Genomic DNA, 71233 nt, shown 5'->3' on the forward strand with positions numbered 1-71233 from the left:
GGTAGTTGTTGCAGTCGCTTCTGTCTCCGTTGTTCTTATACAATGTTACAATGTTAGCGTTGCGCATATCCTGTGGAACCTCACCCTCTTTCCAGCACAGGCGCAGTAGCTCATGTAGGGGTTCCAGGAGTGTGTCCGCGGCACATTTGATTACCTCTGGTGGTATACCATCCTGACCAGGGGCGTTTCCTGCTGCAATGCTGTCGATGGCTCTCTTCAGTTCATCCACAGTCGGTTCTTGATCCAGTTCATCCATTACTGGTAGGAGCTCGACGGCATCGAGGGCTGCGTCAACCACAACGTTCTCACGTGAGTACAGCTCAGAATAGTGCTCAACCCAGTGCTCCATCTGTTTGGCTTTGTCAGCAATGACTTCACCAGATTTGGATTTCAGAGGTGCCATCTTGTTCTGGGTGGGTCCTAATGCCTTCCTCATACCCTCGTACATTCCTCTGAGATTACCAAAGTCAGCACAGGTCTGGATGCTGCTGCATAGCTGGAGCCAGTGCTTGTTGGCACAGTGCCTGGCTGTCTGCTGTACTGTTCTTCTGGCCGCTCTAAGTGCTTGCTGGGTACTCTAGCTCGGTGAGCATTTTTACTCCAGGAGTGCAGCGAGCTTCTTTTCAATGACTGGAATCATCTCATCAGAGTTAGCTTTGAACCAGTCGTTCGTGTTTCTAGCTCTTCTTCCAAACACCGACAAGGCCGTGTTGTAAACTGTATCCCTCAGATGTTGCCATTTGGATGTCGCATCGGCACCCCCAGGGCCACTGCGCATTTTCCTGGAGGGTCTCTCTGAACTTTTCAGCTTTCTCCGAGTTTGCCGTCTTTCTGGCGTCAATGCGGGGCCTTCCAGCAGGTTTAGAGCAGTACAGCTTCTTGGGTCTCAGCTTGAGCTTGGAGCAAACTAGCAAGTGATCTGTATCGCAGTCAGCACTATGATAGCTGTGTGTCAGAAGGACGTTTTTGAGGTTATTACGCCTAGTGATGACCACATCTAGTTGATGGCAGTACTTCGAGCGTGGGTGTCTCCACGACACTCTGTGCCGTGGCTTCGTTTGGAAGAATGTGTTTGTGATGCACAGATTGTGGTACGAGCACAGTTCAAGGAGACGCTGTCCATTGTCATTCATTTTTCCCACAACGAAGTGTCCTAAGCAGGAAAGCCATGAGGCCCAATCAGCTCCAACTCTTGCATTGAAGTCACCCAAGATGTACAGTTGTTCACGAGCAGGTATTTGCGCTACAGCAGCACTAAGCATGTCATAGAACTTGTCTTTTACTTCTAGTGTGGCGTACAGGGTTGGAGCATAAGCGCTGATCAGGTGGACAGGACCGGCGCAAGTTTGAACATGATCCGAAGAAGTCTTTCTGATCCGCCCATGACTAAATCAACCATTTGTAGAAGGGTGTTTCTGACAGCAAAGCCAACACCATGCTCTCTGGGTTCTTCTTGGGCTTTACCCTGCCAGAAAAAGGTGTAGTCCTTTTCCTCTAGAGATCCCGAATCTGCGAGTCGTGTCTCTTGCAGTGTAGCGATATCAACTCTGAGCCTCTTCAGTTCCTCATTGATGACAGCAGTCTTGCGGGTGTCACTGATGGCCTGAAGATCGTCAGTCAAGCCGGTCAGCATGGTCCGCACATTCCAGCAAGCAAGCTTAAATTGTTGATGTTTCTCATTTCTTGTTGATTTTCTTATTGGTTTGCCTGGTGCCCAAATTTCAGTCACTTGTCAGGGTCAGGAACCTTAAGCCTCACGCACCCAGCGAGGCAGGTGAACTGTGGTGGGACAGTACCCTATTGGCTGGGGGCTGGCCAGCTTGAGGCGGGTGGTGACTGTCCAGTGAGATGCGAGGATCTCTCCCGCCGTCGAAGGCAACCCCTGGTGCTCGTTCTCTACGCCAGTCGAGCAAGAGCTTATAACCGGTGTCTGTTGCCTCCCGTGTTGATGCAACGCTGTTCAGCGATGCCAGAGTACCTCTCCGGGCGCGAGCCTGGGCACTTATTATGGAGACTCTGGGCTGCCCAGACACCAGTGTGCCCCTCTCGGCTTTACTGATATAGTCCAAAGGAGAGGATAACCTCCACGTCTGGTACCAGCTCACCTGCAGGAGTTGCTGGGACAGTGCCAGAAGTTGACACCGAACCGCCTTCGGACTCCACTCCGGATTTTCTGTCAGGGTTTACTCCCTTAGCCTTTCTCCTTCCCAGGATAACTCACAAGGCAGTGGGGTGTGGAGAATGTGGTTAAGGATCCAACTACTTCATGCCTCCCTGTTACCACGAGTCACCATAGCTCCCTGGGGTGAGCAGTGGAGAGGTAGGGTACACGAAAATAGGGTCCCAACTCACATTAATATAAAATAGGGTCTTGACTCACATTAATATAAAAATGTGTAAGTTGAGTCCATGCAAAGCAAGGGTCTACTTACTGTATATGCAAAATGACATAGTAGAGTGATTTAGAAGAAGACCTGCTGTACAGTACTCTCCCTGGCAACTTTGAGGCTCTTCCAGCCTATTTCACTGAGCTATATCACAGGTGCTAGTTCACTCTGGCTCCTGGAGGTTAGGTGTAGAGTGAATTCCCCATTTTCACCATTCTACTAGTTCAGCTGTGGACTGGTGTATTGACAGTGGCCATGGATAAAAATCTACCTGTTATGCAGCTAGCTGAAGGTCAGAGCTGTTGTCAGGATAGGAAGTTATGTAAGTTCTGATTTCCAGACAGCATAGGGTGTGCTGCCACATGTCAAGTGTGTGTACACCGTTATTGTTGTTTGTGCTATGCAATTAAGGAAGTGGTGCCCAGGTCCATCTAACTGCTTGTGATATCAATTATCTGATTTGCACATGCAACTGCAGAACACACAGTGCATATGAGATTTCAACAGTAGACTCTGCCAGAGGCAAAGGAACCTTTGGGGAGCTGAGGAGAGACCAAAGGGAGAGCAAAGTGAAGAATTGATGGGGGAAGGGGGCAAGAAATGATTTTGAGAATGATGGTGGATCAAAGAAGAGAGCAAATACTGAGGATGTGGTTTGGATAGGGTGACCAACCGTCCCATATTGGGCAGGATGTTCCTGTATTTGAGAGGCCAAAAAGGCATCCCGACATATTTTAAAAGAGATGAATTGTCCCATATTTAGGCTATCAGGGGCTGCGGGGGGGGCAGGATCATCCATGGCTGCTGCTTTCCCAGGACTCCCAGCTGTGAGCTCCTGCAGTTGCTGCTTTCCTGGGCTCCAGGGCAGGAACACCCGCTGCTGCCACTTTCCTGGGGCTCCAGGTGGGGAGCACCTGCATCCGCCGCTTCCCTGGGGCAAGGAGCAGCTGCGGCCACTGCTTTCCTGGGGCTCTATGTTGGGAGCGCCTGTGGCCGCTGCTTCCCTTGGGCTGCGGGGCGGGCACCAGCTCCCAAGGGCTTGGTGTAGACAGGAGGAGCCACTTCCCATCCATATTTCCCTGTCCTGTATTTGGGACAGCGAGATATGGTCACCCGAGGTTTGGAGACTTATGAGAACATGGGGAGAAGGAGGAAAATGTTGAAAGCACTGAAAGGAGAAATATGATAGGTGAGAAATGAGCAGGTTGTAGACTGATGGCCTTAGAATATTTTGATATCTTATTCAATCCAAATGACATCTAGAGCACAGGGAGAGGAGCAGAAACAGGCAAGACTGGGAAAGTAAGTTTCTCTTTCATGTCTGCTGCTGAAGGTGAAATAGCACCTTATAGCTGTGTCTACACGTGCACACTACTTCGAAGTAGCGGCACCAACTTCGAAATAGCGCCCGTCGCGTCTACACGCGTCGGGCGCTATTTCGAAGTTAACTTCGACGTTAGGCGGCGAGACGTCGAAGTCGCTAACCTCATGAGGAGATAGGAATAGCGCCCTACTTCGACGTTCAACGTCGAAGTAGGGACCGTGTAGACGATCCGCGTCCCGCAACGTCGAAATTGCTGGGTCCTCCATGGCGGCCATCAGCTGGGGGGTTGAGAGGTGCTCTCTCTCCAGCCCCTGCGGGGCTCTATGGTCACCGTGGGCAGCAGCCCTTAGCCCAGGGCTTCTGGCTGCTTCTGCGGCAGCTGGGGATCTATGCTGCAGGCACAGGGTCTGCAACCAGTTGTCAGCTCTGTGTATCTTGTGTTGTTTAGTGCAACTGTGTCTGGGAGGGGCCCTTTAAGGGAGCGGCCTGCTGTTGAGTCCGCCCTGTGACCCTGTCTGCAGCTGTGCCTGGCATCCCTATTTCGATGTGTGCTACTTTGACGTGTAGACGTTCCCTCGCTGCGCCTATTTCGATGTTGGGCTGAGCAACGTCGAAGTTGAACATCGATGTTGCTGGCCCTGGAGGACGTGTAGACGTTATTCATCGAAATAGCCTATTTCGATGTTGGCTGCACGTGTAGACGTAGCCTATGGGAACAGCCACAGTGCTGCCTCTCTGAAATGCTGTGAGAACAGGAGCAAATGATTCTGGGATGCATCTGAAAGGGACTGGTTCCAAGTGGCTGAACACACAGTATTTGAGAAGTGGGAGATGTGAGAAATGATGAGTAAAGCAGTTCAGTGTCTGGCTGACTTACACAGAATTTAGAGAATCTGACTGAAAACCAGCTGTTGAAAACTTATGTCTCCTCTCGGAGGAGAGACTGCACTGAGTCAGTTGTTTTCTTCATGGCAACAAAGGTGGATTCTGGAAACAAAGGTGCTATTTCCTCTATCAAATTCCTGCCAGTTGGCATTGAATTCTGATTCCGCAGCTGATTTAAGAAGAGGTAGGAAAATTGACAGATAAAATGAGAGCTGACTGGAATCTTCGAAACATAGTTGAACTGTGCCCAATGTTGGGCGCCTTCCCTGAGAAGCAGTGACTGAATGGGGTTTGGAGCATGAACTCCTCCATTTCATTTTCAAACATATCACCCAAGGCATAGGGTTTGAGCTTCAAAATAGGGAAGAGGATTCTGGGAGAAGCTTGAAATTCCCTAGTGTAACAACTTTTCGGTGACTAAATAGAAGACTTTGGTCCCCCTGCCTCAGTCAGTCAGTACCTTTCACTTTTCAGTATTCATTGTGGACAATATGTATGTAGACAGGCCTTCACACAGTATTAAAATTCTGGGCATACATTTATATAGTGGCATTAGGATATTTTCTATGTTACTACGGATCCGTTTCCTAATTGTGCCTAACTTTCTGTAGTTTTTTGACTGCTGCTGCCCATTGAGCAGATGTTTTCAGAGACTTATCCGCAATGACTCCAACATCTTTCTTGAGTCATAACTGCTTATTTAGATGCCATCATTTTGTCTGTATAATTAAGATTTTGTTTTCCGAAGTGCATTAGTTTGAATTTATCAACACTGAATTTCATCTGCCATTTTGTGGTCCAGTCATGCAATTTAGTGAGTTCCCTTTGTAACTCCTCACAGCCTACCCTGATCTCAATAGTGTACTTTGGGAATTCCTGTAATGCGTACATACACAATAATAACCATTTACTGTCCATCAAGGGTAAAAAACAATATGGTCTATATGCAACACACATATTTTGCCATCTTGAACAACAGTCAAGATATTTGTTGCTGCTGCTACCCAGTTTAAAGAGTTAACTGCAGGTGGTGGATAGCTCAAATCTATGTAGCCCCTGCCACAGTGATTGTTCAGTTCAGAGCAGTGAACCGTGTGGAAGCCAACGGGGGAGTTTGTCTAGGAAACATCAGAGAGGAGCTCAGGTGTGGCTTTTGGAGGGGTTGTTTTGTGAGCTGGTGAGGTAAATATCTAAATGTGTGTCTGTGCGCATTTGACTGTGTGTTTGGCAGTCTGAAAAGAATGGCCGTTTGAAAGTACATTTGGCAGTTTGAAAAGAGTGAATTGGGAGTGCTTTGTTCCAGGTGGGCATTCAAGGGATGATTGGACTTGAGGCAAGGCTTTGAGCCAGGCCTAGCTGCAGCCTTATAAAAAGGCAGGCAAAGTGAATGCTGAGCAGCGAACAGGGGAGTTTGCCTGGGAAACATCTGAGAGGAACTACAGTAAGTGTGGCTTGTAGGGGGCTGCGTTGTGAGCTGGTGGGGTGACTATCCAGGTGTCTGTCTTTGAGCATGTGTTTGACTGTGTGTTTGGCAGTTTGAAAAGAATGGCAGTTTGAAAGTAACAGAGAGGAAGCCGTGCTAGTCTATACACTATCAAAACAAAAAGCAGTCAAGTAGCACTTTAAAGACTAGCAAAATGGTTTATTAGGTGAGCTTTCGTGGGACAGACCCACTTCTTCAGACCACAGCCAGACCAGAATAGACTCAATATTTAAGGCACAGAGAACCAAAAACAGTAAGCAGGGAGGACAAATCAGAAAAAGATAATCAAGGTGAGCAAATCAGAGAGTGGGGGGTGGGGGGGAAGGTCAAGAATTAGATTTGTCGATTTGTTTTTTTACTTCTCCTGGTAACTTTTGTTTTGGCAGTTTGAAAGTGTTTGGCAACATTCCATCCAGCTCTACAGCGCCCACCTCGTGAGGCTGTGAACAGAGCAAGTACTCAGCCATGTTTCCAAGCTGATTTCACTCGCTCACGCTGGTAGCGTTCTGTTGATTAGGCCATGCAATGCGCTATTCTCCCTTATTTAGCCAATGTAATTGTTGCACACTTTAGCTGTAGTGTAAATATTGCATTATCTCTGGTATCACCATGACCTACAACCCTTGGCATGGCACAGACATATGCCTTATTGTAATTACACACCATAGATATAACAAGAACAGTTTTTCTCCCTTCGCCTTGTAACATACTTTTAGGTACTTGTAAAGTGCTAAGTGTGCCATCAAATTTCATCAATATCCCCATGGTGACTGTTTGCAGAGCCATTGTGAAGGGAAATGCCAACCTCACAGGATCCCATTTGCACTGGGAAGCAGCTGAAATGCAGCTTCGTGCCCCGAACAAGCTGGTGGGGAGCCCATTCCCATTCCCTGCTGTGGCAAGGGGGAGGAGGGGAGCCTGTTGGAGCTGGTACACAGTTTAAATACTGTGTCCTGGCTCCAATGGGCTGGCGGGGGGGGGAGCCTGCTTTCAGTAGTTGCTTATTTACTCAACATCCCTAACATAGCATTAAGCAGATTTTGAAAATGTGTCTGTGCCCACTATCTAAGAGCGTGTATTCTGTGGTGGGTTTGAAACTATGATTTGATCCTTGTTTAGCTTGTTGTATGCACTAGTATGTTGCAAACCTCTCTAGTAAGACTTTAGCCAGAGTAAATGTAAGTAAATGTGGCGTTTATGAGCAATTGATTCAGCTGGAAAAAGTGGGTGTGCCATAGAGTTGTTTGTCTCATTTAAGTGTGCCATGTTATGGAAAAAGTTGAGAACCACTGCTCTAGACCTTTAATCATTCTTGTTACTCTTCTCTGGACCTTCTCCAATTCCTCCACATATTTCTTGAAATGTGGTGCCCAAAACTGGGCACAATACTCCAACTGAGACCTAATCAGCACAGAGTAGAGCAGATGAATGACTTCTCGTGTCTTGTCACACTTCTATTGATGCATCCCAGAATCATGTTTGCTTTTTTTTTGCAACAGTGTCACAGGCTACGTCTACACGTGCCCCAAACTTCGAAATGGCCATGCAAATGGCCATTTCGAAGTTTACTAATGAAGCGCTGAAATGCATATTCAGCGCTTCATTAGCATGCGGGCGGCAGCGGCGCTTCGAAATTGACGTGCCTTGCCGCCGCGCGGCGCGTCCAGACGGGGCTCCTTTTCGAAAGGGCCCCACCTACTTCGAAGTCCCCTTATTCCCATGAGCTCATGGGAATAAGGGGACTTCGAAGAAGGTGGCGTCCTTTCAAAAAGGAGCCCCGTCTGGACGTGCCGCGCGGCGGCAACGCGCGTCAATTTCGAAGCGCCGCTGCCGCCCGCATGCTAATGAAGCGCTGAATATGCATTTCAGCACTTCAATAGTAAACTTCGAAATGGCCATTTGCATGGCCATTTCGAAGTTTGGGGCACGTGTAGACACGGCCACAGTGACTCATATTTAGTTTGTGGTCCACTATAACCCCTTTCTGCAGTACTCCTTGCTAGATAGTCCATTCCCATTCGGTATGTGTGAAACTGATTGTTCCCTCCTAAGTGGAGGACAGTAAAACTCCAATAGTCCGGCATCTGATTGTATCACATTCCCAATAGTCTGGCATCAAAATGGCAAGAGCCTTGTGAGTGAGTTTCAGCAAAAAACAAGTCACAAGGCAGCAGCGGCAGTAGCTAAACTGAGCAAAACCATAAAAAAGGATTAAACTAAAACACTACAGTATATTGTACACAGTAAGTACAATAAAGGGCTTAAAGCACTTTACATGCAGTATACAGGATCAGGGTCCAGATTCTGATGTCTGAGCCATGTTTCTCCGATTTCCATTTGAAAGAGCACAATGCATGTATAGATGCTCCCTCCGCTCTTTCAAAAGAGGGCCTATCTTTTCAAAAATATGTGCATGTGTAGACACACCATTAGTGTTTAGTTACAATAGGCAGCCAAAATATTAATTGACCAATATGAGAGCGATCCTTCTTCTATATTTATTTAGGCAACTAATATTCATCTATATCTGGACCAGATACCAGACGAATGAGTATGTAACAAAATATAAGACAGATCCATCATACTCATCACTTCCTTCTATATAGCACCTGTATGCGCTGGATTATTTGATAGTAAAATGCTGCTGTGAGGACAAGACACACAGTAGCTGTTGGGACATAATGTAATTACAAATTTTAAACATTAGTAGGTCTATTTCAAGAGAAATTTCTGAAGTTTGGGAAACAGCTTTAGTGCATTCTGCGTTGTCACTTCTATAACTTCTTCCACTTGGATTCCTTTTATTTTGGCAATATATTCTGCAGCAATGAAAATATTCTTTGGTTCATTTCTCACCTGAAACGTACAAAAACAACAAATAAATTAATCTGAAATTGATATCAGTGTCATATTCAATTTCTCTTCAGAACCAGCTATTGCAAATAGTTTCAAATATACCCTTGACAAGGCCATAATTTAATTTCTCTGATATATTCCCTCCTCCTCCAGTCTCCTCTAAGTCTATTCCTGCAATTGGGAAGAGTCTTCTCTCGTGTTGTCCTTGCCTTTGGGAGCTGACTTCTGGTACCACTCTGTCTTATTAACTTGCTGTCTCTCTTACAATTTCACGTGATGATGTCTTCCTCCCATAGCTCTGCCTAGTCAATTTTTGCCCTCTGTCATTGTCCTTAGTGAGCTACATTTTTGGAAATGAAGAAGTGGAGAAACCAACAATTTACCTGTTTTTCAGGACCTAATGCTGGAGAGTCGGTTTCTAAGCATATACATTCTAAGGGCAACTGTTTCACAAGCTTCTGCTTCTTAAAGGAAACAAGAAAGCTATTAAATGTCTCATTCACTCAAACTAGGAAAAAAGCAGAGAGACAGGTATGTTTTATGTCAAAGGCATGGAAGTAATACACATGGGGATCTTGTAAATGCACAATTAGGAAATAGTAAAAGTGGTGAAGAATACATGAACTACTTTTTAATCAAGTCTCCATAAAATACATGATGCCACTCCTAGAGAAGCACTGGGCCCATTATAATCTATTAAATCAAGAATATTACTGCTCATAAAAACTACATTAGGGTTGCAGAGTAAAGCACTGAGAAGCTTGGAAATATAAGACTCAATTGCCTGTGCAACTCTAATTCAACCTCTTTGTGTATATGTCTTATGATATAATGTTTAATTATATACTACTATGTGTATATTTTCACATACTATTCCCTCCCCCACACCCCCAAGTCTTGTCCTGCCTCTCATCCCAAGGATTCTTGTCCCAATCTATCCTCACATTGCAGTCTGGCTCTTGTCCCTTCTGCACTGAAATCAGGCTGCCGCTTCCTTTCACAGTGGCCTAGATCCAGCAGGGCATTACTAAATCACAGAAGACACATGCTCTGTGCTCTCATTTCAGGTACCCATGCCCAGCACTGCCTGCAGCAACGCAGAGGAAGTCCTACTCGGCCAGGGGCTGGCATTTGCCCAGTGTGGATGAGATCACTGAGGAACACAAGTGTTAAAATCTAAAGTCTCTGAGCATGTGCAAATTGCAGATTTTTCATGGGTGTAAAACTTGGCCAAATTAGGATGGATTTTCACAGGAAGAGCATAGGGCTCATTCCTGACATACAAGTCAGCTCCTCCCAAATTTTGAGTCCCTTCTCCAAAGCACGGGAGTACTAGAACTTTCAGAAGAAAGGAGCACCAGAAGTTCTTTAACACAGGAGACACTACCTCAATAAACCTCAGCATAACAGAAGCAATATTTTCTTTATAATAAAGAGAGGGGTACACTTTACCTGTTCACTTCTGATAATGGAAGGAGGAATGGAGAAGAAATATCCAGCCTTCACTCCTTCCATCGCCACAGATGGCTTCCCATCAAATGCATGGAGCAATACCCTTTCTGCACCTACAGAGAGCCAAAACCAGCTAGAAAGTAACTATGTTCATAGAAAAGCTTCCCAACTGTCAGACTGATTAAGTACTGAAATAAATTGTCTAGGAAGATTGTGGAACCTCCTTCACTGGAGATTTTTAAGAGCACGTTAAACAAACACCTCTCAGATAATCTGTTGAGGTCCCTTCCAGTTCTGTGATTCTATGGCAGGGCTATGATGTCACATCCTCGTACTAGAACGCAGGTCTCACTAGGATTAGTGCTCCTGAGATGAACAGTGTCAGAACTATACCTGTGAAGCTACCAGTGAGTGATACAAACACAACTGGGGCTTATGATGTGAAATAGCTTACGAAGTAGATCAGAGGAGAGGGGAGGAGAAGAGTCAACTACAGGATGAGACATGTTGGGGGACATAATTGATATGGCAAGCAGTGCCAGTCTGGGGAGAGGGATAGATAGCACCATGAAAACAGTTCTAACCTCCTTCTCTTCAAAGCACTGCAGTCTGAGGAAAGGAGCTTACCATTCTAATATAATAAAGACAGAAATTACATTCTTTTTCCTTCCTTTCTTATTTTACATGTTATTCCCCTCTCCTTTAAGTAACAGGGCAAAAGTGAAGCAATGAAAAATAAGATCCATTAAATCACTGAGTCCATTCCCCTACCAGTGCAGTATACCACCCCCAAGAATGTGTATATTTGATAATGAACTGATACAATATGTGATCCTAGTTCAAAACACAGGAGATACCAGATCCTTAATTTTTTTAATCAAGCTATTTTAGTAACACAAATATTCCATTTCATGAGCTCCAAGATTTAAGTTACAGAAGTATCAGATCAGAAAACTGCTTTTAATACATTTGAAATGTATTTAAAATTTCCACTGTCTAAAAAAATAGAATTTCAAAAGCCAGTCTGAAGAGTTTGATGTTCTGAGCAGATGACCTCTGTCAGAAGGTGCATTTAAACTGGCAAACTGCTAGTGGCTAAGGCAATCTGAACAGTTCTTCAAATGAACAGATAAATCCCATAAATAAAAATTACAGAACTTTGAGAAGGACCTCCATAACTGTGCCCATCAGGCTCTGTATGTATGCAAACTAACAAGCATAACAATAAGATGGTAAAACCGAAGAGAGGCTGCTGAATTTTTAATAGCATGAAGCAAGCTGAAAAAAGCACCTTGTTCCTTCAGGAGGCTAATGGTTGGTCTTCCAGCTGAACGAGAATGGACGTTTCTAGTGAAGAAAGGCAAAATTAGCATTAGGAAATAAGGAGTAAAATTGTATATAATGAATTGATTTGACTACAATTTTTATAGCACCATTCACCAAGAAAGATTTCCAAAGAACTTTGCAAGCATATATAAATTACTTCAGCCATCCTGACAGTACAGTAGCAACAGTCTAGGACATGAAGTGAAGAAGACTACCCTATGCAAATGAAGCTACAGTGGGTATCCCAAATGAGCAGACTATAACTACCATATTGCAATTTAGCTAAGAAAATTAAATCAATATATTTACTTTTCTAAGTTCTGTGAGCTTTTAAGTAACTACAGCTGTGGAGGAATTCTATTTTTGGTCTCTTCTGAAACACAGTAACCTGTCAATATAAATAAAACCTACAAAGGCAAATCCAGTCTTTTTGCTAATTGAATCTGTTTGGTTAAGACTTGTCTTTGTTCTTGCTTCTGTTCATCAGTGCTGGCAAATCTGGGAGTGAAATCTAGTCCAACCTACAGCATAAAAGGAGAAAGAAGAAAGTTTCACTGACCTGATTGTTTACTGAACTACAATCTAGTATGTTAAAAAAAAACAAAAAAAAACCCTGTTTTTGAATCCCACCAGTCAATGTCAAATGTTTACATTTAAGAAGGATTGAAATTAAAATTAGGTTAGTGGCAATGGGTTGATTATCAGCTTAGATTCAGCATTCAATTTATTTTAATCTCTGAAAGAATTTGAGACCTAAGAATTTTACAATGGTTATAGCTGCACAAAAATCATATGTAGGTTAAAATGTGAATAAACAATAAATTCCAAAGTAAAGCCTCCATCTCCAGACTCCTCTGAATCCCAAGAGAAGTTCAGCTTCAGATTTAAACCACTTCTAGTGAAGCTATCCATCTTTATAGTATTGGAATTCAATATCTTCCAGTTGATTTCTAAGTTTGTGAAAGGTGCACAGCTATACCAGTCAAGGCCTTGACTTATTTACCGACCAGATACAGCAAGAAAAATTGACCTGCACTGACAAGTCAGTGTGATTCAACACAGCATGAAATGAGAGGGTAACAAAAGGGCATCCAGGAGTAAAAGGAATTGTCCTGGTTATGTAATTCTCACTGCTAAAATTTCCAGCAAAACTGTCATTTATTGTAGTGCTTTAGAAACATGACCATGTATCCTATAGGACAGTGTTTGTTAAACTGTGTTCCACAAAATACTGGTATTCTGTGAACAATTCGCAGGTGCAACACGGACATTTGGAAAAACACACTGATGGTATATATTTTCTGTTTTTAAAACCAGAAACAATGTTACTGCTTCATTACTATGATACCTGATTAAAATACTTTATTTTGTTTTTTTGCTGGGTATGTTGCTGTTTGCTTTTTTGTTTGTTTGTTTTTTTGGCTTGATATTACTGGTTGGTGTTCCGTGGTCTCAAAACATTTAAGAAATATTGCTGTAATGGGCTCAGATGCCATTCAGCAGTCATACATGCCACTGTACAGCTACTTTCTTTCATGTCCTGCAACACACTCTCATGTAGCATTACTTTGCTCTGCTGAATTCCACCCTGAATTTCAGTGGTGATTCAAGTGAACACTCTGAATTCCTTACCTATTAAACTGTAGTTGGAGTATCAGTAAATTGGCATTTTCAATTTCATTTATACCTACAGGATTTCTGAAGCACTACAGAATCCAGTGAGATGAAGTAATAAAAGTTTTACTAACGTTAATTAGGCAAGTCTGAAACCACAACATCATATAAAACCACACTGTAGTTTAGGACAAAAAGCAAAGGAGAATCCCAGTCAAACAAAACTTCTGAGTCAAATTAGGAAAGCAGAATGCAAGTACCTCAAGGGGAGTTTGGCCAGGACTTTGAGACTGACACCTGTAATCTCATGAAAAGTGCAATAGATTTTAATGAACAAAGGTGGCCAAGACCTTGATTTTTACATCTCATCCTAAAAACAGCACCTTCAGTAACAATGTCCCTGTGCCATACCTCTGTTCAGTACTGAGTCACCGGTAAGATATCAGCAACTGAATCACAAACACTGCTTTCCATACCCCTAACTGGTCAGTAGCAGTCTCACATCCAAGTACTGACCCTGCTTGACCACAGTTGGCTCTCAAGTTCACAACAAAAGTTTGCAGGGCTGCCAGTGAAAGTAGTATGTATATTTAAGATATTTTCCTACCATGTCCACACTAGCAACTAAATAAAATAAAAAGTAGCCATCAGCTTTTAAAATCTTCTCCTTTTCATCCAACCTTTATTGTCAAATTCCATTGGCACTTTCCATTGGGTGCTGAATCATTCTGCTGCAATATTCTTAGCAGCAAAGCTATGTCTACACTAGTCCCTTCCTTTCAGAAGCAGCATGGTAATGAGTGAGGTCGGAAGATGCTAATGAGGTGCTACTATGAATATACAGCACCTCATTAACATAATGGCAGTCGCAGCAATTCCAAAGTGCCGCTTTCAAATCGCCTGCCGCCTGTGGAGGCGGGGGCCTTTCGAGAGGACCCCCCGTCTTCAAAAGCCCCATCTTCCTACCATGTGTTTGCCTAAAACTCATATAATTGAAAAGTCTTGAGAGAAAAAGTTGGGGGACTGGAAAGATTGGGGGCAGGGGAGAAGGAAGATGAAAATACTATTACTGTAAGTTTTCTTTTTCTTTTTTTTTCCTGATTATTCCCATATAACCATGGCAACTGTAATTACCTTTGCCAATTTATTTATCTGAAGGGTATTAATAGCAGATTCAGAGGTAGGCAAAAGTATTTCCCATTCAGATAAAAAATTGGCAGTGAAAAGTAAGTAGTAGCTGGGAGCCAGGGAAGAAAGGAGATACATCAGGAAAGTATATGAAGGAAAACATTTTCAGTGCTGGAATGCCAGGTCAGGTTCTCCCGCTGATAAGATTATTAGTGTTACTTTTTGTTTACATAAAACCAATAATGTGCTACTTGCTTGGAACTCAAAGGACTTATGCTAGCGAAAAAGAGGATTTAAACAAAGCAGAGAACTTCTGCTTACCTCTCCAACTGCCAACAATCTATCTTTATAGAGTTCTATAATAGGCAGTGCAGCATCCAGGTCCTGAAGGAAGAAAAATTATGTGAAAGGACGAAATTAAAGAACAATCTTCTATCCTTGAAAAGTAAAAGCAGGATGAATTCAGTTCCACCACAATACAGAACTCCTTAATTTGTCCTCTGTGTACCTTGGAAGGTGCTCCTGCAATAGGTTTGTGTGGGTCAAGGTGAGAGGTAGGCCATCAGGTTTGAAGATTCTGCAAAGCCATTCTGACTTAAAGTTTATTTTTAGATGAGTGAAACATGTAATTACCTTTTCAAAACAAGCTCAATTCTACTCTGAACATGCCAGCTGTTAATCAGAGTACAGTCACCACTTAGAGTCAGGGCATGGACACAGATGTATACATCTCTCTAGTCTCCCACTCCCCATGTGAAAGCACAGACAGCTAAATGTTCTTTATGCTGCTCATAAGCAGATTGTCTGTCTGCTACACTGCACCCTCTATAAAACAGAGAGCCAAATGACTTCAGTAGCATTTTGCTTGAGTTTTAAGAGTCAAAGATGAGTAAGAACATCAGGATTTGAACCACAGTGTTTTCTGTATCGTGTAAAAATCAACATAAAATTTAGGTTGGGTTTATTTTAAATATCAGATGAGTCACTTCTATATGTCTGCTGCTTGGCCAAGTTTGGACATGTGGCAATTCAGAGATTGTTTATACCTTTAAAGTAACACTGAACTGCTCTTCTGGGGGAATACCTTGCACTGGATGAACTCCCAGACATGGCAAGACAAACCCTGGGTACCTAGAAATGAGAAATACATTAACAATGGGAGAAATCACAAAGCATGCTTTATTGTGTCTATTGTGAAGAACTAGAGGAAAAAATTATTAGCTAATCAATTACGGTTACAGGACATTCCTCATCATCCCTATAACCAGCAATCCACTTGACCAGTAGCGCATCTTATGCCTAGTGATGGAGAATGAAAGTCAGAATACCTGGCTTCTAGTCTTGCCTCTGACTTGACTCGCTCTTCGAGACTGATCAAGTCACAGCCACGCTTGCAAACATCCCCTCTGATTTTTGGCTAGTGCCTGATTTTTCGAAGGTGCCAGTCACTCACAGCTTACATAAAGTTCAATCAAGCTGTGAGTGCTGAGTATACCTGAAGATCAGACCACTGAGTGCTGGAGACATAGAAACTGAGGAACTGAAATTTTTAGTTTCTCTGAAAATTTTCACTTCAATATCTCTGTGTATCAGATTCCCTTCCTCTGTAAAATGGGTGATAATACTTCCTTCACAAAGGAGGTGTGAATTAATTAAAAGTTTATAAAGAGCTTTGAGACGCACTGTTAAAAGAAACTTCAAAAGTAAAAAGCATATTACATCTCTTATTGTAAAAATACTGCTACCTTGCAATTACAAGTTTCATCTTATGACAAGAGGTTTTGGAGATGCAATGTTTATGCTAATAAATAATACAAAATAAAGACACAACCTTAAGAGCAAACCTAAAAAATACCAGCAGGATATCAGCTTAAGATGCCTTTTTGTTTACACCACAACTCTAATACTAGCAAAGAGGAAAGAGCTCAAAATATTTTTAGATATTGCAGAGAGCTCTCTACTCAAAGACCCTACATTTGATTAGACAATGAAATAGAAAAAAAAATGCTTGGTACAGTACTATTAATTCTGAAAAGCAGTGTGACTAATGGCTGGTTCAGAAGACAGGAGTCAGGATTTCTAGATTCTATTCTCATTCTTCCCTGACTTGCCATGTACATTTGACAGCTCACTTCACTTCTCTGTTCTTCAATGTACTTCTGGAAAGTTGCACTTGCTAGCTCTCTCTCGAGAGCTGTGAACCTAATTTCATGTCTGCAAAACGCTTAGGAATTTTTGGATGAAAGGTCTCATTAAGGATGATTTATTTGTACTGCAGTAGCAGTTAGGAGCTCCAGTCAGACCAGGACCCTATGGTTCAGAACCAGAAGACAGTCCCTGGCCCAAGAAAATTACTGTCTAAGTAAGGCCTTTCTGTCTCCCATGAACTGCTCTTAATCCTGCTCTCTCCTTTGTGTACTGCCCATGCACAGTCACAACCTGTGCTTTCCTCTCCTCCTTTTCCAGTCCACAGATCATGTTTTCCTTGATGATTTGACAGCAACAGTACTAACCTTATCAAACTGTTCGGCAGACATGTAACAATAAAGATTGTTTCAATCACAGACAAAGAAGACAAAGTCATTATACCTTTCTGAAAGCTTGATAATTTTTTCAAATTCTCCTGAGTGCTCAGCAACTGCCACCAGGGCCAAAACTTTAGCCTGAAACAACAGGAAATAAAATCACTGTAGCATAGAGGAGCAAATGGAAATCACAGGGCAACTTCTTAGCCTGACAGAACCTCCAGGCTCCTTCATAGTCTAAATTTAATTGATAAAAATGAGGTGAAGATATTTCATGTAAAATGAGCCCTTCTCTGAAAAGCCTAGTGCTGGAGAGGGGATTTGGGAAACACGGTTAAAATTCCATAAATTTGTAGCAACCAACCCTGTGCCACCCACTGGTATGAAGTACTGAAAAAAATAAACAATCAGACTAGTTTTAGCATAACACAAACATAAGAATGGCCATACGGGGTTAGACTGAAGGTCCATCTACCAACATATCTTGGCTTCCAACAATGGCCAGTGCCAGGCATCACAAAGAAATTAACAGAATGAATGATTATCCAGCAATCTCCCCTCTGTCACCAATTTACAGCCTCTGACAAACAGAGGCTGGACATACCAGTCCTACCCATCCTGGCTAATAGGTCCATCAATGGCTATCCTTCAAGAAGTTATCTAGCTCTTTTTTGACTCCCTCTTTAAGTCAAAAATGTCCATGAATTCAGAATTTGTTAAGACAACACCACACAGACTTTGAGTGTCCAAGCATATTTGAGAATGTGTTGCACGGGATGATCACCAGAGGTTACTCCCAGGACTCACAGCAATGCCAGGTGAAGGGGAAAAAACTCCAGCAGGCCTATCACAAAGTTCAGGAAGCCAACTGGTGGTCTGGGTTGTCTCCAAAGACCTGTCACTATTATGAACAGCTGCTCGCGCTTCTTCTGGGGGGAACCCAACTACAGTGCCCAATCTTAGTTAAGACTCTTCAGGAGTCCCCATTCCGGAGTACACAGTGAGCCGAGGAAGCTGCTCCCAACAGTCCAGAGCTCTTCACCATTGACCTGGAGCCCATCCCCTCTACACCTTTCCCTTAGCCCCCTGTGTCCAGCTGTTCTGATGAGTATTTTTCTTCTGAATGCTGCAAGTGGTTTGCAGCTGGGTATAGGTACAGGTATGGGTATACGTTTTCTGTGGCTCTATGCCCCCCAGAAGTGCATGTTAATATTTCTGGGAATGGAGTGCTTATCCTTTTTGAAGATCTCCAGGAATGTCTCATTCAGGTACTCTTGTATTTTTTGCACAAGGCTTTTGGGCAGGCCTGACTTATTGCAGCTTCCATGGTAACACAGCTGGCCATTGCAGGCAACCATTTAGCAATTTGGTCTCATGGTGCCATACAGCATTTTGGCAAATTTTCCAGGCTTGTGCTCACACAGGATGAGTATCTCTTCTTTTTTGCTATCTAGTAACAGAGAGAGAGACGTGCTAGTCTATACACTATCAAAACAAAAAGCAGTCAAGTAGCACTTTAAAGACTAGCAAAATAGTTTGTTAGGTGAGCTTTCGTGGGACGGCCTCACGGTCTGTCCGACGAAAGCTCACCTAATAAACTGTTTTGCTAGTCTTTAAAGTGCTACTTGACTGCTTTTTTTTTCTTCGCTATCTGTTATTCTTAGGAAGGTGCTGTCTTCTCTGGCAACCGACAGAAGCACGGGAACTTGGACTGGAGTTTTAGCAGTGCTGCCTGCCCTTTTAAATTTCCATGGAGTGCACTACCACACCACATGGCTGGCAGGCACTCCATCTTCCCGCCCCCCATGGGCGGCAGGCTCTCTGGGCCTTTTCCCCTCCCACTGCACTTCCACCACACTGCTGGCTTCATTGGGAGCCACTGAGAAACATTTTTCCCCCAGCATGTGGCTGGAAAACTTTCCCCCTGCATTTCTTTTCACTTTACAGGAATCCCTCCCCACCCAGCCATCCAAGCAGCTGGAATCGAACCCTTCCCCTTCGCCATGTGGCTGCCAGACTCTGCAGACCCTGGTCCCATGCACCAGCATGCCCCGCACAAGCGGGTTTTCCTTGCGGAAGATTGCTCCAGGAAACGGCTGAAAAAACTTTTCCCCCTGCTCCAGGACACCGGCTGCTTCCCCTGCTTTGCACACACATGCATGCCACTAGTAAAGTGGACAACAGCTCACCATGTCCATAATGAAATGGTTTGGATAAGTGACGGCTTGTGCAATGCATAGTTTGAATCCTCATCATCCTAAAGAAGCCTCAAGCGGCCTTGCAAAAGGAAGTTTCACGGATTGTAAAGGCAGAGACCTATTCATTCTACAGGTGAGTGCTCTGTGTGACTTGTAACTCAATTTTGACCTTCCCTTGCCAGCAGATATCCTCAGTGTGGGAGAGAGGGCAAGGAAGTCCAAAAGGTCCAAGCAGTACCGTATCCTGCAGCACCTGGGGCGGGTCCAAGCAGAAACTGCCAACAGCAAAAGAGACACAGCAAAGAAGCAGCAGACTGTGCTTGAGTTTAGGAGAGAGCAATCTGCGTACATGAGAGAAGACGCAGCACAGCTCATAACACCTATGAGCGACCAAACCAATGTCCTGTGCTCCCTGGTGGAGCTGCAGAGGGACTCCCTATGCAGCACTGTAGGCTCTACTCCCAGCTGCCCGGACTTCCCTGAATCCAGGTCACCCAACCCTCATCATCGCAGCCCCTGAACGCGGGAAAGGAAGGCAAGGACAATCTACCACTCCACCCCAAAGATCCACTGCAAAAGGCTATTCCACCACCCTTGATACCCCTTCTTTTCCCTGCCACTTAACCCCCCCCCCAAATAAATGTATGCTTTTGATGATAACCATGATGTGATTTATTGGTACCAGTGTGTGGTGAGGTGCACAAATCATTGTGGGAAGTCATGGGTGTGGAAAGGGCTAATAGCACAGCTGTCTGCTGCTACACCAAGGTCCGCAGAGGACTTGCAGCAGAGGGACCCAGGCAGGGGTGGAAAGGGCTGACAGCACAGCTGCCCATCTTTTTGTGAAAATAACCCTCCCTTTACATACATTCTTCCTGCAACTTAGCCTTCTGCCCGCAAATAAAAGTATTCTTTCTGTGAAAGACACTGTCTGATTTATTGGTTCACATATGGCTGGGAGCACAAATCATTCTGGGGAGTGGTGGTGGCTGGGTGGTATCACAACAGTCAAATACAGCACAACCATACGTCTGGCAGATCATTCATGAAGCTATCTTTCAAAGGCTCCCTGATTGCCACCGCCTCCACACAGTTATTGAAAATGACCTTGTAGGCAGCTGCGAATAAGCCCTGCTCATGGCATCAGCCTCTGCATCCATATGCTCATGAAATTCTCCCGCCTGGATTCAAAAATGTTATGCAAAATATAGCACACTGCAACTATGGTGGGGACACTAGTTTCTGAAAGGTCCAAATAAGTTAATAGGTCCCTGAACCTCACTTTTAAACAGCCAAAGGTGCATTCCACCACCATTCTGCACTTGCTAAGTCTGAAATTGAAGTAATCCATGATGTGCTCCAGGGCGCCTGCGTATGGCTTCATGAGGCAAGGAAGCAGAGGGTAAACGGGTTCACCCAGTATTATTATAGGCATCTCCACATCGCCAATCCTGATTTTACAGCTGGGAAAAAAAAATCCTATTCACGAACTTTCTGTACAGCCCAGAATTTCTGAAAATGCACACATCATGAACCTTCCCTGATCATCCCATGTTGATGTCGGTGAAATAACCTTTGTGATTTACCAATTCCTGCAATACCATCAAGAAGTATCCCTTTTGGTTGATATATTGAGAGGCCAGGTGGGCTGGGGCCATGATGGGCATGTGCTTGCCATCTACTGTGCCACGGCACTTAGGAAACCGCAGGGCTGCAAAGCCATCAACTATGGCCTATACATCTTCCAGTGTCACGGTCTTCCTCAGGAGATGCCAACAGATTGCACTGGCTATCTGCACCACCGCGGCCCCCACTGTAGTTCTGCCCACCTCGAACTGATTCACCACTCCCCAGTAACTGTTGGGCATTGCAAATTTCCACAGAGCAATTGCTACTTGCTTGTAAACCATTAAAGCCAGCCTTATTCTTGTATAGCTGTGTTTCAGAGTGAGGACCAGCAAATCACAAAGTTTCTTAAAAGTGGACTTGCACATGTAAAAGTTCTGCAGCCACTGCTCCTCATCCCAGGACTCCAACACGATGTGGTCCCACCAGCGTGTGCTGGTTTCTTGAATCCAAAAATGATGCTCCACTGTCTGCAGTGCATCCATGGCAGCCAGTAATTCTGAGTTCTTGGCTTGCAGTTGAGCAATTTCCTCTTCAAAATCTTCTTTGTCACCCTCAACAATCACTTCAGCCCATTCCCTTTATAGTTGAAAGAAAAAGTGCACGACATTCCAGGAAGTTGCCATAATGGTCTGTGAAATGACTCAAAGCGTTTGAGGATCCATGCTTGCACTAGTGCTGTGCCAGAGAAAATGGCACAATCTTACATTCATTTTTTTGCAGTTAGTGGGCACTGGTGAATTCTGGGAGAGCGGTTTACATTCTCAAATAGTGACATCAAACACCCATAGGTAACTGAGACAATTGCCCCCCCCCCCAACACAACACGGCTAAGGCTCTTTGGGATCGGTACACACAATGCATTGCTCATGCAGTCAAACTTGGATAAGGCAATAGAGATGTGGTAAGTTGATGTGGAGAAATGTTAGAACAAATTTCTGGAACATTTGAAGACAATTAAATTCGAGTTCATAAGATCGAGGTTAAAAAATCAAATTTATTAAAAGTCAATTTTATTTTGTTGTGTAGATGAAGTCTCAGTCTGGATAGAAGAAAGAGGGTTTTTCTTTCTGGGGAAGTCAAGGTAAAAGACATCTACAGAAAGCAGATTATATTTCTGTGGTGATGAGCAAGAGTCCTTCATTGGAGCCCATACATAGCAGGTTGATGCCTGAGATGTGCTGGTACTTCCTGAGTGTTTAGCAAGGCATGGAAGTGAGAAAAATCTGCTGAAGAAACTCTGTAGGGCCCAGAAATAGGGTCAAAAAGCCAGGGAACTTCAGTGTAGCTTCACAGGTGAGGAGTACTACTAATGTAAATATTTATTCGAATTTAGTTGGACCTTTTTTTGACCCCAAAAGGGGATTAAAATTTTGGTGGTCTACAGAGGGCCCAGACAGGCCTTGGTGATCACTAGAAATTAATAAACATGCCATACACCATTCAGACATAAGAAGAAAACCTTGAGATTAAGATATTCCATGACAGGCCTCTGTTCAAGCAAAAGGTGGCCCACAAAGAATGGCAGAGCAGTCAGTTGGCTTTATGGGGGTGTAGCAGGCTGGTTGTGCAGAGCAGTTTGCAGGATCAATCCTGCAGTTACTAAAGTTTCTGGACAAAGCACAGCCAGGGTGCTTTTATCTTATTCCTAATAGTCCCTAAGGCAGGCTGGTCTGTAGCTTGTCTTCTTTGTGAGATGAAATAAACAGTCACAGTAGACTTGACAGCTATGATAGAATCACAGGTCTGTAAACCAAAATCTCCCAAATTCTAATCTCATCTCTGACATGGACTCCTATTGTGCAGCTGAATTCTTTACTGAGCTTCTTTACCTCAGTTTCGTCCATCTGTAAAAGGACAATAATGAGTATTGTGAAGATTTCTTCATGTCTGTACAGCAGCGTGCACAATTGCTTAACCTTAGGCTTCCAATGTATTCCGCATTTAACTAAGTTTGGTGCTGCTAGCAAGCCTGTATTTTAAAGTATAAAACTTTGTGCTCAGCTAGCATGAAATAGGCAAGTTTAGCAGAACCAAAGTTATTTTCAGTATAAGGCCCATATCTTACAAACACACAAGCTCAAGCATCACTTTAGAAATGTAGATAGTCTCACTGAGGCCACTCATATGTCTACATTTAAGCATGTGTGTAAGCACCGACAGGAGCAGGACTCATGTTTAGTGAATACCAAACACTTTGAGACAACAGAAAAATGTCAGTATAGCTACCCACCTTCTTTGCTTCTTCTAAGACATCCTCAATATCCTGAAAGAGAGTATAACATTTTACTGGAAACTTGAACAGAGAGGGGAACAGCACCTTTAAAATGACAAGTGTCTACTCTTTTAAAGGCTCTTAAAATATAGCCTGAGCTGAAGGGCTACCGGGGAAAAGTCATGGAGTGATGCCACACGGCTGGAAGACACAGATCTCTAAGCGCCAACCTGGCACTTGAGGGAAAAGCAGCTCCAGCAATGCCTGAGCAGCCCCGTCCACCCCAAGGCAAGGGCCAAGAATGAGGGCGGGAAGCACGGTGGAAGCAAGGGCAATAGGGGGTGAAATCCAAATGGGAGGGTTAGAGAGGAGCGTGAGAGTTAGACTGGGGATAGGGTGGGGGGTACGCCCAAGGAGCAGGGCAAAGGGGCTGATGGGACAGGGTCCGAGGGGCACGGAGTGGGGAGACAAGGGGAACACGGGGTCCCCATGGGCACGGAGGGAGTAAGCCAGAAATCAGAGGAAGGTTCCGCTAGGGCACGGAGGGGGGTGACCGCGGGGGGGGCAGGGTGGGTCCCTGTGGGGCAGGGAGGGGTGTCCCGACGTTGGGGGTGATCAGGACCGGGGACTCCCGATGGGGGGCGCTGCTCCGCACCCGCTCGAAATCCGGCGCCGCGAGGTGGCAGTGACAATCTACCGGCCCGGCAGCAGCCATGCCGCGCGCCCCAGACTGGAACGCCCCAGTGGGAACCGGTTTCCGCCCGGGCTGGTGCCCCGGCGCGCGCCTGTGCGGCGCTCGGGCGGCTTCCGCTTCCGGTGGCGGCGGTTTGGAAAGCGGGAAATGGCGGCAAGCCCGGCCCAGCCGGCAGCGATGGAGGCGGAGTGGAAAGCTGCGGAGCCGCCGCCGCCTTCTCCCGGCCCGCGGGAGTCGCGCGTGCGCTGCCGCTCGAAGCGCTGGGTGGGCGAGGTGCTGGGGCTGTGCGCCCCCTACGTGCGTGCGCTGGCGGACGGACAGCTCGGCCGGCTGGGAGCCGAGAGTCGGGAGCGGGCGCTGGCAGACGCTTTGTGGGTAAGCGCAGCCACGGGGGTGAGCGGGAGCCGCCGTCTGGAGCGTAGAGCTTCGCCTTGCCCCGGGCTGCCGCTGCCCCGGTGACGACCAGGCCTCACTCCGCCCCGGGGGGCAAAGGGGCAGGCCCCCCGCCCGCTTCTGTGCCAGCCACCTCCGTCCTGGTGGTTGGGTTTGGTGAGAGCAGCTATGTAGCCCGAGATCCATGGGTCTAGAAGGGATCGCCAGCGCTGTCTAGTCCTGCCCCCAACGCCCACGCAGCACCCTGTATAGGCGGGACAAGTTGTGGTCAATTATTTTTGTCAAGGTCTAAATATCGTGCTCATCTTATCGTTAAGATCCAAATTCTAGAGACACTAATAAGAAAAACCCTAATAACAATCCTAATAATCGGTTAAAAATGGCGGGGTCCTTTCAAAGCACCTTGCACTCCAGATTTGGCCCACAGACTGCCTGTTCACTACCCGTGCCCTAGATAGGGATTCCCAACCTATGTGTCAGGACCTAAACCTGGGTCCCCATTAGATTTTTCTAAGGGTTGCAGGCTGGGCAGCTCTGAGCCCTATTTGGCTTTTTAAGGAGCCATTTGTGGTTCTTGCCACTGCTCACTCTTCCAGCTCCCAGTCTGTGTCTTTCTGCACTGAAATGGAACTCAGTGTAGTCAGTTTAATTGCTGGCAGGAGGGATCCAGCTGTAAAACCAAGTACATTGAGCCCTATTTCAGTGGGGCAGGGAACTGCCTATGCTTCAAGTGGAGGAAGGGAGTAGGAAGGCTGGGGGGAGTCATGCGGAGGAGGCAGTGGCCCAGTGGAGGGCGGCAGCAGAGTTCATGTGAGGTAGATGTGGGGGGTTGTTTGAGGCTGTGGGGGTGGGGGTGGGGACAAATCAAGATTTATAAAACAATTTTTCCCAGAGGAGAACCTCCCCCACCTCAGTTTTGAATTGCTTTGTGTAACAAAGTGTCACTGAATTGTCAAAATGGGTCACCATCTCGAAAAGATTGGGAACCGCTGCCCGAGACTATCTCTAGCACAGGTGTGTGTTTAACATATTTCTGGGGCCTCCAGTGATACGGTTTTCACAAACTCTCATGAAAGTTTGTTCTAGAGTTTAAGTATCTTGTTAAAAAGTTTTTGTCCCATGTAAACTAAATCTTCCATGCTACAGATTAAGCCCGTTATTTTTTGCTCTGCCTTGAGTGGACATGGAGAAAATTTGTTCTCAGTTCTCTTTATAATGGCTTTTCCACATTTGACAGGTTTTTGAAGTCTTTTATTGTTTTTGTTACTGTCCTTTGGAATCTTTCCAGTTTGTCTCCATCTTGCTTAAAGTGTGCTGTTCAGAATTGGACAGTCCAGAAATTGGACACGGTAATCCAGCTGAGGCTTTACCAGTGCAAAGTAGTATGCAGCAATTAACATCTGTGTTTCAGAGCAGGTGTACACTAGAAATGCCACAACAATACAGCTACACCACTGTAGCGCAACCTGTTGAAAACGTCTCTATGCCAGCTGGTGAGCAAGCTTTGTACATCTGGCCCCGCTTTTCTTCCCTGCCGTTAGCAGCCCTCCCTAAGCTGTATAATGTAATCCAAACTGATGGAAGTTTCAGTTGCGTTTATATGAGGAAAACCCCCTTTTTGCATGTTTAAAAAAATAGGTATGTAGAATGTAAAAAACTTATTAATCGGCATATAAATGTGAATACACACAGGCTGTGTTTACACGTGCATTCCTCCTTCAAAAGAGGAATGCAAATGAGGGAAATCAGAAATGCAAATGAGGCACTGATTGATATATTTCATGCTTCATTTGCATAATCATTTTGGAAGAGATTCTTTCAAAAGAAAAAAGCATTGTGGGTGGGGCTCTTTTGAAAATAAGCCCTCTCTTGGAAAGAACCCTTATTTTATGTGGCAGAAGGAGCAGGACATGCAGCTGCTCTTGTGCCAATCCCAAGGACAGGAGGAAGAAAACCAACCTGATCTGAATCCAAGAAAGTCTGCTTTTTCTTTTTGTTTTTGTTTTCCCTCCACCCTTGCTCAGCCAGAACCAGATCTGCCACTTGTTGGGTCCCATTGTGTTTCGGGGTTCTAGTCTTGTGAGCATGCATTACGATAAAGTCTTTAATCAAAACCAAGGCATCTGGTGGCACCGTAAAGACCAGCAATGTAATGTGCAGGTGAACAAGCCTTTGGTATGGCTGATGTGGTTAGGGCCTGTGATGATCTCACTAGGATAGATGTGTGGACAGAGCTGGCAACAGGGTTTACTAGCTGCTCATTTACTTGCACATCTACTAAATGCGATATATGCAAGCATATGCCAGTAATGCCCCTCTGCCATGCACATTGGACAAATCGGACTGTCTGTACACAACACAGTAAGTGGATGCAAATCAGACATCAAGAATGGGAACATCCAAAAACTAGTGAGAGAACATTTTAACCTCCCTGATAGTTACAGACTTGAAAGTTGCCGTTCTCAAGCAACAAATAAAATAAAAAATAAACTGCAATATGAAACAGCTGAGCTGGAATTTATATGCAATTTTGACACCATCAGACTGGGTCTGACTATGGACTGGGAATCTCTCATTACCTGAGGTAGAAAATTACTGATGGTATTGTCAGCTTCTTATCCACATTCACCCTGATTGAATTAGCTCTGATGTGACACTCGCATTTTTATATCCTTACTATTTGTCTCTTTTCTTTGACTTCATGCACCTGCCAAAGTGAGTTGCAACTCATGAAAGCTCATGCCAAAATAAAATTGTTAGTCCTTAAAGTGCCATTGGACTCTTTATGGTTTTTGCTGAAACAGATTAACCCAGCTACCTCTCTGGAATGAACTGTTCTGGGGGTGAATCAGGGTTGCATAATGAATGACACCTCACTACCCTCCCCATTTGTTGCAGGAATTGTAAGGTGTGTAGTGAATGTGGCAGAGGGCTACAGGAGTAGAAAGGAGGTTCACAGCCCCCTCTTATCTTTTATCACACAGTTTTTATGTAATGTGGGTCAAGACACACAAATCAAACTTTTCAGGAGTAGACACTAATTTGTGTCTCCTCATTTTCTGGCTATGCAACTTGAGACACCTAGAGCAGGGGTGGGGAACCCCCTGGACCACAGCTTGTCTGGATCCAGTCCTTGGGACTTACCTCCCCAGCATCTGCCCGGTGGGGAGCCCCAAGCCTGGCTGAGTGGATCAGGTAAGCCAGGCCCGGATCTGGCTCATGAGCTCAGCCTGGTGGGGGAGGAAGCATCAGCACTGCCAAGTGTGCCACTGTTGCTACCACTCCTGCTCCCCTCCCACAGCTGGGAGAGTGGCAACTCACAGCTCCCTGGAGGCTTTTCTCCCTGGCTTTTCCAGGCGCACACCCCCCTTACCCCTACTGCTCTGATTGGCCAGAGCAGTGGCAGGACAGTGCCTGGGACAGGCAGGGAGAAAAGCCTCTCTAAGAAGTGTTTCTCCCTTGCCATTCCCCCAGCCAGGGGAGGAGGCGGCGGCGGCGGCAGCAGCAACACACAGAGGTAAGTGCCCCCCCATTGCCCAGACATTCCCACCCTCAGCCTGTTACTGCACCGTCCCTCCCATCCAGACTCCCACCTCCAGCCCACTCCCACCCAGATCCCCCAGCCACTCCTGTACCATCCCTCCCACCCAAACTCCACACCTGATCCTTGGCAGTCCCTTCCTGCACACTGAATCCTGAACCCCCCATTTTTGGTCCCACTCCGGTCCTCCAGAAGAGTTAATCTGGCTTGGGGAAGCCTTCTCCTTCCCCTTCTCCACTGCCCCCAACTGATTTTTTTTGTGGCTCAGTGGCCCCCGACTCAAAAAAGGTTCCCAACCCCTGACCTAGTCTGATTTGGAGAAGTATCAAGTAGTCGGACTACAACTGCAGTCAATGGGAGTTCTGTTCTGACCATGTAAATCGAACATAGTTTCTTAAACTATGGTCTGTGAACAGCTCACATGTACCATGAGCATTTGGAAAAATATACTGATGGTGTATATTTTCTGTTATAAAACAAGATACAATGTTACTAATCATTGCTATGATACCCGATTAAATTATTTCATTCCAGTTTTGCTGTTTATGTTGCTGTTTTTTCCCCCTCGTGGTCTGACCATTTTTTAAAGAAGATTTTCATAGATGTTCTGTATTAAAAATATTGTTGTTTGGTGTTCCGTGGTCTCAGAAAGCTTATAACACTTTATAAGTGTTTGTTTTTTAAAGTTACTAATTGCTCAGTTAACCTAGGTTTCTCAATTTTGGCACCAAAAATTAATTGAACCTTTGAGCTTTAATTTCTGTACCTTAGATATATATTTGTGAAAAGGAGATCTGCATTAAGATAATTTGCCTGAAGAGCTAAATTAGTGTGCTGAGAGCACCATAGAAAAGCCAAGGAGAAAGTTAAAATTAATTTATTCTATATTCAATGCAGAGTTTGGCTGGTATTTCAGTAAATAATGCTTCTGCCAGGCAATGGGATGTGGTCACAGAGTGGTCATATACTTTTCTTCCTGTTATCCTCTCCTATTTTCTTTCAGTTTTTTCTTGCTTGTCCCCTCTTTCTGTGTGTGGAACAAATCAAGAAACTGCTTTAATGGGGTTTTTAAACTTGTGTTAAGGTATTATATGTGTCACATGTAAGAAATAGCTGAAAGGAACACATTAGTGGAATCCTTGCCTCTATGAAAATGCTGAACAAATTCTTGAAATTCAGTCATTAGCTGTGTTACATTATCTTGATAGGCTAGTAAGCATAATAGTTCAAGCATTTTGATTGTTGTGAATATCTTACAGAACTTTGAAACAGCTGTTCAGGAGAATATTACCATTAATGGACAGCCATGGCAAGAAACTTCAGATGAAGTTGAGCTTCAGAATGGTTTGTTTGGTTTTTAACAATATCTTCACTTTATTCTAAGTACTTAACATGTTACTCATGCAACTGTTCCCCTTCTTGTAGATGCTAATAATATATAAGTGATCCTGAGGGAAGAGTTCAGACTGAATCCAAGCTTCTACGTGCTCAAATTAATGAGTTTAGACTGGGGCCGTCAAGTGATTAAAAATTTTGATTAATCATGCGATTTAAACATTTAATCATAATTAATTGTACACCCCCATACAGAGAGGGAAACACACACACACCCCACAATACGGACAGATATAAACTAACACCGAACAGAGAGACATCCCCTGACCACCTGTACTCTGCCTTACGTAGATGTAACCCCACCATCTGATCTATACTCCAGAAACAGACACTAACCCTACCTCCACAACCTCACCCCAGTTACTCACCACATACCCCTTACAAAGAGAGACCCAGCTATACCTCCATCAAGAGACACATGTCCCAGTTACACCCCAATACAGACACAAGCACGCATTCCGCTTACATCCTTGTGTACAGACACACATCCCATATACTCACAAACCCTATATGCCATACAGACAGCCACATCCTACCTACATACACACTAACTACACCCCCATGCATACACACACACATTCTTATGAAGAGAGACATCCCCAGCTAAACCTATAGGTGCTGGAATTAGAAGTAGTGGGAATGTAAACTTGACATGGTTTCATGGTGTAAAGGATTTACAGGTTGGTTCAATGACTCTCAGTACCTCCACTGTGAAAGTTGTCCCAGAGCCCTCAACCTACAGTTCCACACAGAGAAGCACTTACTCCCAACCTACCTCTCCCTGCCAGAGAGAGAGACATGTCTCACCTACGCCCCTATACAGAGACACATGCATGCCCCACACATGGGGGCACACACAGCACCTCCCTCACTTGTCCAGCATGAAGTCTCCATGGCAGAAAGGTTTGTCCTTGGCTCGGGCAGCCAAAATTTTGAGGAGTAAGGGACTTCGAAGTGCCGGCAGGTGGGCCGCGGCTACACGTGAGCTGGCGCTTTTGAATTTTAACACTTTGGACTTACCGCAGTATGGGGAATTTGCTTAACAAAGTGCTGCATATGCACTGCAACACTTCATTAATAAACTCCCAACACCCTACTTAGCATCCTCCCTTCGAAGTAGGGAGCTAGTGTAGACAAGCCCAATGATAGTAAGAAAAGAAGTACATTGAAAGATAACCTCTTAATAGGTTTCCAATAGATGCAAAATTAACGAAGTTCTCACCACTGAAAACCACCAGCCAAAGATTAATGACAAGCTAAGTTCCTTGTGCATCTTAAGCCAAATGATGTTAGTACAGGAAATTACAGTTACATTGTCTATCTTGATGGTGGTTTGGTGGCTTCTCAAGCCAATTCTTGTGAGATAAGTCTGTTTACATCACAGGGACTGCCATCCTTGACTGTATTTGGAGATACAAGAGTGTGCATCTGAAGAAGTGAGTTAACTCACGAAAGCTCATGCTCTAAACTTTTCTGTTAGCTTATAAGGTGCCACAGGACCCTTCGTTGCTGCTACAGATCCAGACTAACACGGCTACCCCTCTGATACTTGTGTATTAACAGTTTCATATATGAATGGGAAAATATTTATTTTGCTGTTACTGCTTTTAGTATCTTCTAACTTGTAATGGTATTTTTAGTACCCTCTGTTTTTCTCTGCACACTAATCAGTATGGTTTGATCGCATGTACATGTTAGTGCATGTCAGGTATTCTTCCTCACATGCAGCTGCTGCCCTCAGTTGAGTGAAACTGAAAACATAGGCATGGACTTGAATGTTTAAAGAGGAGTTCCCTGACCTGCTGCTCAGACCTTGTCTACACTAGGCAAACAGTGCAGCTGAATTTAGGGATGTAAAATCCCATTTAATCAGTTAATTTTAGTAATGTTCATCAGTAACATTAGTTAATGTTAAGTTTAACTGATTGAATGGGGTGGGGATGAGCGGGTACCAGTGTAGAGTGCTTGTGCCCTCCCTCCTTCCCCCACCCCCCAATAGCCACAGACTGGAACAGTCCACCTGCCCCAGATGGGCTGCAGTGCCCCTGCAAGTGGTGTGTCCCAGGCCAGACCCATTGTGGATGAGGGCTGCTCCAGTTGGGATGGAGCACTCCCAGCCTGCAGCAGGCCCCCCAGGTTTGCTGCAGCTCCCCAGCCACCATTGATCAGTAGAGGATGCTGAATGTTCATTTTCCTTAGTACGTTAAATAAATCTAAAATGTACCTAGACTATGGATCATATGCTTGCTATAATACAGGCTTGTATTTTGTACCCTAACTCTTAGAATCATAGAACAATAGATCTGGAAGAGACCTAAAAAAGCCATCGAGTCCAGCCCCCTGCTCTAAGCAGGACCAAACCCATCAGATCAGCCCAACCAGGGCTTTGTCGAGGCGAGACTTAAACACCTCCAGGGATGGAGGCTCCACTACTTCCCTGGGTAGACCATTCCAGTGCTTCACCACCCTCCTAATGAAAAAGTTTTTCTTAATGTTCAACCTGGACCTTCCCAACCACAACTTGAGACGGTTGTTCCGTGTTCTGCCATCCATGACCACTGTGAACAGCCTCTCTCCAGCCTCTTTGCAACCTCCTTTCAGTAAGTTGAAGGCTGTTATCAAGTCCCCACCCTCAGTCTTCTCTTCTGCAGACTAAACAGTCCCAATTCCCTCAACCTTCCTTCATAAGTCATATGCTCCAGCCCCCTAATTATTTTGGTTACCCTCCTTTGAACCCTCTCCAATATATCTACATCCTTCCTATAATTGGGGGCCCAGAACTAGACACACTGCTCCAGATGCAGCCTCACCAAAGCTGAATAAAGAGGAACAGTCACTTCTTTGGATCTACTGACAACGCTCCTCTTGATGCAACCTAATATGCCATTAGCTTTCTTGGCTACAACAGCACACTGTTAACTCATGACCAGCTTCTTGTCCACTACAAATCCCAGGTCCTTTTCTGCAGAACTACTACTGAGCCAGTCGGACCCCAGCCTGTAACAATGCTTGGGATTCTTCCAGCCCAAGTATAGGACTCTGCACTTGTCCTTATTGAACCTCATCAGATTTCTTGCAGTCCAGTCTTCCAATTTGCTTTGTGTTTTGTAACTCCAGTTTTTATAGCGTGTAATGATAGGTGATGTGACTGACTAACACACAGCTGGTTAAAGTTTGCTGGCACCTCAGAAAATTCTAATAATATTTTAAAAATGTCAAGTTTAATTGCAATATTTGAGAAAATAAGAACTTATTATAGAACACTAATACATAACACTTTTCTCCTTACTTTCTAGCCAAAGGAAAAATGCTTTGTATATTTTGTCTGATATTTTAAAGAACTTATTCTTTAAAAATCATGTATTACAGAAAGATCAACTTATCAGTGTGGAGGTGAAACATAAGAATTATCATCACCCTTTATTCTCTCAGAATTTTTTTAAAAAGTAGTGACGAATTACAGCACTTACTGCTGGAAGAGCATAATCTTGAAAACAGCAGCCTTTGTTCTGTGTCACTGTATAGTTATGGCACATCTTGCAATAATGCTCAAGTGCAAATTAGTTTAAAATCCAGCAAAATATGTCTTTGGGGAGAATAGATGTCTGAAAGAGCGGCCACAGATATCAAAGCAATGAAGTTTAGTAGATCTGACAAAATACTTGACAAGCTTGAGGGCCTGATTCAGTACCCAGTGAAGTCTGTGGGAGGTTTTTCTGTTGAGTTCAATGGAGTTTGGATCAGTAGTCACTCCAATATATGCTGTGTTTGCCGTAGGGAGCCATTTCTTTCATAAGAACTAGTCTCTTGGGACTTATCTGATTGCAGAAGTTATACAGCTTTAACTATGCTAGTATTCTTACAACAGAACAATTCCCCACCACCAACACAACCACCCCTGTATAGATGAAGTTATAGTTGTATCAAAGAGCTTATGTTGGTATAGCTTACTCATAAAAGGGAATAACTATAGGTTGCCTTGACATAACTACTTTTGGAGTAAAGTCCTACCTCTGACTTAAAATTCTTACACCACTACAAAACTAAAATTTGTGTTGCCCAGCTAAAATCTGAAGATTCTCAGATGGATTGAAGGCTTTGAGGAAATTAGTGACACATGTGAGATCTGGTCGATAAGCATTTATAATCTGAAGATGACTTTGTGTTAGGGTTCTAGAAATCACTCACTTTTGGACAGTCCCAAGTCATGTCTCTCTGTGAATCAACCTCTATTTATATTATATTCAGAATGGAATTTGAGCACCTAGTACATGTACCTTTAGCAGCTTTACATGTCCAATATGACTTAGCTGCATTGTGTATATTTGAGGGTCTGGGATATCCCTCATGTAGGTTCTCTTTATGTGATTTAGACTGATGGATGCAAACTTCTCCAAAAACATGTAACATAAGCCTAATCCCTCACACTGTAGCTAATTAAATTTACTTAGGTTGTAATGAGTTTGGGATAGAGATCATCTTTTCATTTTACATTAGCACAGTTACTGTGCACAGTGGAGCCTAGTTTATATAAGGCTCTATAAGCACTGTTCCAATACAAATAATAACACCTGTTGATCCAGCTATCCTGAAACAGAGGATAACAGTAAGGAGCTAATTGCCAGGAGAAATACCAATGCCTGGACTAACCAGCATTTTACTTTATTTTTCTTGGGTTTCCTGTAATAATTGTAATATTTTTAAAAGACTTCCTTAAAATAACTGTGCATGCTATGTCACCTTGTTTTTCTTATGAATTTAGGTTCTGATATCAAAATCCTTGAAGATCAGTTTGATGAACTTATAGTAGGGACAGCTACAAAGCGTAAGCAATGTCCCAGAAAGATATTAGTACATGCCATCAAGACTATGAAAACAGAGCAAGAAATGTTGGTAAGTACCTTGATTTTGCCCTTAAGTAACAAGACCATAGCACATTATATTATTAAATCTTTGCTGATATGTGCAGCAAGACTGTTAGGTTTTGTTTGTTTGTTTCCCCAGTAGTATGTTTTTGGGTTACAGAGTGAACATTAGTTAGACTTAAATTAGTCCTAAAGTTCCCAAAGGCACCTCTCTCACTTTTGTTACTGATGGCCCTTTCAGATTTTGCAGTAATGCTAAGTAGATTAAGAAAAATTATGAAGTTGTTAAAATGTGGCATCACTATACATCACTTTCAATCATTTTTAGCAGTAAGTTTTCGTATTTTCTTCATGTTTATAAGGAGTCCTCATGGAGAGCACAAGGTGCTCCCACTACCACCACTATCTCGGTATCTCTCTCTCAAGGCAGTAGCTTCATTTAATAGCCCATAACAATGCAGTGCCAGGGCTTCCTTACACTTTTCTCCAAAAAAAACCACTCGTCCTGAAGAACAGCAAACCTGCTCTGCACAGGTGTGTCACTCTCTGTACATCTGCCAAAGGGAGGCTGTCTCCTTTAAGGCCTTTCAAGCAATCCATTAAAGAACGCATGAGCAGTGCAATTTGTGTACTGAACTTTCCTCAGTTGGAACTGTTGTCTTGTTTGCAGAATTGATGATAAAGTGTGTGAGCCATAGGAATTTTGTTCCAATAATGACTGATGATAGAAATTACTCTCTCATCGTGGTCTGCTCACAATTTTAAGAGATGTCTTGCAGTGGAGAAAATGGAGCAGATTTGAATATAAATGTTGTTCGCCTTTCTCTTTGGTTTTAAAAACTAAATACATTTTCTAAAGCCAGGCCCACACTAAAGAGGAAGGTCGAATTAAGATACCGATCTTCAACTATGTTAATTATATAGCTGGAGTCAATGTATCTTAATTTGAGCTTCCCTGCTATCTGCCCTGGAGGAGATCGGCGAGAGCAAATGACCCTATTGATTACCTCTAATTCTTTTGAGGAGCAGAAGTATCAGCACTAAGGGGGGCGACCTGTGACTTCGATTTAGCATGTCCCTATCAGACTTGCTAAATCAAACTCTGCAAGATTGACCTCAGCAACATCAGTGTTCTCCATACTCCAGACGTGTCCTAACTGTTAAAGATGTTGGTATTGAACTAAGTTTCTTTCCTCCATCGTAGCCTATCCTTGTTCATTCTTCCTGAAGTGAAGTCATAATCCTAAATCCATACTGTTACATTGATTTCTGCTACTACTACCTGATGTCAGATTGCAAGATTCATGGTGGGGTCAAACAGCAAGAGAACCTGGGTTGTGAGGAAGAATGTTCTTACTCATATACACATACCTGCAAAAACAGAACAGTGGAAACGGGTGCTGACTGGCCATATTAATAGCTTTTTATATAAAGGTTTCCTTAGTTTCAAGTTTGTCTAGTTTCCATGAACAACGAGAAGTCCTGTGGCACCTTATAGACTAACAGATATTTTGGAGCATAAGCTTTTGTGGGCAAACACCCACTTCGTAAGATGCATGGGTGACAGGTTCGAGAGGACGGTTTAAAGAGAGAGCCTCAGTCCAGGGGAGGGCCAGAGCTGACAAGGGCTGTTCAGTCAGACGATGTGTCCCATTATCAGCAGTTAATGTGGGGTTGTGAAAATCAAAAGAGAAATCAGGTCAGTTCAGTCAGAGCGGATGTGGCCCATTATCAGTAGCTAATGTGGAAGTGTGGGCCATATCCTCCCTGCCTGAACTGACCTGATTTCTCCTCTCTTGATTTGCACGAGCCCCCATTAACTGCTAATAATGGGCCACGTCCTCCATGACTGAAAAGACCTTGTCAGTTCTGGCTCTCCCCTTGACTGAGACTCCCTCTTTAAACCCTTCTCTCGAACCTCCCACTCATGCATCTGACGAAGTGGGTCTTTGCCCATGAAAGTTTATGCTCCAAAATACCTGTTAGTCTATAAGGTGCCACAGGACTTCTGTTGTTTTTGAAGATAAACTAACCTGGCTACCCCTTTTGATACTAGTTCCCCAAAAGTTTCTCTGCAGTTCTGTTTCATAAATCATGCAGCAGATGGCAGTGCTTCTCCCAAAATGTCTTCACTTCTGCTAGAAATCCTGTTTTCCCTGCACTAGCAACTGAGTTTAGAGTTTGGAAAACTTAATATGGAGACTGACAGCTAATTAGGTCACTGTTTCTGGCATTTCCCTGTATATTAGAACATTAATAATTTTTATTACAATAGTAATTCCTTGTAATAGGTACTGTGAAAATCCTAGATTAAGACACTACTTAGAGTAAGAAAATAGTTCAGAGTGGAAAAATATTTTAAATTTATTTTTGTATGTGCAGAAGCTCTACCAGCCTGTTGTAAGGCCACAAGAGATAAAACCTGAGCCTTTTCAAGGTAAGTGTTTGTTATAACAATGCAAATATTCAGAGATAATACTACTTGGCTGAATCACCGAATGCAGATTTTAAGACACTCCAGTGAAGTGGCTCTCTTTCAACTGTGACTTTCAGACTGAGGATTTTCAACCTGTTCATTCCATTGGCATATTTGTACAAGTGAGAATTTCTGTTCTGGATGTACTTGCAAAAAGAGAAGCTTTGGCTAGCTGAACATTCTGCTATATTGCTTTATTAGTACACATCTAGTTCTCTTGTCCTTAGCTTCCATGCTATTTTACTGTGCTTCAGGACAGTTCGGCAAATATTTTCTGTGGGTCAGGTTATCCCATAACTGTCTGTCTGTGGCAGAGTTTCTTGCATCTTCCTTTGCCCACTGTTGTAGACATTATACCAAAGTTGATGGATCACTGGTTTCATCCATTTAATGCATTTCCTGTATTTCTGTTTATATCTTATGTGAGAATATCACTTGGTTCTCAGCATCAGTCAGCAGGAAGGCGATAGGTAAGAATGCTGGCTAGGTAAAGAATTATAAAGTACACATTTTGGTTGTGCTTTTATCACTCAATAATGAGTGACAGTTGACTTTTCTTAAAATTATAGTAAACTTAGCATGTCACCTTTAAAATACATCATCATTGGGACACACTGTAACTGTTAAAGCAGAAATTAACTATTTGGTTTCTCAACATATTCCTTGGTGGCCTCAGTGTGACTACCAACGCTTGCTGGTGGCTGCGCTAATAATTGTTCCTAAAATATTTAATTTTAGGAAAGACAAATATGCACATATACTTTACCAAATTATTCTAATTTATTTATTAGGATTCTTTGGTTTTTTGCAGACATAATAAAAACAATTGTTGCTACTCTTCACTGGACCTAAATAGACTAGAAACGCAAATAAGATGCTTTGCATGTCATCTTTTTTCTTGTTCTGCTCTTTTTGGTTACTTCTTTGAGACTTGGTAGATATTAAGTTTACAAAAAGTGTCATTAAGAAACATACAAATACCACTTTTTATAGCAGACTCTCTCAACCCCAGCATCCACTGAGTGGGAAGGTGGGTATGGAGGCATTGGAAGGTGAGATGAACGGGCTCTTTGGGAGGCAGTGGGTGATGATCTCATGGCCACACCTGCCGCTGTGTGATCAGGGAATGGAATCCGAAGTCCCGTGGCTGAGCTTGCCACCATTGCCCCACAGCTGAAGCCTGACCACACCACCCCAGCAAAAAGAGACCTCATTGGGTGCCTGCTCCTCCAGCTTTTGTCTCTCCAGACTGAGCAGGGTCCAATCACTGTTTGGTGTTCCCAGTGGAGGGCCACTGTTTTCCCCCTACCACACCTCCATCACTGCCCAGAAGGCTGTGATGGCAAGAAAAAAAGCCCCTCATGGACACATGTGTCCATGGTGGCCGCATTTGAGAAATATTGATTTAATCAGTGCCATAAGTTTACTAAGTACTTTGTAAACAGGATACTGTCCTTGCCTTAAGGAACTTAGTTAATAATAATAATAAAAACTACAAGTAGGATGCCATCCTTCAAGGCTTGTCATTACAAGCTGGTTTATCTTCACTACACTATCTAAAAAGGATTTTGGTTTATTTCTGTCCTTTTGAATGCAGTAAATCATACCTCAAGGTTACAAGGTCCTATTTGCTTTGTGAGTGCAATCTTCTTCACACCGTATACGAATATTTAAATACATGTAAAAAACATAATTAGAACTGAGATGAAGTTTTGTTAGACATTTCTAATTGTCAAACTATTGACGTGACTTAACTTTAGGCAATGTTTCCTTTTTGTAACTGTGAGGAGACTGCTCCCAGAAATGCCAGCTTGAGCCGTGTCTACACGTGCACGCTACTTCGAAGTAGCGGCACTAACTTCGAAATAGCGCCCGTCACGGCTACATGTGTTAGGCGCTATTTCGATGTTAACATCGACGTTAGGCGGCGAGACGTCGAAGCCGCTAACCCCATGAGGGGATGGGAATAGCGCCCTACTTCGGAGTTGAACGTCAAACTAGGGCACGTGTAGACGATCCGCGTCCCGCAACATCGAAATAGCGGAGTCCGCCATGGCGGCCATCAGCTGAGGGGTTGAGAGACGCTCTCTCTCCAGCCCCTGCGGGGCTCTATGGTCACCGTATGCAGCAGCCCTTAGCCCAGGGCTTCTGGCTGCTGCAGCTGGGGATCCATGCTGCATGCACAGGGTCTGCAACCAGTTGTCGTCTCTGTGGATCTTGTGTTGTTTAGTGCAACTGTGTCTGGGAGGGGCCCTTTAAGGGAGCAGCTTGCTGTTGAGTCCGCCCTGTGATGCTGTCTGCAGCTGTGCCTGGCACCCTTATTTCGATGTGTGCTACTTTGGCGTGTAGACGTTCCCTCGCAGCGCCTATTTCGATGTGGTGCTGCGCAACATCGATGTTGAACGTCGACGTTGCCAGCCCTGGAGGATGTGTAGACGTTATTCATCGTAATAGCCTATTTCGATGTCGCTACATCGAAATAAGCTACTTCGATGTAGGCTTCACGTGTAGTTGTAGCTTTGGAGTGGTAAAATTTTCACTTTGCAGTTGTTTTATCCAGTGGTGGGATTAGTGTCCAGATCTGCAGCTATAAGCATGGATTAACATCAAACAATAGGCAATCTTTATTTTGTTGTTGCCCTTTTTAAACAAAACAACAACAGGATATTAACAAAAGAGCACAAAGTTGTTTGTGCTGAATTTTAGTATTTGTGTAGTCTCTGGCAAATTAATGCATCCTAGTTTAGGAAGTACAGTGACCAGAAACCAAAAATGTTTAGATTACTCAATACTTTTCATTTCCTCTTTTCATTTCCCTATGTTTTGGAAAACCTAGAATAATGAGGAATATAACGCTGTCCATGTAAACCTAAATTTAACAGATCACTGTGTCATTGTTCCTGACTATCCAAAGGGGTCTCAACAGCTCTTGTCCTTCCCCTCACAGTTTGGGATCTTTATTGTGCTCAGCCTTCCATTGCTCTGTGTTCTGTCATCAAAACATCTTTTGGGATGAGTGTCCATTCACAGTCCACTACTCTTTCTTTAGTTAGAGGGGTTGCTGTGCAAATGTTTCCTGCCAATGTCTGAATAATCTTTCCTTTTTAGTTTTCTTTGCCATTCTTGAATTATGCAGCCTGACACCTGGGTGAGAAATCAGTTTAGCTCTCCACTAGTTATACTCAGGACAGGGTGTTCATTTTCCTGCTAAAGGAGACGGTGCAGGATTGCTTTTTAGTGTCTGATTGATTGATTGAGGTGGAGTTTCATAGTTCTTTGATAGGTCTATTCTTCCAGCTTTCCAAATTATTGATATATCCCATTTAAAGTGATCACAAGAATTAATTTAGCATAGAGAAGATCATCCTTTTGTTATTGTCACAATATGGTAAAATGAAAGTGTTTCTGGCATTCTGGATCTGCTGTGCAACTTCAGTTCTTCCAAACTTCTCTCTTCCTTCCAAATTGATTTAAGAGAACAACTTCCCATTTTGTTTACAGTGAGCTCTTAATTTTTCTGGAGTAACACTCATCACTCAAGTTTTGCTGAGTAGAAAAAGTTAACCGTAACTCTGAATGTTGAGGGCAGCAATTGTAGTTGTACAGTAACAACAAAACCTTCCCTTAAACCTGCTACTCATGTCTGACTTTCCACGTGTGACCTCTTCACCTGCGTTTGTCTTCTATCCTATCTTACTCTCTAATATAAAACAATCTTTTAAGCTTTGTAAACATGTCTTGAGGTTTTATTTGTTGCAACTTTTCTTTCCCCATCTCATGTTGTTACTGTTTACTGGGTTTGTCTAATTCAGGTTGCAGTATCTCCAGGGCAGGGACCTTGTATCATGTTTTTCCTTTCTCAGCCTCAGTGGGGCCACAACGCAAGACAAATGTCTGGGGGTCATAATGGCAACACAAAACTTAGCATAGAGAATCAGTTTTAGGCCTGAAAGTCTGTACCTATTAGAACCTGCCTCCACCCTGGTTTTTAGAGAGTAAGGCTCATGCAATTGGTGAATTTAAAGACATTTATGCAAGCTCAAACTGTATTTGCAGTTAGTAGGTCTAACTTTGTGCAAGTCACTGGCCAGTATCGTGCTAGACATGTGGTAAATAGCAGCATATCTATGTTAGTGAGTCAGAACCAAACTCAGAAGTTCCTTTGTGGTTTCATGGAGCACATGTACATACATAATGTTTATCAAGAAATCCAAAGACATGTACCATTACCTAGGGTTGTCAGGTCTTTTATAAACTGTTTAGGTGACTTTGTGCAAATGGGGTGTTTTGGTTACTTCTCAGAAGATAAATTAAAAAGCGAGGGTATGAAGAGCAGTAAATAAAGTACATTAAGGTCTCAGAGTATGCAAACTCCAAGTAGGCGACCCCGCTCTTACATGTCTGACCCTGACCCCATGCCCCAGACGGGTTTAAACCACCTGCAAGTGGCTCTGGTTGAAGCTGCCACCCCATGCGGCTCCGGCGCAACCCCCCTGCTGGCTCACAAGCTGCCCACACCACTCCGGCGCAACCCTCCTGCTGGCTCACAAGCTCCCCACCCACCCCACACCCTGCACGGCTCCAGTGCAACCCTCCCTGCCGGCTCACCATCCAGGTACGGCTCTGGTTCTGGCTCAGCTCCTTCCACCACAGCTCAGCTCGCCACCCACACTCAACTCCACCCCTCACCCCTCCTGCAGCCCTAACCCACCCCAGACTTAGCCCCACCCGCCGCCTTCCACAGCCCCAACCCAGCACCAGGCTTAACCCTCCCCAGCTACCGCCCCCAGCCCAGGACTTACCTTTCTGCTGCTTCCTCAGCTACAGAACATGTGTTCTGCCGGGGAAAAAGCTGGGCCAGGTTTATGTGAGGCTGCATGGAGTGGAACCCTCATGTACTCTGAGAGCCAGTAGGCATCCTTCAGTCTGCATAGACTATGGATCGCGCCCTTTAAAGTTTCAATTGAGGACTTCATTTACAGCGTCTATTGTGACTATGAAGACCCACACGAGAGTGACAGTCCTTGCTGCATCTCTTGCAGATGTAGTGGGTGTCTGGCAAGTCCTTATTGTGCGTTCCATGCGCTCGCTTCTCCTCTGCTAGCTGTCTGATTTTCAACTCGCCCTTCTGAAGGCCCTTGTGTAACCCCTGCCTCCATCTGCTGCGGTCGTCTGCTAGATCTTCCCAGTTGTCCAGCTCGATGTCTACCTCTCTGAGGTCTCTCTTGCAGACATCTTTGTAGCGCAACTGGGGGCGTCCGGGAGGTCTTTTGCCAGAGGCTAGCTCACCATACAGGATGTCTTTTGGAATCCTTCCATCGTTCATCCTGTGGACGTGGCCAAGCCAGCGGAGTCGACGCTGCCTGAGGAGGGTGTGCATGGTTGGGATTCCAGCTTGCTCGAGGACGGCAGTGTTGGTCACTCTGTCCTTCCATGATATTCCAAGGATGCGCCTGAGGCAGCGCAAGTGGAAGACATTCAGCCTCTTTTCCTGGCGGGCATACAGGGTCCAAGTCTCGCTGCCATAAAGGAGGGTGCTGAGGATGCAGGCTCTGCAGACTTGCATTTTGGTGTGAGTGTACAGCTTGTTGTTATTCCACACTCTCTTGCTGAGTCTGGACAGAGTTGTGGCCGCTTTTCCAATCCTCCTATTTAGCTCAGTGTCCAACGACAGGGTGTCAGTGATGGTGGACCCGAGGTAAACGAACTCGTGGACAACCTCTAACGTATAGTTGTCAATGCTGATTGATGGGGATTCAACAACATCCTGACCGAGTGCGTTCGTCGTCTTTAGGTTGATGGTAAGCCCAAAGTCCTTGCACACTTTGGAGAACCGATCCAGCAGTTTTTGAAGCTGGTCTTCTGTGTGAGACACTACAGCAGCATCGTCTGCGAACAGCATGTCTCTGATGAGGACTTCTCACACCTTAGACTTAGCTTTCAGCCTTGCAAGGTTAAACAGTTTCCCATCAGATCTTGTGGGCAGCAAGATGCCCTCTGTTGAAGATCCAAAGGCATGCTTCAGGAGGAGTGCGAAGAAGATCCCAAACAATGTCAGAGCAAGCACGCATCCTTGTTTGACGCCGCTCCTGATTCTGAAAGCATCCGATAATGCGCCATCATATTGGATGGTTCCTCTCATCTTTTCATGGAACGACTGGATCATCTTGAGTAACCGTGGAGGACAGCCTATCTTGTGGAGCAGTTTGAACAGACCATCCCTGCTGACCAAGTCAAAAGCCTTGGTCAAGTCAATGAAGGCTATGTAGAGTGGCTTTCTCTGCTCCCTGCACTTCTCCTGCAGCTGCCTTAGAGAAGACCATGTCAATGGTAGACCTCTCTGCGCGGAATCCACACTGAGATTCAGGGTACACCCTCTCAGCAATCTTCTGGAGTCTGCCAAGGATGATGCGAGTGAACAGTTTACCAGTGATGCGTAGGAGGGAGACTCTACGGTAGTTGTAGTCGCTTCTGTCTCCTTTGTTCTTATACAATGTTACAATGTTAGCGTCACGCTTTTCCTGTGGAACCTCACCCTCTTTCCAGCACAGGCACAGTAGCTCATGCAGGGCTTCCAGGAGTGTGTCCGCGGCACATTTGATTACCTCTGGTGGTATACCATCCTGACCAGGGGCATTTCCAGCTGCAATGCTGTCGATGGCTGTCTTCAGTTCATGCACAGTCGGCTCTTGGTCCAGTTTGTCCATTACTGGTAGGAGCTCGACGGCATCGAGGGCTGCGTCAACCACAACATTCTCGCGTGAGTACAGCTCGGAGTAGTGCTCAACCTAGCGCTCCATCTGTTTGGCTTTGTCAGCGATGACTTCACCAGATTTGGATTTCAGAGGTGCCATCTTGTTCTGGGTGGGTCCCAATACCTTCTTCATACCCTCGTACATTCCTCTGAGATTACCAAAGTCGGCACAGGTCTGAATGCTGCTGCATAGCTGGAGCCAGTGATTGTTGGCACAGCGCCTGGCTGTCTGCTGTACTGTTCTTCTGGCCTCTCTAAGTGCTTGCTGGGTACTCTGGCTCGGTGAGCGTTTGTACTCCAGGAGTGCAGCGCGCTTCTTTTCAATGACTGGAATCATCTCATCTGAGTTAGCTTCGAACCAGTCGTTCGTGTTTCTAGCTCTTCTTCCAAACACCGACAAGGCCGTGTTGTAAACTGTGTCCCTCAGATGTTGCCATTTGGATGTTGCATCGACGCCCCCAGGGCCGCTGCGCAGATTTTCCTGGAGGGTGTATCTGAACTTTTCAGTTTTCTCCAGGTTTGCGGTCTTTCTGGTGTCAATGCGGGGCCTTCCAGCAGGTTTAGAGCGGTACGGCTTCTTAGGTCTCAGCTTGAGCTTGGAGCAAACTAGCCAGTGATCTGTATCACAGTCAGCACTATGATAGCTGCGTGTCAGAAGGACGTTTTTGAGGTTATTACGCCTAGTGATGACCACATCTAGTTGATGCCAGTACTTCGAGCTTGGGTGTCTCCACGACACTCTGTGCTGTGGCTTCGTTTGGAAGAATGTGTTTGTGACGCACAGATTGTGGTACGTGCACAGTTCAAGGAGATGCTGTCCATTGTCATTCATTTTTCCCACACCGAAGTGTCCTAAGCAGAAAGGCCATGAGGCCCAATCAGCTCCAACTCTTGCATTGAAGTCACCCAAGATGTACAGTTGTTCACGAGCAGGTATTTGCGCTACAGCAGCACTAAGCACGTCGTAGAACTTGTCTTTTACTTCTGGTGTGGCGTACAGGGTTGGGGCATAAGCGCTGATCAGGTGGACAGGACCGGTGCAAGTTTGAAGCGTGATCCGAAGAAGTCTTTCTGATCCACCATTTGTAGAAGGGTGTTTCTGACAGCAAAGCCAACACCATGCTCTCTGGGTTCTTCTTGGGCTTTACCGTGCCAGAAAAAGGTGTAGTCCTTTGCCTTTAGAGATCCCGAATCTGCGAGTCGCGTCTCTTGCAGTGCAGCCATATCAACTCTGAGCCTCGTATGTTCCTCGTTGATGACAGCGGTCTTTCAGGTGTCACTGATAGCCTGAAGATCTTCAGTCAAGCCGGTCAGCATGGTCCGCACATTCCAGCAAGCAAGCTTGAATTGTTGATGTTTCTCATTTCTTGTTGATTTTCTTATTGGTTTGCCTGGTGCCCAAATTTCAGTCACTTGTCAGGTTCAGGAACCTTAAGCCTCACGCACCCAGCGAGGCAGGTGAACTGTGGCGGGACAGTACCCTATTGGCTGGGGGCTGCCCAGCTTGAGGCGGGTGGTGACTGTCCAGTGAGATGCGAGGATCTCTCCCACCGTCGAAGGCAACCCCTGGCGCTTGATCTCTACGCCAATTGAGCAAGAGCTTATAACCGGTGTCTGTTGCCTCCTGTGTTGATGCAACACTGTTCAGCGATGCCGGAGTACCTCTCCGGGCGCGAGCCTGGGCACTTATTATGGAGACTCTGGGCTGCCCAGACACCAGCGTCCCCCTCTCGGCTTTACTGATATAGTCCAAAGGAGAGGATAACCTCAACATCTGGTACCAGCTCAGCTGCAGGAGCTGCAGAAGTTGACACCGAACCACCTTTGGACTCCACTCTGGATTTTCTGTCAGGGTTTACTCCCTTAGCCTCTCTCCTTCCCAGGATAACCCACAAGGCAGTGGGGTGTGGAGAATGTGGTTAAGGATCCTACTACTTCATACCTCCCTGTCACCACTTCACCATAGCTCCCTGTGGAGCCATGACCTCATATCCCCGGGACCCTCCTCCCTACCTTTCGCCCCCCCCCCCCCCCCCGCCCCAGCTGCCATCACCATAGGACCCTCCCCAGCCCACTACCCCCCATCTGCTCCCATGTCCGCCCTCCTCACTGCACTGGCCCCTCTCCCCCCAGCTGCTCTCAGTGCCCCCAGGTCCACCTTCCCCCATCGCTCTTCAGGCTCTTTTCTTCAGAGACTTCTTTTCCTGGTAGTGCTGCCTTGCAGGGCACAGGTGGAACACCATACCTGAAAAGGACAAACAAACACGGGGCTCCTCCCTCGGCGAGCTCCCAGAGGCAAACTCCCTTCCCTGTTAGCTGCTCACCCCTTGTTCGCTGGGAGCTCCCTTCTTATAGGGAGAGCTGCTGGCTGGTCAGGCCTGGCTCAAAGCCTTGCCTCCAGTCTATTCAGCCCTTGAAGGCTCACCTGGCATGGAACTCCCCCAATTCACACCTTGCAAACTGCTCTTCTCTGCACGGCGCAAGTACTCTGAGACCTTACTGTATTTCTCATTTGTATGCTCATATTCAAAGAGCCTTAAACATCTTTAGTTCAGTTAGGTCAAAATTAGTTCACTTACAACATCTGCAAACATACATAAATGACAGCTGGTGGGATTGATGTCAGTGTGGGAAGATTACTTGTACAAATTTGTATATTTTTCCTGAGTTAATAAAGCAGTGACTGGCATCTGGCAACCCTTTGAAAATATTGTCCTCTAAACACTAAATGAGAAAAATAGGTTGTACAGTATGACATGAAGCAATATGTGCTTGATATATGCCCCAGTCTTTCAGTGATGGGAATCCTGGGGAAACCCAAAAAATGCTTTTTTTCCCCTCCTGTTACTAGATAATTAGTCAAACTCTTATTAATGGGGGGTCATTAAATTTACAAAGCAGTTTAGTCTTTTAGCTTCCTGTTATATAAAATACTGAATCACAAACTGCCTCAGAAAGCAACATAGCAAATATTTAGTCATTTTTCGGAGTACTTGTATTGTTTCCCTTGGTGATATTCTCCTGATTCTTTTTTAATAGGGTTTATTTGGATCACTTCATAATGCTGTCAGAAATACTGTAAGATCCCCACATTTACGAACTTAATGTTCACAAATTCAATTATTTGCAAGTGGCTGCTTGAGGCTGCTGCTTCGCAGGGCTCCAAGGCGGGGAGTGCTGGCGGGCATTGTTTCCTTGGGGCTCTGGGGCTGGCGGCTGCCGCTTCCCCGGAGCCCCCATTATTCGCAAAAATCAACATTCGCTAGTGTTCTGAACATGGAGCCCCCGTGAATATTGAGACCTTACCGTGTAAAATTTGCAGTAAACTCTTTCTTGTGCAGCAGCCCCAGGACCAGGAGATTTGCTAGATATTCGAATGTTCTGGATAATAGAGGTATACCTAGCAATTCATACCACTGAAGAAAACAAGATTAGATATGAAGAACAAAAATGTATGCAGAGTACTTTATTTACCAACAACAGTAGTATTGTACATAGTTAACTTATGCTGCATTTCCTGTATTTATTTGTATTTACTTTCACTATACTGTACTTATGGAAAACATAACTAAAATTTACATGTGGTTAAAATGCCAGTTATTTGAGAGTTCCAGAAGATAGCATGCCAGATATGAAAAAGTGTACTGTATCATGTTGTTGGTTGTTTGCAGCATCTCACATGGCAAATCTGAGGCAAATAACAGAGGTCACATCCAAGCAGATTAGTGAAGCAATGAAGGTAAGATCTCTGTTTCTGTTGGGAGGAAATCTTTTGTTGTGATTTTTGTCACACAAACTGTTTTTTAACAAAACAAAAAGCAGCCAAGTAGCACTTTAAAGACTAGCAAAATAGTTTATTAGGTGAGTTTTCGTGGGACAGACCCACTTCTTCAGACCGAAAGCTCACCTAATAAACTATTTTGCTAGTCTTTAAAGTGCTACTTGGCTGCTTTTTGTTTTGATAGTGTATAGACTAGCATGGCTTCCTCTGTTACTGTTTTTCAACAGGTTTTCCACCAGTGCTGTAAAATGGCCTGATGAAGCAGAAATTTTAACTAGCTAATATATCATTTTTATACAGAAATTTGCCATTTGTATTTGTAAAATTACTGACTTCATCTTCATTGGGTGTATTTGCGGTTGACTGCTTGCTTTGAACTAAGTTTTCTTAAGGACTCACAGTGAAAGAGTTGTACATGTATTTTGTAGTTTGGAATATCCACAATGTAGTAAAAATTTCTGTACCTGCACTGTTTGGAAAATTAAATCATCATTTTAGAAGACTGTTACTGTTTCTATATACTAAATGGCATTTTATCACTTTGGTAAGAAGCTTAAGATGGGCTGTAGTACTTCTACCATACTTACTCTGTAAGCTGTTCATACTTTGTTCTGTAAACTTCCACTGAAATTTCCTTATTTGAGCTGCTAATGGAGACACTTGGTGGTGGTCTAGGAGTTAATACTGTAATTCACAACTGTAATGCCAGAAGATTGTGTTAGGTGAGGTTTTTATGGATGTCAGATTCTAGTTAACATGCTTTTTTTTTTACCCATAATTAATATTGATAGTTAGTTTAATTATGTAACTTGGGATTGGAGATGCTTTCTTGTTTGTTTGTTTTTGTTTTATAGTCCCTACCAGCATTGATAGAAACAGCAGAGGGATTTTCCCAAGTGTTAACTTTGCAGCCAGTCTTGGAACTATGCAAGCTGCGCCAAGAAGTCTTTGCTGGCTGCAAGGCTAAAGAAGAAAACAAAATCCAAAGCTATTTAACACAAGTGGAAGCCACACCGGCAGAGACTGCTTCCAATAATAATGCTAATGCTATCCTGAAAAGAAAGAGAACCAGAGATTCACCACAGTTGAAACGCTACCCACTGCGACGAAGGATTATTCTGAGTACATGAAAGTTTTTCTTACACTTATTTACGTGCTTGAAAATCTTCTCTGATGTTGTCCACAGTGTAGTTTAACTTTGTTTAACTATGTTCTTTTCTAACCGTGAATTATAGGGGTTTTGAGGGAGAGAGAGAATTTTTAGTGGCTGTATAACCTTTAATGTTTTTATATGTTTTTCTCTTTATTGTTAAATGTTAATCGTGAAGATGTGTACGTTAGCAGTGACATTCATTAGTGCATTCACATCCCCAAAGAGTAAACTATATATTAGCCTATAATTCTTTGTATATTCTTCTATTGCAGGGATAGACGTTGGCCCTGGTCCTTCAATTGCTTGTTCATGTGCAAAACTTCATGCATATGCATAGACCTATTGTTTACTAGGATTACTCGTGTATAAAGCATGTGTATAAAAGGATTGGAGAATAAACCTGTTGTATGAGTCTCTAAATATAGCTAGTTTTCGATCTCTTTAATTGTGAAGAAAAGATTAATTTTAAAACATGTCAGTCTCTGTATAGCACATGCCATTCATAGTAATTGTAAAACTGGTCTTTTTTTAGCACAATTGTTTTATTCTAAATTTGGGTAGGTTCAGCCCATTTTTTTTATAATCTGTGTTTTTAGGTGAACAAAATTTTCATTAAAACTTCATGTGTATTTATTTGCAGTATAGTTTTTGAACTAAAAGCAGGCACTTTTAACTGTAACCTATAACGTCTACGTTTTCATCTCATCCGAACTGTAAACATTTGTTCCCTACAAGATACTTTATCATGTTAGAGGATCTCCAAGCAATGTTATGTGCATATGTAAGTAAAATATCTTTGACTAGACTTTTAAAATCAGTTTAGGCTAAAAGTAAATTAATATCAAGCTGGACTATCCAATATCTGAGTTCTGTATATTAGAAAAGAATAGCTAGAAGATTGCGAAGTATTAAATTGAACAGCTTGCCTTAACTTTTTTATTTCAATTGTTTCAGAAGTCAAAGATATTATAGGTTTTTCCTGGCTTCTGATCACATATACTTACTGTATAACGTTATTTATAGAACATACAAAGTGTTTCCTCATATGGAATAACTTTCATTACTCTTTCTTAGAGAATTTCACTGATCAAATAGACTCAGTAAGAGGGAAAGGATAGACCCTGGTTGACATTTCAGATACTGAAAATATTTAAGAAAAAAATGTGTGGCGAAATTTTAATTAAATAGAATATTGTGACCAAAATATTAAACTTACTGCAGAGTAAGAAATTTTAAATTGAACATTTTTATGTAAATACTGTTTTTATATTGCACTTATGACTTGTATATTTGTAAATAAAAACTTCTGCTATTCTACAAAGCAAGTAAAAATGTAATTTAAAAATACTGTGTGAAATCTCATTTATCAGTTCAAGAGATAGGAAAGCCAGAACACCATCTTTCTGATATTATGCAGTGCAGATGTGTGCTGCTTTTTTTTGTGGTGGGGGATAAGAGGACACCAACCTTCCCATTACTCCACTCACCCATTGATTTATGCTTATGTTTCACAATTCCTTCTGCCACTCAGCTCCACAGATAAAACACTTCCTTTTCTACTTGTAAGACCATATGTGAGCACTATTTTAGAATTTTACACTGGCCTGCATCAGTTAGCATCTCCTGGGTCAGGGTCAACAACCTGTGACTCCAGAGCCACTTGCAGCTCTTTAAGGAGCCCTTTGTGGCTCCAAGCACGGCCTCCACTCTCTCCACTTATGGCTCTGGAGGCTGCCATCTCTTAAACGATGTCCACAGTTAAAACAGAATGTAGGTTTTTTTGTTCATTTGTTTAAGTGGTGGCAGCCTCCAGAGCCACAAGTGGAGTTGGCAGCAGCAGGGAGCCCTGAAAGAGAAAGCCAGCAGGGCAGGGAGCCACCCATGCACTGCATGTGGGGGGGAAGGAGAGCTGGGGGAAGGGGCAGTCGAGCCTGCCCTGCCAGAACCACACTGAGGAGGTGGCAGCCATGAAGGAGCAGCGTGCAGAGCACCTCTGTCTCAGACAGGTAAATTCTGGGGCTCTGGGGTGGGTTTGGCACTGAGAGAGGTTAAACCTGAGGATGGGGGGGCATTGGGTTGGGGGCTGAGGGGTTAGACTGGGGATGGGGGGGTGAGTTTGTGGGATGGGGTGTAAAGCTTGGGAATAGAACAGATTTGGGGGCTGAGGTGAGTAAAGCCTGGAGATGGAGGTAACTTTCTAACTGGTACCAATCATCCTGGGCGTGCTGTTCTTAAAATAGGGGTGAGTAAAAGTGCATTTTGAGGTCATTTATTACAGACTGTTGTATTCATGTGCATTGCAGCTCTTGAAGTATTAATTTGTGTAACTGGATTTGAAAAAATGTCTCTTTTCACTATTTTGGTTGCAGACCCCTGTCCTGGGTTAATAGAATGGCATAAAGTCTCTTGGTTTCATGGAAGCTTTGGCTCTTAACAGTCAGAGGTAAGCACTAATGGTATGTTTAATCTGTACAAAACACAGATGTGGTCCCCCGATCCTAAGAATAAGTATTTCAAAAGGCAAAGCTCAGGTAAAAATCTTGTTCTGGTTCTATTAAGATATCTTAGAACTACTTTATAAACTGAGCTGAGGATGGCATCACATTGACATTAATGTTTTAAGGTTACACAAAAAGTAGGATTCAGGAGGAACAGGAATGAAGTGACATGGGATGCTTGGTGTTCCATGATGTAGAGAATACAGGATATGGAATGGAAGAAGACACAAACTGACGAGGTGAGGCTGGCAGATTAAGCAAAGTTGTTTGAGGATAACTTCCAGTAGGCTCTGTCTCTGAACAGGGATACTCTTATGAAGTTCAGGGTCTTTGACAGCTATGGGTAAAGCTTACAGGCAGAGGATGTGACAGAGGTAGAACATACCAGCAGGCTTCTCTTTGGAGTGGATGTCATGGTAAGATGAACAACATGGTAAATATGTTGCTGTTTATAAATATGGAAAGCTTTTTTAATGTAAACCAAAGACTGACCTTTCGTACACTTTTGTGGTGTTTCTTGTGCCTGGCCTCAAGTGTTGTCCTTTTTCTTTCTTGATCTGAACATGCAAAATGCTTAATTTTTCTTTTCAAGATACTTATTCTCCTCAGGGACCTTTCCACAGAAATTCACAGTCTTGCAAGGCAAGTGTCTGAAGTGCGCATTTACTGAAATGTCACAAGTCACACTTTTATTTTTAATTTAGGGTAAATTGGTATTGCATCAGGAGATGTCTGGCAGTTCTTAATATAGTCTGTGAATTTTGCAAAAGAAACCTACTCCTTAAAGGAAAGACTCTTTCTTGATAAAGTTCCATCCACACTTCCATTATAAACTGCATTCATGACCCATTCAACTTTTCCTTTTAGATTGTTGCCACTGAAGCAGCAGCAGATGTTGGGACCCTGCAGTCCCACTCCCACTGGAGGACAAATCAGTGACAGAGTCCAGGTTTATTTTTGTCTTTATTTGTACTTCATGCACTGGTTCTTGGGCAGAGGTGGTCACAAAGAGCATGTAAGTCAATTTATCTTTCAGAAATCTCCAAATGTTCCCAGTGCTCAGTTCTTAAGAAGCAACTCTTCCCCAAGAATTTACTCTAGTTGGAGATTAAGACAGAGAACTTCCCTGCTAGTTGCCACAGTCCCCCAAAGAATATTATACAACCAGACTAACAATAAAGCTTTTCTGCATGGACTGTACCCTGCTTCCATACTAACTGCATATTTGCATGGCAAGATGGTGTGTGTCAAGCCAGTAGTCTACAGGCTACTGGTTCACTAAGTGGATCCTGCCAGATAACACTAAAAGCTCTCTGAGCAGATGCAGCTTTTCCAAACCGCCTTCATCTCCAGAGGGGGAGCATCTCGATGCATTAGATGTCAGATGACGTCAAGTTATTTATCTGAACAAGACTAAACCATTTTGTGCTTTACCTCCTCTGTGTCATATGCTGCTCTTGTGAAGGGTTAAATAGTCCTCTTGCAAAATATGTCTAAATGGATGACATACTGTATATAAAACAGTCTCAATCACACCATGTCAGCAGGTGCAATCTCATTCTACAAGTGTGGAAGCTATACCAATACTGTTTCTCAGTGATATCTCAATATTAAATATTTATGTGCTTACACGCCCACTCTCTGGATCATCACCTTGTTGCAGTTAATGAGCTTGTGTGTTCCAGTGATCTAAACAGCAATGCCATAGGGAGTTTCATGCTCCCAGCAGGGTCACCCATAGCTGCAAGGTCAAGGGGGATGGTCCAGATAAAGAAAGATCCTAAAAGTCTTCAATGGCAGAACAGGCAGACGATAGCCCGGGTAATGCTACAACAGCTGTGAAAACAGATGAAGGCTGCAGCAGACAGGAGACTCCCAATCGTCATGGATCCCATCCCATTGGACCTGGGTCTTCTATCAAGGATCGTGTGGGGGCTGCAGTGCAACAGTCCCCCATGTTAAAAGAAGTCACGCACAGGTGTCTTCTTCTGTACTACTCTCCTAAAATTTAAGTACTACAGTGACTAGTAAATGGCAACAGGAGCAGGATTGTGAAATCTGGAAGCTTTTAGTCATGGAACAGCATGTAGGTGGTGGATGTGTGCATCACTCATTCCATTTCAAGGACTGAGGTGGTAGAACTGTCCAGCTGCTGGATCTAAGACTCAGCAGCCCTATTTAGGATCCACTTTGCTCACCCTGCATTGGTAGTCCACCTAAAAATAGTCCACCTCAGCCCTCCTGACTGGATAACCGTGTCCAGTGGGTTCACCTCTATGCAATCAAAATCAAATGGTAAACTTTGGAACATGGAGTATGCAGACTCTGATGGACAACCTAGACAGTGGACAACCTGAAAGACGCACAACAATTATCACTTGCAAACTGCAGCGATTCCACATCGATATAGCTGCCCTGGCAGAAATGCATAGACCAGAAGTACAGCTAAAAGAAGAAGGCGGAGGGTACACCTTTTTCCTGGAAAGGAATGCCAAAGGAAGAGAAATTAAATCATGGAATAGGATTTGTAATCCAAAACCAACTGACAGACCCTATCTGAATTCCCCATTGGCATCAATGGGTGTCTCATGACTCTCCATTTGAAGTTTGCCAAAAAAAAAAAAAAAAAACCACAGGCAACTGTTGAGTGCTTATGCACCAACTCTAGCCACTGAAGATGACGTGAAGGAGAAGTTCTACACCAAACTGGACACAATCTTGAAAGACGTTCCCAAAGAACACAAGATTATTCTCTTGGGGGATTTCAATGGCAGGGTTGGAAGAGATGCAGACCTCTGGCAGACTACCATTGAGAAAGAAGGAGCCACAAGAGCAACTCCAGCGGAATGCTCCTCCTGACAAAATGTGCAGAACAAGAGCTTATCATGAACACCCTATTCTGCCAGGAAAGACAAATTTAAGACCTCATGGTAACGTCCTTGATCAAAGTACTGGCACCTCATAGACTGTCATTGTCCATATTCAGGATTAGCATGATAGCCTTTGCACACATGCAATGACTAGCACTGATGACTGCTGGACTGATCACTGCCTTATTCGATCCCTGATGGAGATTAGGATTGCCACCAAATGGAGAACTCAGAGGAAACTGATTGACGAAAGATCAATGTACAAAGCTTGAAGCACCCCATCAGACAAAGTGACTTGCAGATACTGTTCCAAAGGAATCTGCTGACAGTACACTCTGGAGATGTGGAAGAACACTAGTGTCAATTGAAAAATGCCATAACTGGAGCTTATGGAGAAAACACTGGCTACCAGTCCAAGAAGTACCAGGTCTGCTTTGAAGAGAACAATGTGGAAACTGAACACCTGATTGAAGCAAAAAGGAAATCCTTTAGAGCCTGGCAAAGTGACATCAATTGTACAACGAAGAGAGAAGCACATGCTAAGTCAGAAGTCCAATGTAAAACAAGGACTCTGAAAAACCAGTGGTGGACTGAGAAGGCATGAGAATTCTAGCATCTCGAAGAGATCAATGATACAAGAGGTTTCTACAATGCTACCAAAGCTGTTTATGAACCAAGAAACCATGGAATCAATCCCCTGAGATCAAAGGATGGTACCTAGCTCTTGAAAGACAATGAAGCAATTGCTTCTCGCTGGAGGGAGCACTATAATGAGTTCTTGAACTGCCCCTCCACTGTGGTCCTAGAATACCTTGACCAAATCCCACACCACTTCCTACCCTGAGTGAGATCCACGCTGCAGTCAAAGCAATGAAGTGCAACAAGGCAGCTGGACTAGAATCCCCGCCAAAATTTTCAAAAACAATTAAGTCAGAGCTCCATAACCAACTTCACCTCATAATTCTCAAGATCTAGAATAGGGAGCAGATGCTGTGAGAGATCGGAGACACGCTGATCATCAGCTTCTTCAAGAAGGGTGAGAAGTTGGACTGTGGAAACTATTGTGGCATCTCCCTCCTGGGAACAGCAGGGAAAAAATCCTAGCTTGAATCCTTGAAAGCCTACTCCTGCTACCCAGGAGAAATCCTCCCAGCATCCCAGTGCGACTTCCAACAATTCCAAGGAACAGTGGACATGATCTTCACCACCCAGCAACTGCAAGAAAAATATCATGAACAAACCAAGACTTATACATGAGTTTCATCGATCTAACCAAAGCATTTGATGCAATCAATAATACCACCCTGTGAACCATCCTGTCAAAGATCAGCTGCCCCAAAAATTCATTAGGATCTTGAGGCTGCTTCACAGCAACATGGTTGCCACAATATTGAGCAACAGTGGGTCCCAGAGTGACCCCTTTTGAAGTCAAAGCAGGAGTCAAACAAGGCTGTGTCATTGCCCCATCACTGTTGTGCATCTTCATTGCCATGACCCTTCACCTCTTTGACAATCTTCACATCATCTGGAAGCTTGCCTATAGAATGAATGGGAAGCTTTTCAATTTGAGGAGACTGAAGGCTAAAAGCAGACGTCCATGAACTTGATCATGGAGCTCCAATACATGGATGACAACATAGTTGCTGCTCTTCGGCCCATAGCCCTTTAGATCATCTTAAGCACCTTCACTAGAGCATACAAGAATCTCAGCCTCACGCTGAACATCAAAAACATCAAGGTCCTCTACCAACCCTGTCCAGCGGGACAATCTCATGTACTGTCTAGTGAAGTCAGTGGAGAACTGCTGGAAAACGTGGAGCGTTTCCCATACCTTGGAAGTCATCTTTCTGCTTAAGTTGACATTGATGCAGATATCCAGTCATCTGAACATGCAAGCCCTGCTTTTGCCTGCCTGAGACAAAGGGTCTTCGAGAACAGGACATCTGTGCCAAGACAAAGCTCCTTTTATGCTGCACAGTTGTTATTCCAACACTACTGCATGCATGTGAAACCTGGACAACACGCAACCATCATTTGAAGGCACTTGAACAATATCATCAACGCTGCCTCAGGAGAATCCTAAATATCTCTTGGGAGGATAAGCACATGAACACTATCGTCCTGGAAGAGTCAAAAAAGACCAACATCGAAGCCTTTTATCATTCATCAACAACTTAGTTGGACTGGGTCATGTGGTTCAGATGTCTGATTAGTGCCTCCGAAAACAGAAGGATGGAGGAGCCTTGAGGGCCAGAGGACGTTATGTAAGGGCATGATGAAAGCGCACACGGAAAAAGTGGAGCATCGCTGTTGACAATTAGGATATACGTTTATTTGCCCAGGACTGTCCCCAGTGGAGAGTAGTAATCCATGATGGGGTGGCACAATTTGAGAGGTCCTACCACAGTGCAGATGAAGAGAGACCAAAGAAGAAAAATAGGGTGGCAAAAACTGCCCCCCACTCCTTCAACATCTACCAACACCTGCCCCTTCTGTGATAAGACCTGCAGGTCCAGAATCAGGCTGATCAGCCATCAATGGACTTGCAAATAGGAGGGTGGTATGATCATGTCCTAATCGTTATAGGGTGATTGCCAAGAGAGAGTACTTTTACCAACCACTAGGCCATTACTGCATCTGCTAGAGCTGATGCAAAATTTGGGAGAGCAGTCCTTCAATCCTTTTTTAGCCAGACTCAGAGTACTGCCTGGGGATCATCTAAGAATACATAGCTTAAGTGATGCACACGTGTTCCAGGACCCACACCCGTTTCCTCTGTATCAGAATCTAACGTGTGAAGGAACTGAGAGGGTGTCACCACCTCATATAGCAAAGGTAGGGGTTATAATAATGAGATGCAAGCAACACACCTGTATGCCCATGCAAAATTCTCCATCTCTGATTTAAGTGCACACACTGCTTACTTATCTGTATCCTATCTCAAAGACCCACCATTATAATAAGTAAGCATTTCTTCTTTAGCATGGGTCTTTTATAGGCAAGTCATGAGAAAAATAATTTATAAGACCATTAGCAGTGCCATCTGGTATTCTCCTACCCTAACAATACTCTCATATGGCAGGAATACCTGTATTGTTAATTGAAGAAGTTCTTTAAAAAACAGCAAAACAAACAGATCGTTATGATAAGGTTGAGGTTATTAGGATATGGAAATTTTGTGTGTATGTAAGTGTAGAAGCCTTATTGGAATTTGGAAATTTGAAACAAAGGTGGAAATTTTTGAGTTATTTTAAAATTGCTGTAAGTGGTTTTTAAAAATTGGAAATTCTGAAAATATGGAGCTATATCAAACTTAATTCTCTCTTCCTGTAGAATATCCATTACAAGTTAATTCTTTGGTAAACAAATTATTACTGAACTTTCCTGCTAAAACTTCTGTGTTTGTGTTGTAGTATTTGCTTTCCTGATTCCCTTTTCCTTTGACAAGTTTTCTGATACGCATGCTTCTGTTAAAACAATACTTCCAATGCACAACAGCTGTTCTTTATATGTTGTTGTAGGTGTGATAAAGGTGTTTTTAACAAGTCCTTTTGTGCTAAACAGAAGGTTGCTTGGGTAAGCAAGCTTTGACCCCCTTTATGTCTTATTGTAAAGGAAGGAGCCCTTTACTCAGCCATATCTCTCAAAAGGAGTTTCTCTTGCACTATTGTCTGATCTGGAATGTCTTGGAAATTCCCCCTTGCCAGCACGTCAAAGGCTTGGTAGTCTGCCAAAATTGGTCTGGGATGGATGGCTGCAGGAGAGTAGCTTCTTTCCCTGTTATGTTCACAGCCTACATACACAAGTTAAACAGACAAATTGCTCTTGCTGAAAGCTTGTATCGTATCTCTACTTCTTGTAACTCAGAACCCAAAGCCAGAGACACACAATAGGCTGGCTACCTGCAGCCTGACTACAGGCGTGCACACTTTTTACAGGGTGCTCAAGCCTAGGGGTGAGCAAACTTTTCACGGTGGGCCCCACTTTTCATCCCAGCAATTAGCAGGGCCCTCCCTCCCTGCCACCACCTGTCGCGAATTTTGCTTATGTTCGTGGGTGGGGGAGCTTTTCAGCATGTGTAAGAATTAATCAGTATATAAATATGTTTACACATACATTAAAACAGTAACATTTTAACATTTTTAAAGAGACGAATAAGCCTGAGACCCAGCAGAAGTTGCACAGCACCCCATGGGATAAGAGGGTTACAAGACAGTAAACAAAGGGTACGTCAGGTTTCAGAAATGGGGAGAAGTAAATAGTGGTGTCCACCAGGGGTCTGATCAGGACCAGTTCCAGGACAATTTATTCATAAATGATCTGAGACGAGGTAAACAGTGAGATGGCAAAGTCTGCAGATGATATGGAGATATGCCTGTCTCAGAACTGGAAGGGACCTCAAGAGGTGATTGAGTCCAGCCCCCTGCCCTGCCCTGCCCTGCCCTGCCCTCACAGCAGGACCTATCACCATCCCCGATAGGTTTTTTTAAAATCTATTTGTCCCAGATCCCTAAATGACCCCCTCCAGGGCTGGGCTCACAAGCCTGGGTTTAGCAGGCTAATGCTCAAACCACTGAGCTATCCCTCCTCCCCAAAATACACACTGGTACAAAATTGATTAAGATAGTTAAATCTCAGGCAAACTGTGAAGCACTTCAAAAGGATCTCTCAAAACTGGATGACTGGGCAACAAAATTACAAATGAAATTCAATGTCAAGTGCAAAATAATGTATATTTAAAACTTAATTCCAACTTCACATAAAATGATAGTCTAAATTAACTGTTACTAGTTAAGAAAGAGATATTGGAATCATTGTGGATAGTTCTCTGAAAACATCCACTCATGCAGCAACCATCTAAAAAGCAACAGAATGCTGGGACTCATTAAGAATGGAATAGAGGATAAGACAGAAAATATCATATTGCCTCTATATCAAGCCATGGTATGCCCCCATCTTGAATGCTGCATGCAAATGTGGTCGCCCCTTCTCAAAAAAGATATACTGGAATTGGAAAAGGTTCAGAAAAGGGACAGAAATTATTGGGTATAGAGCCATTCCTGCATGAGGAAAGATTAATGAGACTGGGACTTCCCAGCATAGAAGAGCTGACTATGGGGAGATATGACTGAGGTCTATAAAATCATGACTGGTGTAAGAAAAATAGATCAGGAAGGGCTCCTTATCCTTATCAAACCACAAGACCTAGGGATCACTAAATTAAATTCCTTGTGGTAGTGTGTTGTGTCTGACAATGTCTTGAGCTTGCACAGGCTCATCGGTTGTTGGCTCACGTGGTTGTGGAGTCCACTCCTTGAATGGCGTGGGCATTCACAGTAGGGGCAAGGGAGTTGTCCTGGCTCTGTCGGTGCAGCTGCTGCTGCTGTCTTTCCTCCTGTCATGAGCATCAATCAGGTGTATGCGTCGCTGTTCTTTGAAGTTGTCATATGTGTGTCATATGAGAGCACGACAGCCTGTTCGGTCTTCTCCATGCTGCTGTAGCTGCTTTGGCTTTAATCCAGCATGAGCAATATTGGCCTTCATGCAGTCTTTATACCTCTTGCAAGAACTACCTTCATTCCTTTTGCCCTGGGAGAGCTCATCATAGAGGAGTTGCTTAGGGATTCTTGACTCCTCCATTCGTATGATGTGCCCTGTCCAGCGAAGCTGGGCTTTCAGAATGATGGCTTCCATGCTTGTGGTTCCTGCTCTGTCAAGGACTTCCAGGTTCGTGGCTCTGTCCTGCCATTGAATGTGCAGTATTGACCTCAGGCTGCATGTGTGGAAGCGCTCCAGCAGTTTCAAACGTTTTCTATTCAAGGTCCAGGTTTCACATCCATACAGGAGACTGGTCAGGACTACAGCCTTGTACACTTTCAGTTTAGTGAACTGTCAGATATTGTGCTGATTAAGCACTTGTGCCTTCAGACGTCCTAATGCCTGGTTGGCCTGGCAAATCCTCACGTTGATTTCTTTGTCAAGGGAACCATCATTGGCTATAATGCTGCAGAGCTACTTGAACACATCTACTGATTTTAACTCTGTTCCTTCAATAGACATTGAAGTGGGGAGAGCAGCAGACCTTGGGGCAGGCTGAAGCAGTACCTTGGTGTTTCCTAGGCTGATGGTCAGACCAAAGAGGTGAGTGGCTTCAGCAAACTTGTTACTGATAAGCTGGAGATCAGATGCCTTGTGTGCCATAAGTGCACAGTCGTCAGCAAAAAGGGCTTCAAGGATGAGCCTCTCAAGCATTTTGGTTTTAACATGCAAAGGATGAAGTTTTGAAAAGTGTCCCATCAAGCCTGTACTTTACGTAGACTCCATGGTCCAGGTCTTTAACTGCGTGGCTGAGGGCACATGTGAAAAAGAGGTTGAATAATGCTGGGGCCAGCAAGCACCCTTGCTTTCACACCATTGGATATCTGAAATGCATCTGAGGACTCACCATTCAAAAGAACAAACCCAGTCATGTCATCATGAAACAGGCATATGAGGTTAACGAATCTTCCTGGGCAGCCGAATTTTGACAGGATAATCCACAGGACTTCTCCGTTGACAGTTTAAAAAGCCTTGGTCAGGTCTATAAAGACAGCATATAGATCCAAGTTCTGTTCTGTGGATTTTTCCTGGACCTGACGAACAGCAAAGATCATGTCAATGGTGCTGCAGCCTGGGCGGAAACCACACTGTGCCTCTGGTAAGCTCTCCTCTGAGATGCTGGTGATCAGACAGGTGAGGATGACTCTAGCCAAGATCTTCCCAGCAGTAGAGAGAAGGGAGATGCCCTGGTAATTTCAACAGTCAGCTTTGTTGCCCTTGTTCTTAAAGAGCAAAATGATTGTGGCATACCCAAAAGTCTTTTTGGGCATGTTGTCTTCTTCCCAGATGCTGGTCAAAATGCTGTGAAAGGCTTCAAGTGACACTGGTCCTGTTGCCTTGAAAATTTCAGCAGGGATACTGTCCGTCCCAGGGGCTTTGCTAGAGCTGGTTGGGCCTTTTTGACCTCATCCATTATACTGGGCAGGTCAAGATTGTCTATCCTGGGCTTCTGAGGGATCTGGTCTAGGGCCTCAGAGTCAATAATGGAGCGCCTATTGAGAAGGTTGCTGAACTGCTCTCTACACCTATCGATGCTGCTGCTCTTCTCCCTCAGGAGGGTCATGCCACCTGTAGACAGGAAAGGTGTAGTACGTGGCTCTGGAGGTCCATATACATCTTTGATAGCACTGAAGAACGTCTTGGAGTTCTTCGTGTCAGCATAGTATTGGACTTCATCAACTTTTCTCCCCCACCATTCGTCTTGCATTTTGTGAAGTGCAGTCTGTGCCTGACTCTGAAGGTGCTTGAAATGGTCATGATTGGAGATTGACGACTGATCTTTGTGCCATACCAGAAATGCATTCTGTTTTTCCTCTAAGATCTTCATGATGGTCTCATTATTTTCATCAAAGCAGTATTGGTGAGAGCTTTTTTTTTTTTTTTTTTTTTTTTAGTCCTAGTGTCATCTTGGCTCACTCTGTAACCAGGGTTTTAAACTGGTCCCACTTTTGTGTCATGTCTCCAGTCAGAGGTCCATGGGACTTCAGCACATCATCAAGCAGGCTGTGACTTGCTCACAATGACCAATATGTTGTAGCTTCCCAATGTTGAAGGAGGGTCTGACAACCTTGAGCTTTTTGCAGTGCAGTGCTGTGATCTGCAGCATAAGAACAGATCTGATGAGTCTATGATAAGTCCAGCACTCAGCTCCCCGCATGGCCTTGATGATCTTAACATCATGAATGTCCTGCCTGAGGCTAATGACATAGTCAATCAGTGCCACTGTCTTGATCTCAGGTGCATGCAGGTGGTCTTGTATTTATTGGCCTGCCTAAAGAGAGTGTTGGTAATTGTCAGGTCATTTTCTGCACACAAGCTCAGCAGAAGAAGGCCATAGGCGTTCATGTTACCAACGCCATAACCCCCCAGCAACCTTTTCAAGTTCCTACAGTCCTTGCCAACTCTGGTGTTGAAGTCACCCAACAGGAGAAGTTTGTCACGAGGAGGAGCTGGTTTCGCAAGACAGTCAAGGTCCTCGTAAAAACTCTTTTGCTTCATCGCTGCTGGTCAGATGGGAGTGTAAATGCTGATGACTAACATGGCAAGGGGTTGAGGGGGAAGCAGAGCTTGATCAAATGCTCAGTGATGCAAGTTGGTAGGTCAGGAAGCTGGTGCCAAAGTGATGTCTTGATGGCAAGTCCCACACTGTGGATTCTGTCTTCGTTTTCTGACCTACCTTTCCAGAAGAAGGTGTAACCTCCTTTCGGTTCACAGATGGATCCTTACTCTGCAAGTCTGGTCTCACTCAGGGCGGCTATGTTGATGTTATAGAGTGCCAGCTCTCTTGCTATGAGGGCCGTTCTCTCAGGCCTCATAGTGTTCTCCCTGTCCAAGAGGGTGCAAAAGTTCCATGCTCTAAATATCTTTCTTTTCACTGTTTTTGAACCACTGTGAGAGTAAAACTGCCAGCTGCGTCATACTGGCCAGTTTGGTTGGGACAAGCAATTTTTGGGACACCTTTTCTAGTCCCCTCCCTCATTTGAGGGTGAGCAGTGCAGCTCCTAAGAAGGCCCAGTCAGTTGCCTGGGATGTTGCCGAACTCCTCTGTTGTCCCAGGGTCAGAGTTGAGCAACCAAAGTCCACAGGCCACCTATGTGCAAGTTTGGAACTACAATTCCCAGTGGTCACCGCCACCTGTTGCTTCACCCCTCCCACATTGCCACAGGACTTTGAAGTAAACGGAAGATGTAGACTTATTTGAGAGATGAGTATGCAAAGAACCTGTGTGGGAGAATGTTTAAAGTGTGCCCCATTGCACATGGGCAGTTCCACCCTCTGAGCCTCAGAAGCCTGATTCCAGTGGTACGAAAAGTCGTCACATCTGGAGACTTCCTACACTGTAGCGGATGGTCATGCTGTCTTCGGTGCCTTGTCACGCCCTTTGCTCTCCACAGAGCATTGCTGAGCCATCTTCCTAGTCATTGAATCTCACTGTTGATCTCATCCGTCCAGTCCACGAGAGCCAACTTCACATACTGGGATAGGCAAGTCCCTGTCACACCAAAGGTTTCAGAACCGTCAGCTTCCCTCACCTGTTGAAGTGGTTTATTGGGGTGTGGCCGCTGCACATACTACAGCTTCTTGGAGCCACAGGTGAGAGCTGAGTACCAGGTAGGGACCAAAGGTGCATGAACTGCCCCTGAAGAGACATAAGTTCCCCCATACCAGAGGTGCTACCCTTACCTGAACACCCTATACACCCCAATAAATTAAATTAATAAGTTTATAACAAACAAAAGGAAGCATTTCTTCACACAGTGCACAGTCAACCTAGGGAATTCTTAGCCAGAGTTATGTTGTGAAGGCCAAGATACTAGCAGAGCTCAAAAAAGAGCTTGATTAAACTCATCGAGGATAGGTCCATCAATGGCTATTAGCCAGGATGGATGGGGTTGGTATCTCTACCCTCTATTTCCCAGAAGCTGGGAATGAGCAACCGGGAATGGACCACTGGATGATTGCCTGTTTTGCTCATTCCCTCTGAGACACCTGGCATTGGCCACAGTCAGAAGACAGGAAACTGAGCTAGATGGTCCTTTGTTCTGACCCACTATGGCCATTCTCATGTTCTTATGTTTTAAAGTCAACCTTTTCATTTCTTTGTGCAGCAAAGTAACCTTCACAGGGGGTTCGTCTCAAAGGGATAGTTATGTTAATCTGTGTCCACACAAAGAACCCTGTGACGCCTGAAAGACTAGCAAATTTATTTCTGGACAAATTGAAGTGCATTTTGAAGCAGTTGTGGACAAATTGCAGGATTTTTTGCCCATGAAAGTTTACCCCCAAATAAATCTGTCGGGGTTTGGTAATTCTCAAACAGCAATAACAGATGTGTTGAGTCCTCCACCCTCCAGCATACATCATTTCTCAACCTAAGCTTATGTCGGCAAGAGAGAATTACTGAAGTGTGCTCACTGAAGTATGAACATTTTAAAAGGGAAGCTTTTAAATACTGGCAGTTGAATATGATTCCCAGGAGGACAGTCAGCGTCAAGATTGATTATACAATATTCATGGATTTTCATTTTGGAACTGACCAGTACGATCATCTCAGCTGAATTCCTGCATGATATGAGCCAAAGAACCACACTCAATAATTTCTACAGAAAACATCTCTTTAAGCTGTTTTATCACCCCTCCCCCATAACTTTAACTGCTAAAAAGTCAATGGAGGTCAGTCCAGGTATTTACCTGCCCACCAAATAAATGTTCTCTGGGTCAGCCTTTGGAAGTCAGTCTTAGAGATCTCTGGCAAGCAGCAGCAAATTGGCTGTGCTGAGACATCAGTCTTGCTGCCAATTGCATTTATGACAATTTGCTTATAGCATTGCATACAACTTCCCAACAATATTTCAGATTTTTCCTTCATGTGCTGATCTGCTGTAGCCTACCCATATTGATGTTAGCTTGCAAAAGGCCGGATGCTCTTCTAACATGGAAGTACCTGCTATGAAGTTTGTCTCCATCAATAGAACCTGGTTCATTGCCACAGTCTAGCAGTGAAAGTGAAAAAGTCCATCCTACCCACTACATATGCTGCTGGCCTGCAGTCACTATCCAATGGGTGCATAAGCAATGTTTGAACACTTCTGTCAATTTGAGTAGCACTAGGCAAGAATGAATGTTTTCCACGTCCTTAGTATTCAAAATATCCCACCTTGATATGGAATAATATTTTAAAATCTTTTTCTTAAGAACAACATTGATTTACACAATTATTTAAAATATATTTTTCTATTTTTCTTCTGAGAGCCACAATTGGTTTCTTATCTGGTCGCGTGATTTCAAGTAAGTCTGAAGGGTTTTTCTGATCCTTATTTCTCAGGTTTGTTTTTGCACTGTTAAAAATAAAATCAAGTGCAGGTTGAACCTCTCTGCTCCAAGACTTTCTGGTCTGACAACATCCAGGGTCCTGCTGGACAAGAAAGCCCCTGGAGCAGAGAGCCCTGGCGGCTGGAAGTGTAGCCAGCCAGGAGTGCAGCACCATGGGGAGACTGAAGCAGGGGCTGTCTGAGGGGACCAGTGGTGGTGGCTGGGAACATAGCCAGAGCTGAGAGGCCCGCTCCAGAAGCCCAGTCGGTGCTGCCAGCCAGGGCCAGCACTTCTGACAGGCGAACAGCCAAGGCCAGTGTCCAGGCTGGCAGCACATCCCAGAATGTGGCCTAGATGGGAGCCCATTGGCCAGGAGTTTGGCAGTCTCCTCAGGAGAGCCTGGAGCTGTCAGCAAAGTGGCCAACAATGACCTCCCTGGGTCTAGCAAACTCCCTCTTTTGTGGGCTTGAGGGTGCCAGACCAAGGAAGACCAACTTGTATTTAAAACTGGGCTTTTGTAACTGTAAATCTGAACTGGCTTATAGTTGGACCCTGTACAATTCAGGACGTTTGTTATGAGTTAGGCCTCGATCCTGCTCTCAGCTAAATCAATGGAAATATTTAACTGTCTTATGAAGCAGTAGGATTCTGGTGTGCTCAGCCAGAACTCTTAAGAGTATTGAATAGGTCTACATTGACCAAGAAATTCTCTTCTAGAATATACAGTGTTTTAGCTGTGTAATATAAGAGGTTTTCCCCCAGAAATAACCAAATCGCATTCTTCTGTGCAACTACAGGTATGTCTGCAATGTACCAAGGACCTATAATTCCCAGGTCACATAGACATAGCTGCCTTTGTTCTGTGAGAGCCAGGATGTTACAAATAGCAGTGTGGCCACCTTGGCTCTACCTACCCTCCCAGTACCTAGAATTGCAAATGGGATTGTATTTGATTGATGACCCTAAGCCACAGCTTGTGCTGGTGTGATCACACTGATAATTTTAGATGCTAGGTCATCTATAGCTAGTGTGTGTAGGTCTACCTGAACTGGGAACAGTGTTTTCGTCTAATATTTTCCATCCATGGATGGAATAAATTTTATGTGCACTTAGGCTTATGTGGATGTGCAACCCCAGTAGAAATAATGCTGCTGGCTGTGGGCACTCGGCTAAGCAGCTGGGCTGCACCTGAATCTCTCATGGGTGGCCACTCAAGCACTCAGCTTGCTGGGAATTACCTTTCCTAGCTGGAGTGTAGATATAGCCTCAGCTGTGCATAGTTTCTCAATTAGAGACAGATCGACTCTTCGCTTACGCACGTGCAGCTTCCAGCGATAGCAAGAGAACTTGTCTCAGAGGAGTAGCTGTGTAGGTCTGTATCTGTAAAAACAATGAGTCCTGTAGCACTTTAGAGACTATAGGATGTATGAGGCCATATGGATGGATGAATTAGAGTGGAAATATAAAGGCAGGTAAATAAGTAAGAAAATGTACTGCAATGGAACTTGTGCATGTGCAGAGAGAAACAAATAATGAAATTATTTTTGTTTCAGTCCTATACATCACATTGCAGTTTGCTGCAGGTCAGTCTGTTTAACATCAGTCTGTTCAAATGTTGTGACACCTCTTAGGCTCTTTGTTATACCCATGTGTTGTTGTAGTACCCGTTTTGCAGATAGGTAAAATGAGATAAAGTTAAGATGATTAAGCTGCTTGCCTGAGCAATAGAGTAAGACGTGGAAGTAGAATAGGTCTCTCTCCTAAGGTCTATTTAACTTCAACTGAAATCAATTTAATTTGGTGCCTCCGTTCTCTTGAGGATCTGGGCTAAAGTGACTTGACCAAGGTCACACAGGAAGTCTGTTGTTCAACAAAGAAATGAGTCTGATTTCTCTAGGTCCTAAGCTAATGCACTAACCATTGGACCATTTTTCCTCTGACTCCAGTGGAGTTCTGTGAGTCCTGGATCAAGCTGTATTGTCCAGGAGGAGCGAAGCCACAAGAGTATTCAGATTATGTCAAATAACAGTCCATACCAATGTAGTACCTTATTGTATCACCATATCTTCAATATCCACTCTGTTATGGGTAGGAAAATCAGGTACCAGGAGACCAACCACACTGTTTTTTGAGAAAAGAAACAATCATACATTTTGGAACCCTCTAAAAGTGTTCTCTATCTATCAAATATTCCTAATGAAAATGAAAACAAATACCTTTTTTCTCTTTGCAAAGCTGGGAAACTTCTTTCAGTTATACAAAGCTTCCCTGTAACTCTGAAGGATCACAGTCTATCAGACCTCAAATCTGTTGAAAGTCCAAAAATTAATATTGCCCTTCCTGAGCCCTTGGGGGACCTAAGTATTGGAGGGAAGGAGGTAGGGACGGGAAGAAGTTGGGGAAAAACAAATATTTTTCTTCTGGTTATTTTTAAAAGAGGAGCAAAACTGTTGACTGAGGGGCTCAAGAGTTTGGAATGTAAAAACAATGCATCTTCCTTTTAAGTAGCACAGACTGTTCTGCAGCTGTAACAGTATGATATCATCAAGTTTCACACAGGTCACTCTGAAGACATGTTAATGTAACCTCTTGAACTTTTGACTTGTAATAATAATTTGTCAAAAAAAATTCCTTTCAGGCGACTACGTTGATGCACATGTTGATGAAAGAAGATCCTCATCAATGATGCAGCCAGAGGTAGCTTCTGGGCATATCATCAAATATCCCTGTCTCCCCACACGTTATTTTTGTCTTTCTAACTAGACAAGATGCGGGAGGTAATATCAGCCATTGGACCAACTTCTCTTGATGCAAGAAGTAAACTTTCAAGCTCTTGTCTGGGAACCTAAGGCTTTCTCTACACAACACAGCTTTTAGCAGCGTGGCCTTGCGGCTAAAAGTGGGGCAGTGTAGCTGCCATCTGTCAGCTCTTTTGCTGGCAAAATACTTACAGTGCCACTGAGCAGCTTCACGTAGTTGGCAAAAGATGTGCTGTTTACACTGGCATTGCTGTGGCAAAACTTTTGGGGGGGGGGGGGAGGAGGATGGCACCTCTGAGAGAAGTTTTGTAGCTCTGTTGCCAATGTAGACAGTGTTTCAGTTATGTCTATACTGGCAATTGATCAACAAAACTCTTGCCATGCAGGAGTGCTTAACCCCTACCCCCAAAATGACAAGAGTTTGGCTAAGGTAAGCATAAATGGGAACACTGCTTTGTCAGCAAGAATACTTTGCTGCTGACAAAGTGAAACCCACTCATGGAAGTTAGAAGCATGTCATTGGCAGAAGTGCCCACAAACAGCATTTACATGCACTGCCCTTTAGCAGCAAGGCTGTGTGAACACAGCCTCCTCGCAAACCATCGCACAGTGTAGACATACCCAAAATGTCACAGTTAAGTACCAGCTTTGAACCGAGTGTTCAGCATAAGCATTTAACACATTTCAAGGCCTCATTCAAAGGGAACGGGCTTGTTACAGCCTGTCCGTGGGAGGGAAAAGTGGAGAGAAAGCAGACTGCTGGGGGGGAGGGGGGGTTTGTTAGTGCTTATAGAATCTTGCAATAAGCTATAGCGCAGAGGTGGGGAACCCATGGCCTGCAGTCCAGATCTGTACCACAGCTTGCCTGGATGTGGATCCTGAGTCTTGGGGAATCTCCTCCTCAGTATCTGCCCAGAGCAGATGGAAGGTGTGGAGCCCCAGGTCTCACAGGCCATCAGGCAAGCTGGGGCTGGAATCAGATCATGGCTTAGGCTGGTGGTGGGGAAGCCAGGAAGCTACAGAGAAGATGCCCCCGGCCAATATGATTGGCAAGAATTCTGGCCAATGGGGGGGGCAGTGCCTGGCATTGGTCAGAGAAAAAGCTCCCTGGAGGGGTGCACAGAGGTAACCACCCCAACTCCCACCATCTCCTCCTGCTCAGACCTCCCCACCCACTTCCTGTCACCCCAGCCAGAACCCCCACCTTCAGCCTCTCCCTCCAGCTCCAACCCCTCATCTCCAGCCTGCTTCTGAACTCCCACTACTACCCCAACCCACTTACATGCTTTGCCTCCCACCCAGATCCCCCAGCCACTCCTGCACCTCCCTCCCACCCAGACTGACCACCCTTAGCCTACTCCCGCACCCTCCCCCCCTTCCAGACCCTGAACCCCCACCCCAGCCCACTCCTGTATCTCCCGCCCACTCAGCCCGCCCACCCCCATTTCTGTGGCACTCCAGGCCCTCATGTAGCCTGGGGGGAGCCCTGACCCCAGTTTCCACCCCGGGCCGCGGTACTGCAGCGCGAGGGGCGGGGAGTCCCAGCCAGGGCCACTCGGGGCAGCGTTGGCTTTTGGCCTCTCACTTGCATATGGCCCCCGAGTGATTTTGCTGCGGGTTCCCCGCCCCGGCCGCAGCCCTAACGCCGCTCCTCAGCCCGTGGTGTGCAGTGATTGGAAAGTTACACATTAAACTCCCAACCTCAACCTGGCCGCCGAGCCTGCGTGCTGCTCTCACAGCGGCGGGGCAGCCCCCTCGGGCCTGCAGCTCCGGCTGGTTTCGCGGTCCCCGTACTCCAGCGCGCGAGGGGGGAGTAAGGCACTGAAGCCCCCTCCCAGCCCTTGAAACGTCGCACCGATGGGGCTAAGCCCCAGCTCCGGACCGGAGGGCCCCGACTCCCTGCCCCCTCCGAGCGGGAGCTGCTCTCCAAGGAGCTGAACGACACCCTCGCTCCCCACCCCGCCGACAGCGCTGGGGGGAGTCCGGCTCCCCTGGCCCAGGAGCCGCATTCCGAGGCCGGCCGGAGCTCGCCTCTCCCGCTCCCCGCTGGCCCCCAGCGCCGGGGCCGGGCTAGCTCGAGCCTCGCGGCGGGCGGGAAGGCGGGAGAGGGGAGAGCGCCCCCCGCCGGCCTGGCCGCCGCAGCCCCTCTCGCTTCCCCCGCAGCCTCCAGCAGCGTAGCCCCTGCGGTTTGCAGCTAGTTCCCTCCGAAGTTTCAAAGGGCGCCACGTGACTTCCATGAAATTGACAGGCAGGCGAGCGGCGGCCGCGGGGCGCGCGTGCGGGACTCCCAGGCTCGGCCTCCCGGAGGCTGCGGCAGCGTCCGGATCCCGGCAGAGGAGGCGGCTCCTCCCCGGGGGCCGGGGAAGCACAGAGCGCGCGAGCCGCCGCAGGCAGGTGCAGGCTGCCGGGATGCCCTGGGCCGGAGTTTCCCCGTAGCGAGGCTGGGGACAGGAGTGCGCTGGCAGGGGCCGGGGTGCGGCGAGCGCGGCTGCTCTTTGGGCTCCCGCCGGGGCCCCGGCCGCTCAGCACCTCGCGGGATGTCGCACGGGGTCCCGGCCTCGGGCAGCGTCCTGCAGAGAAACTCCTCTTCCGACGGGAACCAGCAGCCGCAGGTACCGGCCGGGGAAGGGAAGGGAAGGGCAGTGCGGGGTGCAGGGCAGCGGGAGCCGGCTCCCGGGGGCACAGCTGGGCGGGACAGAGGCGAGGACAGGCTGGGGAGCGGCAGGGGCCTCACGAACAGCCTTTCCCTGCTCCCACCCCACTGTCCTCGCTAGTGGGTGCCCCTCGCTCCTCTCGCAAGCGCCTTGGCAGCGCGCCTGCTTTTCTCCCACCCCCACCCCCACCCCCACCCCCATCCCCATTTGAACAACTGCTGCTAATCCTTTATGGCCTCCCGACAAACAGGGGCGGATAAGAACAGGTGGGGCCCTGGGACAACGCAGTCACCAGCCCCCAACCTCCCACCGTCTAGTGAATTCTTATTGTAAGGTCATTATTTATGCTTTAAAATCTGTTCCTGCTTATTATCACTCATGATGCACAATGAAATTACACTCGCATTCCTTTTCAAGGAACAGGGCATATTTCCTTTGTTCTGCCAAAGCGAATTGTTTAAACCAAACAGAGTTATAGAGACTTAGGGGCCCCAAGGGCAGCTGCCCCTGTCACCCTTATGTTACTCCCCCACTGCCTGCAAATCACCTCACAGGAAGAAATGGTCTCCTCCTGATCCTAGTGTTTTGTTCTCCGTATTCCTGAGGCTGTGGATCAGAGGGCCCGCATGGGAATCACTTTTTACATGACCATGTCCCTGGTCTATGGTGTAGATGGAGCTGGGTCCCAACCAGACAGTGCTGTTCCCTGTAACACGATGACCAAAGTAAGGTGGAGGTGCAAGCCATGAAGGATTTTGCCTGTCTCTTGGTACGGCAGATTTGCAGGATGTGTGGGTAGGAGGCAAGGATGATCAGAAACAGGGTTGCCAATTTTGACTGACTGTATTCCTGGAGATTTCATCACATGACTTAACTTTTAATTAAAGATAAATCTTTCACAGTCAGTGACTCCAGGACAATACTGGAGAAATGGCAACCCTCATCAGGAGAGAACTGGCTACTTCCGTGCTGCCCAAGAGGAAGAGCAGCACACTGTTGATAGTGTTGTTGGTTGTTCTGACCTTGTCTTGAGATGCTAAGTCCTGCCCGGATGTGCCTCATCTCTAACCATAGGCATGGGAAGTAGCGGAGTGTGCCCTGGGCTGGGGTCAAGTCACCAGCCCATGTCTGTGGGCCCTGCTCCCACCTGGGTCCTGCCAAGCTCCAGGGATTCTTGACTGCTGGTCCCACAGGTTCCACAGTTGGCCCCACGGTCCTGGTTGTCATGTGCTCCTCCGCCACCAAGGGTCCTGGTGGCTCAGCTATAGGTCCCAGGACCGCAACTGTCAGTCCCGCACCTGGGGCTCTGCAGCCAGCCCAGCTGTGGCCACAGCCTGAGGCAGTGAGGGGCATGTATGGGGCAAGGTAGGGAAGAGGAGTACAGCTAGCACTTCCACCCTAAAAATTGTACCAGTGCCACTGGGTGTAATGTCTAACCCCCTAGCAAGATGCAAACCAGACCGGAACGGA

General features: G+C 44.9%; 3 protein-coding genes across 5 annotated transcripts in view; 2 read left to right on the forward strand and 1 right to left on the reverse strand.

The window, feature by feature from the left end:
• Positions 1–7938: 7938 nt before the first annotated feature.
• On the reverse strand, positions 7939–23783 carry TATDN3 (TatD DNase domain containing 3). Of its 3 annotated transcripts, none has more exons than XM_074989998.1 (10): positions 23675–23783; positions 23038–23070; positions 17045–17118; positions 15502–15586; positions 14777–14839; positions 12125–12234; positions 11679–11734; positions 10388–10500; positions 9319–9396; positions 7939–8935 (listed from the first exon to the last, which is right to left on the reverse strand). In XM_074989998.1, exons 1-10 carry the CDS (start codon positions 23732–23734, stop codon positions 8792–8794), a joined length of 816 nt encoding a protein of 271 aa, XP_074846099.1. In that variant the 5' UTR covers positions 23735–23783; the 3' UTR covers positions 7939–8791. The 3 variants fall into 3 exon arrangements, with proteins under 3 accessions (XP_074846099.1, XP_074846098.1, XP_074846100.1); XM_074989997.1 differs by having other exon boundaries at positions 9319–9399; XM_074989999.1 differs by lacking the exon at positions 9319–9396.
• A 33-nt stretch (positions 23784–23816) lies between these two features.
• Positions 23817–49391, forward strand: NSL1 (NSL1 component of MIS12 kinetochore complex). Its single transcript, XM_074990000.1, has 6 exons — positions 23817–24088; positions 28907–28991; positions 33805–33935; positions 36290–36344; positions 46809–46876; positions 47773–49391. Exons 1-6 carry the CDS (start codon positions 23861–23863, stop codon positions 48046–48048), a joined length of 843 nt encoding a protein of 280 aa, XP_074846101.1. The 5' UTR covers positions 23817–23860; the 3' UTR covers positions 48049–49391.
• A 19969-nt stretch (positions 49392–69360) lies between these two features.
• The window catches only part of BATF3 (basic leucine zipper ATF-like transcription factor 3), a 7133-nt gene continuing 5260 nt past the window's right edge, over positions 69361–71233 (forward strand). Inside the window, exon 1 of the mRNA XM_074988617.1 lies at positions 69361–69721. Within this exon, the coding sequence (XP_074844718.1) occupies positions 69647–69721 (75 nt within the window). The 5' untranslated portion in view covers positions 69361–69646. The remainder of the gene's footprint in view (positions 69722–71233) is intronic.

Source organism: Carettochelys insculpta, chromosome 3 (genome assembly GCF_033958435.1).
Source record: "Carettochelys insculpta isolate YL-2023 chromosome 3, ASM3395843v1, whole genome shotgun sequence".
Taxonomy (NCBI): domain Eukaryota; kingdom Metazoa; phylum Chordata; order Testudines; family Carettochelyidae; genus Carettochelys; species Carettochelys insculpta.

Coding starts and splice junctions, on each gene's coding strand:
- TATDN3 (XM_074989997.1), bottom strand. CDS start 23,734: ATGGCTGCTGCCGGGCCGGTAGATTGTCACTGCCACCTCGCGGCGCCG. Junction 15,587..17,044: donor ATTATCAAGCTTTCAGAAAG/GTATAATGACTT, acceptor TCTCATTTCTAG/GTACCCAGGGTTTGTCTTGC. Junction 14,840..15,501: donor AGTTCAGTGTTACTTTAAAG/GTATAAACAATC, acceptor TTCTTCCTTCAG/GACCTGGATGCTGCACTGCC.
- NSL1 (XM_074990000.1), top strand. CDS start 23,861: ATGGCGGCAAGCCCGGCCCAGCCGGCAGCGATGGAGGCGGAGTGGAAA. Junction 24,089..28,906: donor CGCTGGCAGACGCTTTGTGG/GTAAGCGCAGCC, acceptor AATATCTTACAG/AACTTTGAAACAGCTGTTCA. Junction 36,345..46,808: donor AAAACCTGAGCCTTTTCAAG/GTAAGTGTTTGT, acceptor GGTTGTTTGCAG/CATCTCACATGGCAAATCTG.